General features: G+C 41.6%; 1 protein-coding gene across 1 annotated transcript; it reads right to left on the bottom strand.

Moving 5' to 3' along the window:
- Nucleotides 1-44,001: 44,001 nt before the first annotated feature.
- Nucleotides 44,002-71,587, bottom strand: mchr2 (melanin concentrating hormone receptor 2). Its single transcript, XM_020501035.2, has 5 exons — nt 71,209-71,587; nt 58,413-58,622; nt 49,892-50,086; nt 45,114-45,233; nt 44,002-44,559 (listed from the first exon to the last, which is right to left on the bottom strand). The coding sequence occupies exons 1-5, from the start codon at nt 71,403-71,405 to the stop codon at nt 44,235-44,237; spliced, it is 1,047 nt and encodes a 348-aa protein (XP_020356624.1). The 5' UTR covers nt 71,406-71,587; the 3' UTR covers nt 44,002-44,234.
- Nucleotides 71,588-72,089: the final 502 nt, after the last annotated feature.

The following is a 72,089-nucleotide window of genomic DNA, read 5'->3' as shown; positions in this document are numbered from 1 at the left end:
GTATGAATTTTATGGATGTAATTGTGTTTGTGCCAGTTTACGGTGTGTGTGCATGTGTGCGTTTGTGCGTGTACAGACTGATATGAATGTGGTTAAGACGGGGGTCCGGGTGGCATGTGTTCATGGACCTCCTGATGTCTGCGTCCAGGAACCAGATCAGGTCCTAGGGCACAAACTAACATCTGTTTTGCACAAACACTCCACAGCATCTGTGACCCCCCTCCACAATCCACCAACACACACACACACACACACACACACACACACACACACACACACACACACACACACACACACACACACACACACACACACAGGCCTTTATTTTATGTCAAAATACAAAATGTCATTGAAACCAAGCACGTTTTCTGGGCTGAAATTGATCGTTTGTGGGGAAGATCAGAGATTTCATGGAGGAAAACTAATGATACAATTGAAGAGTTTCAGTCCAAAATGCTATATGTCCATTTTCAGAAATGTTGGTAAATTAGCTTTTTTGTTTAAAGACTTTATGAAAGAGATTGGTATGCTTTCCCCCCGGTCTAGTCATGGGTTATTAAATGACAGACATGTATTTGCTTGAAACTAGATGGTTTCATTTCAGAGACAAACAATCTCGTTGCAAAACGAGATATATCCGCCTCACTAACCACGTTTCCATCTTCAGTATATAAAACATTTGTGATGCAATTTTATAAATGCAGACAGATCATTTATTCATTCAACAAGGTGGGATCAGAGTAGGCACATTCGCTATTTAAGGCAAACGTTTTTGTGACAAAACTATCGGTAGAGTTGAAATTGCGATGAAAATACATTTTTATTCGGTACATAAAAACTTTATCACGCACTGATTTGTATCTGCAACAAGTCCGTTTGGTGGAAACACCACCGGTAGAAAAAGGCACATATTTTCTTTATGCAGACTTTTAAAATATTTGCATGAAAATCTGTTGCCAAATTGGATGGAAACCTAGCTACTCTCAATGAAAAAAGTAGCACTGCAAGGTTTGACGCAGTCAAATGTGATAAATAATTACATTTCGTTGGTGGCACCTTAATTGGAGAGGATGGGCTTGTAGTAATGGCTGGAACGGCACCGATGGAATGATAATGGTTTCCATGTGTTTAATACCATTCCATTAACTCCATTCCAGCCATTATTATAAGCCGTTCTCCCCTCAGCAGCCTCATGTGGTACAAATTATACATTTGTGGCATCAGTATTTTAAAACATATATACAGTGGGGCAAAAAAGTATTTAGTCAGCCACCAATTGTGAAAGTTCTCCCACTTAAAAAGATGAGAGAGGCCTGTCATTTTCATCATAGGTACACAACTATGACAGACAAAATGAGAAAAACATTTCCAGAAAATCACATTGTAGGATTTTTTATGAATTTATTTGCAAATTATGGTGGAAAATAAGTATTTGGTCACCTACAAACAAACAAGATTTCAGGCTCTCACAGTCCTGTAACTTCTTCTTTAAGAGGCTCCTCTGTCCTCCACTAGTTACCTGTATTAATGGCACCTGTTTGAACTTGTTATCAGTATAAAAGACACCTGTCCACAACCTCAAACAGTCACACTCCAAACTCCACTATGGCCAAGACCAAAGAGCTGTCAAAGGACACCAGAAACAAAATTGTAGACCTGCACCAGGCTGGGAAGACTGAATCTGCAATAGGTAAGCAGCTTGGTAATAAATAAGTCGAGGATCGGTAGGATAGTCAGTTTTACTAGGGTAAGCTTGGCGGCTTGAGTGAAGGAGGCTTTGTTGCGGAATAGAAAGCCGACTCTTGATTTGATTTTCGATTGGAGATGTTTGATATGAGTCTGGAAGGAGAGTTTGCAGTCTAGCCAGACACCTAGGTACTTATAGATGTCCACATATTCAAGGTCGGAACCATCCAGGGTGGTGATGCTGGTCAGGCGTGCGGGTGCAGGCAACGAACGGTTGAAAAGCATGCATTTGGTTTTACTAGCGTTTAAGAGCAGTTGGAGGCCACGGAAGGAGTGTTGTATGCATTGAAGCTCGTTTGGAGGTTAGATAGCACAGTGTCCAAGGACGGGCCGGAAGTATATAGAATGGTGTCGTCTGCGTAGAAGGTCCAGATTGTCAAGCCCAGCTGATTTGTACGGGTCCAGGTTTTGCAGCTCTTTCAGAACATCTGCTATCTGGATTTGGGTAAAGGAGAACCTGGAGAGGCTTGGGCGAGTAGCTGCGGGGGGGGGGGGGGGGCGGAGCTGTTGGCCGAGGTTGGAGTAGCCAGGCGGAAGGCATGGCCAGCTGTTGAGAAATGCTTGTTGAAGTTTTCGATAATCATGGATTTATCGGTGGTGACCGTGTTACCTAGCCTCAGTGCAGTGGGCAGCTGGGAGGAGGTGCTCTTGTTCTCCATGGACTTCACAGTGTCCCAGAACTTTTTGGAGTTGGAGCTACAGGATGCAAACTTCTGCCTGAAGAAGCTGGCCTTGGCTTTCCTGACTGACTGCGTGTATCCTGACCTCCCTGAACAGTTGCATATCGCGGGGACTATTCAATGCTATTGCAGTCCGCCACAGGATATTTTTGTGCTGGTCGAGGGCAGTCAGGTCTGGAGTGAACCAAGGGCAATGAGGCAGTGATCGCTGAGATCCTGGTTGAAGACAGCGGAGGTGTATTTGGAGGGCCAGTTGGTCAGGATGACGTCTATGATGGTGGCCTTGTTTACAGATTTAGGGTTGTACCTGGTGGGTTCCTTGATGATTTGTGTGAGATTGAGGGCATCTAGCTTAGATTGTAGGACTGCCGGGGTGTTAAGCATTTCCCAGTTTAGGTCACCTAACACAACAAACTCTGAAGCTAGATGGGGGGCGATCAATTCACAAATGGTGTCCAGGGCACAGCTGGGAGCTGAGGGGGGTCGGTAGCAGGCGGCAACAGTGAGAGACTTATTTCTGGAGAGAGTAATTTTCAAAATTAGTAGTTCGAACTGTTTGGGTATGGACCTGGAAAGTATGACATTACTTTGCTGGCTATCTCTGCAGTAAACTGCAACTCCTCCCCCTTTGGCAGTTCTATCTTGACGGAAAATGTTATAGTTGGGTATGGAAATCTCAGAATTTTTGGTGGCCTTCCTGAGCCAGGATTCAGACACGGCAAGGACATCAGGGTTAGCAGAGTGTGCTAAAGCAGTGAGTAAAACAAACTTAGGGAGGAGGCTTCTGATGTTGACATGCATGAAACCAAGGCTTTTTCGATCACAGAAGTCAACAAATGAGGGTGCCTGGGGACATGCAGGGCCTGGGTTTACCTCCACATCACCCGCGGAACAGAGGAGGAGTAGAATGAGGGTGCGGCTAAAGGCTATCAAAACTGGTCGCCTAGAGCGTTGGGGACAGAGAATAAAAGGAGCAGATTTCTGGGCATGGTAGAATATATTCAGGGCATAATGCGCAGACAGGGGTATGGTGGGGTGCGGGTGCAGCGGAGGTAAGCCCAGGCACTGGGTGATGATGAGAGAGGTTGTATCTCTGGACATGCTGGTTGTAATGGGTGAGGTCACCGCATGTGTGGGAGGTGGGACAAAGGAGGTATCAGGGGTATGAAGAGTGGAACTAGGGGCTCCATTGTAAACTAAAACAATGATAACTAACCTGAACAACAGTATACAAGGCATATTGACATTTGAGAGAGACATACAGCGAGGCATACAGTAATCACAGGTGTTGAATTGGGAGAGCTAGCTAAAGCAGTAGCTAAAACAGTAGGTGAGACAACAACACCTAATCAGCTATTACAACAACAACAGGTAAAATAGCGTTGACTAGGCAGGGAGGGTCGGATTAACTACACACAGAGCCTGAGTGCGGCTGGGGCCGACAGATAAAACAAACAAGCAGAATGGAGTACCGTGATTAATGGATAGTCCAGCATGCATCAGCTATGTAGCCAAGTGATCAGTGTCCAGGGGGCAGCGGTGGAGGGGGCAGGGAAGCTGGACTGGCGAGTACAATGACTAAATTAGCTTCTGGAGGTTCTTGAGTGTGTTCTAAAAATAAAAAATAATAGCGATTCCGTATCACATTGGGTGAGGCAGGTTACCGGAAGGTATAAACAAATAAAAAATCGAAAAAGAGATTGAAAGTAAATATGGGTCCAGTGAGTGTTTGGGACGCGGCGATTCAGACGGTTAGCAGGCCTGTGCTAACAAGCTAACAGTTAGTAGGCCGGGGCTAGACAAGGTAGCAGTTAGCGGACCGGGGCTAAACAAGCTAGCAGTTAGCGGACCGGGGCTAAACAAGCTAGCAGTTAGCAGGCCGAAATAGCAAGCAAGGAGATAGCAAGGGCTAGAAAGTTAGCCTTTGGGGGGGCGTCGCGATGGGGTGAGTCTGTTTATGCCTCTTCATGCGGTGACATCGATAGACCGGTCGTGGGTCCGGATATTGTAGCCCAGGAGTATGCTTCGGTGGTAGCACAGGAGCTCTGGCCGGGCTAGCTTCAAGCTAAGTGGGTGGAAACGCTAGCCAGGAGTAATCATCCGGGGTTGCGGTTAGCTAGTTAGCTAGTTGTGAAGATCCAGTTGAAAATGTTCTGTTTGCGGTGGGAATCCGGTGGGAATCCGGGGATAAAAAAAAAATAATAGGTCCGTTATGCTCTGGATAGAGTCGTGTTGTTCGAACTGGCGAGAGCTTTCCGAGCTAAAGGTTGGCTGATGACCGTTAGCTGAAGACCGCTAGCAATGGTTTGCTGACTGATAGCTGGTAGTTAGCTGGCTAGCTTCAGTTGAGGGGATCCGGATCCGAAGTAAATATAAATACTTCCGAAAAAATAGCAATATTGGGTGAGGCGGGTTGCAGGAGAGTATTTGGAAGTTGAGGTTTAGCAACATTTTTTAAAGATATGCGAAGAAAGATATGTTAAAAAAAAAACGATATATACGATATATACAAGGGACACGACACGACAAGACGTCCGACTGCTACGCCATCTTGAAGATGTCCCCAACGCTCTAGGGTATATAACAAAGTATTGAGATACATTTTTGTTATTGACCAAATACTTATTTTCCACCATAATTTGCTAATAAATTCATAAAAAATCCTACAATGTGATTTTCTGGATTTTTTTTCTAATTTTGTTTGTCATAGTTGAAGTGTACCTATGATGAAAATGACAGGCCTCTCTCATCTTTTTAAGTAGGAGAACTTGCACAAATGGTGGCTGACTAACTACTTTTTTGCCCCACTGTATATGTCATATAAAAAAATGATCAACACAGTAATATGAGATCAGAGCTCTGATAAAAAGTAGTGCACTATACAGGGAATAGGGTGCCATTTGGGACAAGGCCTTACTCTAACCAAACGCTGTAGCATGAGGCTAGATTTATGATGTGTTGAATTTGCATGTGAAATATACAGGACACAAACATTCCATTCCAGATAAACAATGGATATATTTGGCAACAAAACCAATTGTAATGCACATTTCAAATCTATGTATATAAAATCTGAGGACAGTAACATTTTACACAACCATAAAGGTACCTAATAAGCATGAATTTCTGATGAAAAAGTACACGTGAAAAATGGGCAGATAAAGTGTTTGGTAAATAAACTGTTCAATTACAGGGTTAATAAACCCCTTGATAGCGACAGGGTTGAATTAAAGGATAACGTCTGTGTGAATACCTGATTATTAGCTGTGAGGGGAAAATCGCTAGGTGTCCTCCCCAAACTACAAGCTGGCCTCATACACAGAGAGTGTGCTCTCATGTAGGGCATGTGAATGGCTAGACTATTAGCCTGTGTGCATTCAGGGTTGATCCTCTGGGACTGGATACACTCTGTTCTCCCAGTCTCTGGTCTGAAGTGGCCGCTGACACTCACGTCCATTTGATGATCCATGTTTCACAGTCACACGACTATTGTTTTTCTTTGTTTCTCTATCTCTCTTCCTTTCACCAGTTCTCCCCCGTCGGTCTATTTTGCATGAATTGAATCTAGATGGATTGTTTATTTTTTTTAATAGAGGTTTTACCAAGAACACCGTCGAATGAGGAAAGCCATCACAAGGGCACTTCAGTGATATCACCAATAGGTGCCCGGCTCGCTCAAGTACTGTTATTCGAGCTGCTGTTGAGTGGCGTCAGGAGAGTTTAATCAAAACTCAGTTTGAAAAATATGGTATATGATCATCATTGTCATTACGTTTGCCAACACTGAGCAACATTAGTGGAATAAAATTATATAACCAAATGTTAGGGAAGAAAAGCTGCAGCAAGAGAGAGGTTTTGGCACCTTTCATAATGTCTGCAGCCTTTTTGAAAAGGGATTGGTCAAATGAAACCTTATCCGAAATGGCCTTACATTCCATCCTGCCATTCCCAGAACACTTCGATCAATATTCATGCGGGGAGTTTTATCATAGTCACCAAGCCCTCCTTTTTGTCATAAAATGTGATCATTCCATTGACCACAGACACACAATACAAACAAGATGAAGTGCTCCTTCTGGAATTAGCAGCTTTCCTCTTACAGAGTTAGGAACCCGTTCAGATAGCTCTGAACAATCAAGTACTGGAATTATAATCCTGCAATTACCATCATATTCTTCTCATGCTCATATGTGTATGAGCAGGAGTATGTGTATATATGTATGTGTATGTGTGTGTGTAGTAAACAGACCATTTTTTTCCCTTCTCTGCTTTTTTGCGTGCCATTATTCAGATTGCACAACACTACTAGTGGGAAGGAAATCTGATTGGCTTTGACTGCTGTCACAATACAGACAGCAGACATGTTTGGTGAAAAATGAGATTTTCCCCCCTCTGTGCAGCAGAAAAATGTACCCGGCGGAATTATTTGCCTGCAACTACTAGAGCTTGTGGTAATTACTTTAATGATGTCCCCGCGCCGTCACCGACTCAGTGCCACGATCAGTCAAAGGCTGATCAGAAAATAAAATTTCAGGGGACACACGGGGCAGGCACAATCATCTCATTAATACATGCTAATATAGCAGGGAGAAAGAGAACAGAGCCCAGACTGCTGCCTGATTCTCTAATAGGACATGAAACAACACTTGAAGCACATATTATACAGATGACGACCCCTCTGATTTTACACTGGAAAAACCAAGGGTGTTGACCTTCACAGTAATGGAAGACACAAAACTTTGGCCTTGCAGAAATCCTTTCTATAACCACAAGCAACTTCTACACTGTCATATCAACATTTTTGGATGTCTGAATCTCTTGCAATTCATTGCGTGTGAATATCATACAGTACACGCATACACATTAATATATTGTAACAAGGATCTAGCCAGAAAATTCTTGAAATCTGCATATTAGCCCAAGAAATTGGACAAATGAAACGAAATGAACGCAGACTAATCAGGGTAATTGAACAGTACGTAAAGAAAACAAAAACAGAAGACATAATTCTTCAGGAAAAAATATATTTACAGTATATACTGTAAAATAATAAAAAATTGAATACAGTGTATGGTACAAAATATTTTTGGGGACTGGTCCAAAAAGACATGGTGGATGAACAAGCATGGTAGACTACTGATTTGCACAGCTGTTCCCCTTCATATCCACAAGCATGTGACCATGGTCTCTGGGTTTTACTCTTGCCCGCCTTACTGCTCTGCTGCTTGCTTTTGGTCCCTAATGTTATCCACGGCGTTGTTTGATTCTGATACGCCCTGAAAGGAAGGAGACATACGTAGCTATAACAGCATCAATGCGCTTCGCCAGGTTTTCAAGTCAGGGACATGTCTTATTATAATTATTACCTAAATATGATTTATTTCTCTGAGAAACAACTCGTTGTATGCCCCGAACTGTCAGACCACTTTTGTTGTGTAGTTTTTCTCCTTACATCTTCCCTCCAAATCCTAGGAAATCTGGAAATCATTTATTTACATTTTGCATCTGCATAATGAACTGGGGAGCCAATGGCAGCCCTGGCTGGCCGGAGACAGGGTGGCATGCCTTCAGTTTTAATGGGCACGCTGAGGAAACTTCCAATCCTTCTTGACATTTCTCATAGTGAAATAAACGTGTTCTGGGTCAGAGTGTCTATTAGGAAAATAAGAGACGAACAAGTCAATTATACTTCATTGACTGCATAGCCAGGGGACCTCATTATCGGGATCAGGGAGGTCCATGCTGCAGCAGCCCGCTCCTGTGTGTAGCTCCTGATTAAGTTGTGGAAGAATGACATGGCCCTTTTCCCCCTCTTTTACGCAGAGGAAGAGGCAAACACACAGATGCACACACAAACGTACACACAAACGTGTACACACACACAAAAATTGTTGACACGTTCAAAAAAGTGAGAGGCGCACTCTGTCAGGGGGATGCAGGCGGGGAGGTTTTTGAGCTGCTGATAGGGTCACGGAAGTGGATGCAATGGGAAAACAGTTGTGGCAGGGGATGTTGCGAGCTGTCATGCACAGCCTGGATGCATGGCCTTGGGTTGGGATTGGAGGGTTGGGGGGAGGGGGGGGGGGTGGCGCGGGCTGAGGTGGAGGCGGAGACGCGGGTTAAAAAAAGCAGAGCCTGGGGTTTGGTGGGCGGAGTGGTGCATGTTTTTTTCCTTCCCTCTATCTGCTGGGCTCTTCTTGACTGCGAGGACAACGTGATCTGTTGACGTTGATGGGATGAGCGCAGACAGGGTACAGGGAGCCTGGCTTGTCTTTCCTAGTGCTTGCATTGTGTGCATCACATAGCCAGTGTTTTAGCTAAGGCTCCAATGAATTAGTCTAAGTGCAGATCTGGACCACTGGGAATTGATCAGCAACCAGTCACCTTATCTGTGACAATACTGTTCACACTTCTGACTGGAGAAAGGCAACGTAGTAATCTCATATTTAAAGTTACATGTGTGTTGTTTAACCCTACATTTTCCTTGTCTTCTGTTTGTAATGTGGTGTTTTTACTACAGACAATATTGGTATTTTGACAAATACAGAAATAGTTTGACAGGAAACAAACAGATGAAAGTAAATCTGGAAATAGACTGGTGTTGACTAGGTGAAGACAAATATTGACCAAGAATCTACATGGCCATTTTACTGTGTTTTTGATAGCATGTTTAATCTGAAATGTTCAGTCCTTCTGGAATTGATGAATAGATCTCACTCACCACTGACCTGCAAGGAATTATATGCCTTGTTTCAAATTAAAATAGGAAATAAACCCACCAAACTGTTTCAGATGAATTGTTGAATTTCTGATCAAAAAGTAATTTTTTGTTATCGTTTAAAATTCTCCTATGTGAATCACATTTGATGACCACAATTGACAAATGAAATCTGTAAGTAGCCTTGTGTTTGTCCACACGCATACCTAGCACAAAGGAACCACACAAGGAAGGGTCCCGGCCATATCTGCTTGCATACCTCCGTTATTGCTCTCTGAAACATGACTGATTTGATTATTTGATGACAGCTTATTTCCAAAATTAGTTTCGGCACCATATGTCTCTAATATGCAATTCCCTTTTATAAAAATGCTTCACCCTAGGGTCTGTGAAAGGCCACGCACTTCTCATACCTGGAGGGAGATTGGCTTGTGAGTTCAGACATGCATACTCCACTGGAAAAAGCGCAACGAACCGCAATCTAGTCCATGTTCAAGAAAAATCATTTTTTACTGCGTCTCTTTTTTATGATGAATTAATAATGCAGCTTGAGGCTACAAGTGCAGTTTTTGAATATCTTGGCCTCAACAAACCTACCCAATCAAGCAGAATAAGGGGATAGAAAGCACTTCTTTCATTATTTTCCAAGTACTCCGACAGTACTATCCTTATTATAATTGGTTGCCCAGTCTTGTTTTCCTGAGTAATCTTAAAATATGAGCAAGCTCTTCAATTCAAACAAACTTTAACCAGCTTTACAACCTGTGTCTTATCACTATAATTGGTTCTTTAGTTGAGTTGACAGCATGTAAGTGATGACCAAATTAAACATCATGGCAGAGTCTGTCCATAACAGTGATGGTAAACCAAATTGGAAGAATAATGGCATTAGACCCAAGATGGATATTCTTCATTATTCCATTGATATTAAATATCCATAATTATATTCTAAATAAAATAAAAAACAATTACATGACTTTAACATTTGCCTTGATTATATTCTGACATTTTCAATAAAATATATATAGATAACTTCCATAGTAAATACTATATTGAGATGAACACGATTACATTATAATCCTATTTACAGTCTATGACTGACATCTGTATATAAAAGATAACAATGCAAGTATTATATAGCAATACTACTGATTATAATTTTTATGAACAAAATCCTGCTCATCCTATTTGGCTAATCTAACCCCATACAGTATCCTATACACTTGCTTAAGCAATGTCCTGTGGTTGGGCTTTTGGGGTCATGGGTGAGCATCAGTAGACAGTAGGGCATGTTAGGGATTAATACGTTTCTCCATGCAGACTGCAGAGCAGGGCATTTGTATTTGTTATGGATCCCCATTAGCTGCTTCCAAAAGGCAATTAAGGTAGTTCTACAATTTTAAAAACATTACAATACATTCACAGACTTCACAACACACCATGTGCCCTCAGGCCCCTGCTCCACCACTACCACATATTTATATTACTAAATCCATGTGTACGTGTGTGTATAGTGAGTATGTTATCGTGTGTGTGTATGCATGTGTCTGTGCTTATGGTTGTGTTGCTTCACAGTCTCCGCTGTTCCATAAAGTGTTTTTTAATCTGTTTTTTAAATAAAATTTTACTGCTTGCATCAGTTACTTGATATGGAATGGAGTTCCATGTAGTCAAGGCTCTATGCAGTACTGTGCGCCTCCCATAGTCTGTTCTGGACATGGGGACTGTGAAGAGACCTCTTGTGGCTTGTCTTGTGGGGTATGCATGGGTGTCTGAGCTGTGTGCCAGTAGTTCAAACAGACAGCTCGGTGCATTCAACATAAATAAAAGTAGTGATGAAGTCAATCTCTCCTCCACTTTAAGCCAGGAGAGATTGACATGCATATTATTATTATTAGCTCTCTGTGTACATCCAAGGGCCAGCCGTGCTGCCCTGTTCTGAGCCAATTGCAATTTTCCTAAGTCCCTTTTTATGGCACCTGACCACACGACTGAACAGTAGTCCAGGTGCGACAAAACTAGGGCAGTGATGAGGTCACTAATGAGGGATAGGAGTGCACACAGTATCCTACACATCTCATTCACACCTAACATATGGGGAAACCTGGCCAGGCAAAGTTCATAATCGTACAAAACATATAGCTATCGATGGCAATCGCACACAAAACATTTGGTTCTGGAAGCTGACATTAAGAAATGTCAAACGACATCTCAAGCAGTGCCCCACCTGTTTTGAGCCCCAGATTTTTAGCAAAAATGGGAGCTTGCCTGTTTTGCATGTTATTTTGGCATTAATACGTGTCACATATCAGTTTGCAAAGAATGTAAAGAAAATATGTATCATTGAGTTAATAAAGCCACATACAAATGTGGTCTCTTTTTCGTTTTCTTGAGTAAGCCAGCAGAAAATATGGAGCGTAGCGTCGTGATTGGCTCAGTGTTCTGTCACTCATGGGGACACTTAATCACCGCCAAGTCTAAGGGTGGACCTTGAAAAGTTGAGCCCTATCACCCATCTGTATGACCCAGATGCAGACAGTGTCGAAGAAACAAAAGTTTATTTCTAGTACAGAGGCAGGCAAAAGACAGGTCAAAGGCAGGCAGGGGTCAGTAATCCAGAGAGGGTGCAAAGGGTCCAGAACGGCAGGCAGTCTCAGGGTCAGGGCAGGCAGAAGGGTCAATAATCCAGTGAGGTGGAGCAAGGTATAGAACAGCAGGCAGGCTCAGGGCAGGCATAAGAGTCAAAATCGGGAAGAACTAGGAAACGGGCACAAGAAACAGTAAGTTATTCATTTTATCGCTATTTCTGACTTTCATGATGCCTCTGCTGGTTTGGAATATGTTTTTAATGCTTTGTACACGGGGTGCTGTCCTCAGATAATCGCATGGTATGCTTTCGCGGGAAAGCCTTTTTAAAAATCGGACAAAGCGGCTGGATTAACAAGAAGATTTAAGACACTTGTATTTTCATGAATGTTTAATATTACTATTATTGTATTTTGAATTTCGCGCTCTGCAATTTCACCGGATGTTGTCGAGGTGTGCCGCTAGAGGCACGTCTAGCCCAAAGAGGTTTTTAATTTGATGACTGTTATTTATTTAATCCACTAACTATGTTTAAATGTTACTCAATTTAATGAATCATGTAACAACTAACTCATTAGGAATTTGGGGCACCACGGAAGAGGTTGTTTAAAGAGTTACCATCTCCCAAACTCTATAAGATATATATCAATAAACAGTCATACATCGATAAACAGTCATCTTATTAATCATTACCTCTTCTCATATCATCATTCTGAAAAGTCATAACCTCACGCATCTGCAAAAACTCCAGCACTACTCATGATTCTGTACTACACAAATTGGTTTATTTATTTATTCACTGGCTAAATAAATAATAACAGGATAAAATACACACTTAATACATGAGACAAAGTTACATTATGGTGGCTACAATATGGTGGCTTTCTACACAACGACAAGGAGAGGGAGGGAGTGAAAAGACTTATCTTTAATACATTTCAGAACTATTCTTACATAATCATATAGTTTGCACACTAATCAGCTGTCTCAGTGATTGTCTGAGAGGGGAGTTTATTTTCCCCATTTATGTTATTTTATCCGTTATTTTATCTGGTAAGTTGACTGAGAACACATTTTCATTTGCTGCAACGACCTGGGGAATAGTTACAAGGGAGAGGAGGGGGATGAATGAGCCGATTGTAAACCGGGGATTATTAGGTGACCTTAATGGTGTGATGGCCAGATTGAGAATTTAGCCAGGACACCGGAGTTAACACCCCTAATCTTATGATAAGTGCCATGGGATCTTATGATAAGTGCCATGGGATCTTTAATGACCGCATAACGTCCCATCCGAAACATGGCACCCTACACAGGGCAGTGTCCCCAATCACTGGCCTGGGGAATTGGGATATTTTATAGACCAGAGGAAAGAGTGCCTTCTACTGGCCCTCCAACACCACTTCCAGCAGCATCTGGTCTCCCATCCAGGGACTGACCAGGACCAACACTGCTTAGCTTCAGAAGCAAGCCAGCAGTATGCAGGGTGGTATGCTGCTGGCTTCATTGTGTTGCTGCTGACCCCATTGTGTTGGTATTCAGGATATGGACCACGATGGACATGAGCTGCAGCTCACCGTCTCTCTGGACAAAAACAAGGTATGTTTATTTCTCCACTCGTGTTGAGGCTCAAAGTTCCAACCATTTCAAATGTGTAGCTCCCGCTTCACATTTCCTGGTTTGTGAGATTAAGCGTTTAAACCACTTTAGACGTGGGCTGCAACTCCCCATCTTTCCTGGTCTATGAGATTCAACGTTTAAACCACTTTAGATGTGGGCTGCAACTCCCCATCTTTCCTGGTCTATGAGATTCAGTGTTTAAACCACTTTAGACATGGGCTGCAACTTTAATGTTAATCTCTGTTGGCAATCCTTTTATGCACCCTGGCCAAAAGGGACGGTACCGTCAGTCTGACTTGCTCTCTGACCTCATTCGGGGTGTGGCTACTTACTACGCACAAAGTTATGTAAAACTATGATCTCTTATGGCTCCTAAAATCATGTACATATCTTAACAAAAATACTTTAATCGTTTTCTATATTATATGTGTAAGAATATTTCAAAAATAAATACATAACGCAGAAGTCGAGAGGTTAATAGAGTACTAAAGGCCAAGAGGACTAAAAGTCAATGGAGTACTAACGATCAATGGGAACAGTGTTTTTTCTGTAATAGAGGATTAATGATCAATGGGTCAGACATGGTAGGAATTTGTCTATATATTGAGCCTGAAATAGGATACTGGTTATTTGGCTATTGGCCCAGTTTTATTCCAAGGAATTCTAATTGCTTAACCACAGGCAAGGGCTGGGTTATAAAACTGAATCCTGTCCCTTTGTTCTGTGGAGAGAATCACAGGAGAGAATCACTGAGGACAGGGGAGAATGAACATCTACCTCTCAGGATAACATCTCCTCTTTGAATAAACCTATTTTCCTCCCCCTGATTTGCTTTGGGGTCTGTGTTATTGAAGAGTAACACCAACTGCTAACACTTTGCGCCGTGATCCGGAGGAATTGGTCTTGACAATCTCAACTGTGTGTTGATCCAGGGAAAAGAGAGAGGGCTGAGCGCAACCCACAGGATTCAACTCTTAATCTCCTGATTGACTGCTAACATATATCTGGTAGAAAGAGGAGGTAGGGAAAGTGCTACTAAGGTACACAATAGTACATTTTGGTAGATAGAAGGTGCTCTTTGGTAAAAGGGGTAAATTGGTCATCAAAAAGAGAGGAGGACCAAGGCACTCTTCATATAATTGATTAAAATGCCTTTATTAGTATGGCATGTTCAATAGAAAAATGTTTTTCGTTTCGGCTGCATGGCCTTCGTCAGGGCGTACAAAAAGAAAAGAAAAAAAGGAATACAATGTCCTCTTTTGAACAGCTTTTCAATTATACCTAATTGGAACAGGGAGTGGTTACACAGTTGATTGGACACACCTAGTAAGCAATACTATACACATTAAAAGGTAAAATACTGTAGCTATGTTATCATAAAAATACAACTCCAAGCTAAAAGTATCAGAACACTAAAAGGTAGTTCTAAACCTTAAATATGACTGGGAGAAGTGTCAAGAATAAGAAAGCAATAGATAGTACACTAGAACACAGCAAAACATGAACAACAACAGTCTAACCATAGCTGAGGGCAATCAAGCAAAATGTCCACTAGATGACAGAAATGGACCCATCACGACGCTACAGGAAGTGTGAGAAATCCATATCTTCATTTAAACCAGGGTATTTAGTGGCCTGTAGTTTGTAAATCCAAAAACGTTCCCTTTGGTTTAACTGTTTAAGACGGTCCCCTTTTCTAATAGAGGCCGGAATATGATCAATACCCATAGCTTGTAGGGAGGCATGGTTGACATGGTGTAGGGACTTGTAGTGCCTTGAAGGCGTCTCTTTGCCCGTCCAATGTAGAACACCTTGCACTGTGGACATTCCAATCTATAGATGACATGAGTGGTTTTGCAGTTAATGAAATGCTTGACGTAATACTCCATTTTGGAAGCTGTGTCAACAAAATACTTCTTCTTACTGCAATGGTTGCAATGGTTACATTTAAAAGAGCCCTTGGGTTTGTGGTCAAGCCGAGTTTTTTGAGAGTCACCCGGAAGATAACTGTGGACTAATTTGTCATTTATAGGGTAGGACATCTCTTAAAGCTTATGACTGGTGGCTCAGGAAAGACTTGGCGTAGTAGCGTATCACTTTGGATGATTCCCCAATTATCGTTAATGATTCTTTTAATGTTCTCTGCTTCAGTGCTGTATTTTGTAACAAAATACACTCTCTCTGATATATCACGAAGCACTCCCCTTCGCAACAAGTTCTCTCTGTCATGTAATCCAGCCCTTATACCGGCATCTTTCAGGACCGGAATGCTGTAGCCCCGATTCAAAAAGCGATTCTCCAATTCAGCAGATTTGACACTGTAGCCTGTTTCCTGATCACAAATTCTGCGGACTCTTTGGAATTGGACATATGGAATATTCTCTTTTAGCCTTTTGGGGTGAAAGCTGTCTGCCCTCAGAATGGTATTTAGGCTTCCTAAAGATTGATGTGTGCAAACAACCTTTGTCATTTTTACTAATGTCGAGGTCCGAAAAATGAATGTTATCCTTGCTGTACTCCATAGTTAGTTTGATGTTAGCGTTAATGTTGTTAAGGTATTGGTGGAAGGAAATAAGTGCATCTTCTGAGTCGGACCAAAACAGGCAAACATCATCAATATAGCGTCCCCACCACATAATCCGGTCAAATAAATGGTTATTAGAAGGATCCAAAATGAAGTCATTTTCCCATTTACCCAAGTACAAACCAGCATAGGAAGGGCTGTAAGCTCCCATGGCACACCCTTTGACCTGTTTAGAAATACGGTCCCGAAAGATAAAGATGTTATGATTAAGAGTCCATTCAGTCAGTGAGACAATTAATTCTATAGGAGGCATCTCAGTTACAGGCCGGGTACTCAAGAAATGGTGCATAGCTGCCAAACCTTGTTCATGCTCAATGGTGGTGTATAGAGACTCCACATCCATGGTGACTAAAAAGGAAGCGGACCCTATATTGTTCAATTCCTTAATTTCTGTGTAATATCCAATATCCTTTGAAAGAACCAAATCAGGTAAAAATTTGTGCATGCAATGAGTGATACGTATCTGTGAAGTATAAGGTTCCAGTCCTTTGTTCTGTTATAAGGTTTAAGTCCTTTGCTCTGTTGCGTGTTTGTTAAATCTCAATTTTTACACGTGTGGGTAATGTAAGCCTTCAACAAGCTTTTGAAGTGACCGCAAGTTTTATGGGTAACCAGGCCGTACAGAAACAAATGGTGTTCTATAGGAGGTTTGAGTCCTCAAGGGGTTATATATATATATAGTCCATTAAACATCCACCGTTTCCAGCTACAATAGTAATTTACAACATTAACAATGTCTACACTGTATTTCTGATCAATTTGATGTTATTTTAATGGACAAAAAATGTGCTTTTCTTTCAAAAACAAGGACATTTCCAAGTGACTCCAAACTTTTGAACGGTAGTGTAAATGACAAATGATGATCATCTAACCATCCACATTCGTGCTTGATTGTAGTTGGCCACCTCTCCAAAAACTTGGCTGACAGCAGCACAAAATTATGTTCAATCTGAAACAAATAAGACAAAGAACAAAACATGACTTTTGTGCAAGTCCATTTCTTTCTCATAAAACATTCCATTTTAACCTACAAAACCGAGTTTGAGTAAATCACCAGCCTACACACTAATTGAACTACTATTACGGAAGTGTTGTTATTGTTTAAATTTACTGGCAAACCTCAATTGGCATCTGGAAATTAAACAAAATGTATACAACTTAAAACATAAAAACATTGTTTTTTACCAAGCCCTTCACATCCAGAAAGCGTGGAAATTTGGTTAGGATGGTGGAGCATTTACTCAGGTTGTGGGTCATCTTCTTCCTGTACTCAAAGGTCAATTTCATCTTCCGTTTGACTGTTTCTTCATTAGAAGAATTTTTCATAAGAGAAATGGCCTCTCTGCACCGGTCTTCACTCAGGGTAGCCAAAGTGGATGGACTGGACTCCCTTTCAGCAGTTGGCCCTCCATAGTATAGTTGAGTGGGCCGTTTCTCAGATGAAGCCAAATTCCTCTGAATGGTTTGGATTCTATACGAGAGGTACACTTCTCCACTATTAGGGTCGTAATAATGTTCCTTAAGAAAATGAACATGGTTACTAATCTTGAAAGAAAAAACAAATAACCAAGTCCCATTTGCTCAGATACCATACCAGACTAATTAAACACAGATGCCCTTTATCAGTTGTAATGTATACTTACATATCCATTTGCGGTGTAGGGATCTTTCTGGTATGGGAACAAGGAGACTATGTCTTATGCAATTGTTTCTCTCACACTGTGCAATGGTGATGTCCTGACAAGCCTATAATGTTATATCTAGGTGGCAATCAGAATCCCCACAAGCAGCTTTGGTCCCCAGTGAGCTAAATATCAGGAGTGATTTTTAAAATTAGTATCATGCCCATCGAGTTTTCTACAAGAGAAATCTTCTACCAATAGCAATGTAGCTATTAGCAGTAGCCTGACCAATTACGTGACTGAGATACTGATACAGAAATCATTTTTAACATTCAGCAGATATTTAAACTTACCGTAAGAGTCTGTCATCTCCAAAACAAGAATGTTGATCATCTTTCGTCTGGTGCAGTCAGGTGCTGTTAGTTTTGGAGTTTTCCTTGATGACAACCTCTCCACCAGACCTTTTCTTCAGTTTGCCCTCTATTAGCTGTAAAAAGAAAACAACAGTGAAAAATCCATTTGATGGCAAGTGAATTGAAGAATGAATTACAAACGTACATTTTTTGCTTCGTCATCAGATCTTTGATGCTTTCGCGAGGGGCTTCCATCCTCGCTCAATATTATTGTATCATCTGACTCATGGTCTGAACCACCCATCACAGAACTGGCAGAGGCATGACTCATCAGGGAAGATTCTTAAATACAGGATGACAATACAATACATGTCAAATGCATGGTTATATTGAAATTGATGCCACAAGTAACCAATACTTGAAAACCAGCACATGCCTTTAGCATCATTGTTTAGTGTGAGATTGAAAACACCAAGATCTGGCCATTTCACCACCTCCTCAAACACATACCCATCATCTTCAGTTCCAGACCCATCATACAGCTTTGCCTCTGATAAACTAGTAAGTGGGGTCACCAATTTCAGGAAAGCTGTGACAAACATTAAAACAACAACCTACAATTACAATTGTAATCGCAATGGTAAGAGTAATCAGACTGACTTGTAAATCTATGAACACAATACATTTATTTCCAATCACAAACTTAAAGTTGACCTCAAATCAAAAGATTTTCAAGTGTCAGGTCAATGATCTTGACATATTTTTGTTCACCACTGAATTTGAACACAGAAACTGGGCGGGGTTGTGATGATGTTTACACTTACTGAGTAAAAGTCTACACTAATAGAGTAAAATTGTATACCTTAGCAATTAACACCAGTTATCAGCACTGACGCTAGGGGTCATTTGGCACTGCCAGTTGCTAAAACAACTCTATGGGAGTTGATCACTTTTGACACAGTGAATTTAACATGGGTGATTTACTGTGTAGTGTATGGCTACAACATGTCAAACAGCTATTAGTCCCAAAGCAAAGGATCAGGAAATACAACAACAGATTTAGACAACATTCAAGACCTTAAATTATGATAAAAGAACAAATAATCCTTACTTACATTCAAACCTCAATGTCTGTGCGGAGAACTCTGACGGCAGCCTCTCTTTGTCTTTGATGATCCACAAGAGCCTTTCTACAGCCATGAACCAGGAGTTTCACCTTGTAGCATTCGGGCGCAGCAGCTGGAGGTCCCAAGCATCTTCAAACGTTTCGGCTGCAAGTGTGAATCTTCCTCATTTGTTCCAAAGTTCTTGGCACTTGCCAAATGTTGAACGGGACACTTTTTTGTATGCTTTCAGGGCATCGACTGTAGATACTAAGTTGAGTAGGTGTCTAACACAACGCTGGTGCTTCGGCAGCTGGTACTTAAAACTATCATCTTCATTCAGGATCGTTGCCACATAAACCAACTCCACTTCTTCACTCTCCTCTTGTTTCTCCGCTTCATCATCTTCCTGTCCTGGCTGAGCTGCTTCACCACCCACTGCATCGACTGCCTCGTTATTTTCATCTTCTCCAAAAACTTGGAAAGCTTTCAAGAAGTTAAAGCCGTTGTCTGTTGTTCTCACAATCTTACTCCGGATTAATAACTGAGAATTTATGTAATTTATGGCGCCTGCCAACAAAGGTGTGCGGGCCTCTCAACCGTTTACAGGCCAGGGCTGTAACACCAATGCATTTCCGTCTTCTTGCAGATCAGCAGTCGATGGTGGTGGCGATGTGATCAACTTGTCATGGCCTCAGTCACTTTATTTTCTTGGAGGTTTCATCAATACTGGAGCGCATTTGGTCTTGATATGATCTTTGAGTTAGGCTGCAGATTCTGGACAAACTCTCTGAACATTTCTTGTTCTACAACAGTGAATGTTTGGATCCCTTGGACCACATACTTCACCACAGCTTCCCCACAATACTTAAGGTATAGGATCTGTTAAGGATTGCGTCAATCGAATCTGGTATCAGGATAAATATATACGGGTCTGCTGTAACACCACACAGGGTAGGACAGAGAACGGACTTGTTCCTGACAAAGTTACTATAATATACTCTGACAGAAGTAGTTCCTGCTTCCGAGCCGGCCTGTCAGATTAGAGACTGGACGTGGTTTAAACTCACTCAGCCTATCGTTGATTGTTGGCGCACGCGCTGGTCCCAGGTCCCTAGGTTCTTCAGCGGTCAGTCGTTGTAGTTGTTTGTTCCCTACACTACGTTCTGTATGTGTCCGTTTTTATGTTATTCTGTATTTTTCCATCACGAGAAAGGCCCATGGCCCAGAAACTGTTAACAATTAATTAGCTAGGTAAGAAGAACAAATTTATCAATTAACACAATTAATAAAATGTTAATGTTAGCTAGCAAGCTTGACCAGGGGTGTTTAGAGAAAAGGTATTTGGCTAGACTAACGTTAGCTGACTAAAATGTGCCCAGATACGGAAACTACTACGCTGGCTAGTTAGCGAACATTAGTTTATTTAGATTGCATTAGCTAACAAAGCTTCCAAATCTGGGCACATTTTAGCCAGTTAAAGTAGGTAGCTACTAGCTAGTGAACTATTTAGGAATAGGATTAACTAGCATCAACTAACACTGCTTGTTGCATTAGTAAAAGTGGGCTAGCTAGCTAGGTTAGCTAATGTTAGCTAGCATGCTAACAGTAGGCTTACCTCAATGTGTTTTTTTTAAAATTTGATTTTAGATTCAACGGCGAGTTTTCGAACGCTAGTATTTCCTGGACTTTAAGTAAACATAACAGACATTTCATCCTGTAGGATGAATCCTTTATTCTGAGAAAATAAAACATTTATTTTAGATACGGCCAAGGGAGTTCGTCCTCATCAGGAGGTGGTGGTGGTAGAACATGTCAGACCTGCTTGTGCTATTTCGGACTTGCTTGGGCAAAGTACTGCTGAGTGGATGACTGTTTTGGAAGTGACAGGCTCCCGGTGTTGCATGTCGTCGAGTGCTGCCTTGAAAAACAAGTTCACCCATGGGTGCGCCATTGCTTGCTTCATTTTTTCAACATGATCCGTTTTTTTTCTTCCAGCTTCAGATTGATTTGATTTTGAAGCGTGTCAGGGGAAATATATTGGAGTAAAATTATACTTTAAAAAAATGTAGTTAAGTGAAAGTCGACAGAAATATAAATATAAAAGTAAAGACACTCTAAAAAACGACTTAAGTACAGTAACAAAGTATTTCTATTTCCTTACTTTACACAACTGTGGGTATGTGATGTGTGTGTGTGTGTGTGTGTGTATGTGTATGTGCTGTCATGCATGCATGCATTCATGCACATGCATGTATGTGTGTGTGTACATGCGTTGGAGTGTGCATACATGTGCATGCTTGCATGACTGTGTGTGTGTGTGTGCATGTGTATGTGTTTGGCCAGCCTGGCTCTATGTGCTATGGTCTACTGGCCCTGTGAGTAGACCTGTCTGGTCCAGATTCTTTCTGGCCATTTAGCTTGGCTAATGGCCACTCTGCCACAGCAAATGGCCCACCTCTCCGCTCCGCCAGCCAGCCGTCACCCTGATAGGCCCTAATGTAAATATTTGGACCAGTCCTACCTCCCCCCTAGGGGACAAAACAAGCTCTTTAATTGATATACTGTGCGTCCCCAACATCCTCTCTGTAACCCCCACCCTTTGAGTTTTGGGAAGGAACTGATGTAAGAAATGGAACAAAAGAACTACAGCAGTGTAGGGGGGATAATGGATTAGTCTTATTCTGTGAAGAAGATGGTGTCACACTGAGTGTCCCTGGACCTTCAGATCTCAGCGGTGTGCATCTCTGGATCTGTCCTGACAAGAAGAGGAGTTTCGCTTGAGTTAATTCCTTTCAAGTCTTATCACAAGGGTCGGATGTACAGACGTGAAAAAAGTGAAGCATTACAAAAATGAACTTGAAACGAAAGATAAAATACACAGCACCTTCTAGGTCTACACAGTTGTTCCGTTTAGTTCAGACAAAGTTGCAGAACAAATCTGCTCATGTGGGGACTGAAAATGAAATCACCAGCAGTGAAATCATTTGCCGCCAATTCTGACACCGAATATCATGTGAATGATCAGCTTGTCTGTTGAGTATCTCACAGTGCTTATTACTCTGAGGAACTGAAGCATACAATATTCATTCATCTCTTCGATAACAAGCCGTTATGTCAGAAACAGAGCATGGCACTATGTGGCCACTATCCACACTCTCTGCAGGTCTTTAATATCAAGTCCCTTCATTAGCTACATAGAGTAAAAAAAAACAGAACTTTCACTTCAAACAAAAAAACAGGGAGCATTGCATAGCCCAAGGGGCATACGTACAAAATCACAGAGCCCCCTTGAAAGCTTAAGTAGGTCACAGTGTCAGGAGACTCATTTAGGACACGTGGCTTGGGCTGGGATCACTTCACACTTCCCCACGCGCTGGCTAATTGACCGTAATTGCCAAATTTACTGGTCAGTAATCTACTTTTAATTTGTTTTCTACTCCCCCTCCTCCTTCCCTCTCTTCAATCCAAAGAGTTGAGAAGAGGGCCAGCCCTGTCCCGAGTGTCATGTTCAATAACGCAGCTCAGGATGGGACCCAATTAGCATTGTGAGCTGAACCCTCAAAAAAGGCAACCTAACGGCGACATATCCTGGGGACATAATTGAACGCGACACCAGCTTTAATTTGAATCTATACTGCCTACGGGCTGGGCTCTGAAATAAGTTTGTCTTAAAGGTCATGTAAACTACGGGAGCTCAGATTTCACTGTTTGTCCAATGAGAAGAAAGATTAATGAGAGTAATAATTATCATCGAATTACTTCGCTGTTGTTCCTGTAAAGAGGATTAACGAGAAGGTTTACTTTTTTATGTGCTCGCCACAACATTCTGATGTTTTAAGTATGTCATCTATACACATTTTGAAATTGTATTCTATTGTATTTCTTCTGGTAAGAAAATCAATACAATGTCAGAATGTATATATAATGTAATGGTTTATTTCATTCTTACCATTGTGTGATTACAAATGTATGTGTTTTTTGTCTGATACATACTGTTCAAAAGTTTAGGGTCACTTAGAAATGTCCTTGTTTTTGAAAGAAAAGCACATTTTTGTCCATTAAAATAACATCAAATTGATCAGAAATACAGTGTAGACATGGTTAATGTTGTAAATTACTATTGTAGCTGGAAACAGTTGATTTTTTAATGGAATATCTGCATATGCGTACAGAGGCCCATTGTCACTCCGGTGTAGTGGTTAGAGCGTTGGACTAGTAACCATAAGGTTGCAAGTTCGAATCCCCGAGCTGACAAGGTACAAATCTGTCGTTCTGCCCCTGAACAGGCAGTTAACCCACTGTTCCTAGGCCGTCATTGAAAATAAGAATTTGTTCTTAACTGACTTGCCTAGTAAAATAAATGTAAAAAATAAAAAAAAATGTTAAAGGCTAATTGAGCATTAGAAAACCCTTTTGCATTTATGTTAGCACAGCTGAAAACAGTTGTGCTGATTAAAGAAGCAATAAAACTGGCCTTCTTTAGACTTTAGATCTGGAGTATCCCGGAGTCGCCTCTTCACTGTTGAAGTTGAGACTGGTGTTTGGCGGGTAATATTTATGAAGCTGTCAGTTGTTTCTCAAATTAGACACTCTAATGTATTTGTCCTCTTGCTCAGTCAGAACGAAAGATATGTAACCTTCCGGTTACTAGTCCATCGCTCTAACCACTAGGCTACCCTGCCGCCCCCCGTTTGTGCTGTTCTGTGAAGGGAGTAGTACACAGCATTGTACGAGATCTTCAGTTTCTTGGCAATTTCTTTTATGGAATAGCATTAATTTCTCAGAACAAGAATAGACTGATGCGTTTCAGAAGAAAGGTCTTTGTTTCTGGCCATTTGAATGGTAGTGTATGTCTGTGGTACAGTTGTGTATCAGTCTTAGTCACAGATCAAAGTGAAATTGACATACAGGCAAAGAGAAGCCTTGATTCTAGAACAGTAGAGTGTCTAAAGAACGTCAAGGTTTATTCCATAAGTCATTCTCTCAGACAATGAGGGAAAACACTGCTTCTCAAAGACTGTAATTGAAAAATGTCAAACTTGTGGGCATCGAGATGTGACAAGAGGAACTGTATCACCCCAGCTCTTCAAGTACACAGAGAGTATCACTGAGTGACAGGAGAGAATGAGGAGAGGCCTTGGCGGGTTGGTACTGTTGGGGTGGGGAAGATAGACTCAAGTCAAGATCGAAGATCATGAAGTGATTCCAGAGATGAGATGAAGGATTGGTGTCAACTCTCGATTAGGTGGTTAGGGCCTGTGGTTAGCGTCTCTCATGACCTACCACACCAAAGACCTGTCACAGGACACGCCAATGACCTGTGCTGTATTCTCTCTTGGGAGATGCAGACTGAAGAGTGTCTACTCTTCGTGTATCTCTCTCTATTTCTCCCTCCGCCTCGTACCCTCCTCTCTCTCTACTAATCGTCTCTTGTCTTTAATAGCATCTCTGGTGGTAGTGATAGCAAGACTCGGTACGGACCTTCAGATCACATTAGCTCAGCCCAGTCCAGATTTGAGTGGCTGAACTTGTAACCTTATGATCCTCTAGCCCAAACCTAATGGGGCACCAGAGTCCCAACCCGCCTCAACCAGCCCATCGCATTAGTACCACTCAGGGCCCTCCAGACGGACTGGACGCAAATGTGAGGCGGCAACGCTGAGCCAGAGACCTGCCTGAGTTTACTATGGCCCCAGGTCATGTGTCCGTGACATCACTGGCCAGCCTCATCGCCCCGGGTCACCATCATCAGTTAGGGAGGCCGACCCAGAAAGGGCCTGAGTGGCCGGAAAGTCTGATGATGATGACATCATCACGCCCGATGGAGCTCGCCCATACAGAACAGCTGCCGGGCATCGCCCTGGACAGAGAGTGGTGGACTCTCTGATAGTGGAGCTGCTCAGCTCAGCGGAGAGAGAGAGAGGCCACTATGAGAGAGATTTGCCGGTGTGAAAGCCATTTGTTTAGAAAACGCATGTTTGGGGCCCAACAAGCCAACCACCATATTCACTGCCAACTGATTCAACAAGCACTAGGGTCACTGTGATGCACAGAGATAACAAGAAAACACTTGGTGAAAATCATGGGCCTTAACACAGAACCTACAAGGTTTAATAGACTTTCGCCACATGGACTGGATGATGGACACATCCGGAAGATCACTAAGTACAGTTGAAGTCGGAAGATTACATAGTTTGGCCAACTGAAAAGTATTGCAGGATCACAAAAGCTCCTGATGGAGGATCATACACTCTCTCCCATCCCAAACAGAGAGCCGGGGCTTGTAGCCTGTGTCTTTATCCTCCGCGAGGGGAACCAGAGGTGTGTCTGTTAGCCTAATCGCTAAGCCCACTTATGGAACAGCAGTCAAGTGAATTAGGCACACAACATTACAGGTCAGTGTAATGGAAGCCAACAAGTTGACAGGATACTAGTGAATTTGTGGTGCACGCTTAGCGGCTGAAAAATCTGTCTAAACTAGTCTTTTATCTGATTAGATTACTGTTACTTAGACCATACACAGTCAAGCATTTCCTCTCTCTCTCTCTCTCTCTCTCTCTCTCTCTCTCTCTCTCTCTCTCTCTCTCTCTCTCTCTCTCTCTCTCTCTCTCTCTCTCTCTCTCTCTCTCTCTCTCTCTCTCTCTCTCTCTCTCTCTCTCTCTCTCTCTCTCTCTCTCTCTCTCTCTCTCTCTCTCTCTCTCTCTCTCTCTCTCTCTCTCACACTCTCTCTCTCTCTCACACTCTCTCTCTCTCTCTCACACTCTCTCTCTCTCTCACTCTCTCACTCTCTCTCTCTCACACTCTCTCTCTCTCTCTCTCTCTCACTCTCTCTCTCTCTCTCTCTCACACTCTCCCTCTCTCACACACTCTCCCTCTCACACACTCTCCCTCTCACACACTCTCCCTCTCACACACTCTCCCTCTCACACACTCTCCCTCTCAGAGAGCTTGGTGGGTGGGAGAGGAGATTGTAGATTCACTGACCAAATTGGAGAACATATCCAAACTGATGTACAGTGTATCACAAAAGTGTAAATATTTGAGTATATATTTTCATGTGACAACACTGAAGAAATGACACTTTGCTACAATGTAAAGTAGTGAGTGTACACACACAGCCATTACAGTTTTTCTCAATTGTAGAATGTAGAACATTGTATTGAAATGTAAATATAAGCCTATGAAAGACCAAAGAGCTTTAGATTTAGAACAACAGTGTTTACATAGTATATCCAAAAATGTACTATTATGAAAGCAGTGTTGGCCATTTGATGCAAATGCTTCATTCTGACATGTGTTTATGTCATTTTGAATGCAGTGTTACATTTTGAAGGAGATGTGAGGCATTAATCAATTTTGAGCTACTATGATAGAACATGTTTTCGTTCATCAAAAAGACAATGACGGAAAAAGATTAATATTTTTTTAGATGAAAAAAGTACTTCCCCCTGAGGATTGTGTTTTGAACAATGTGTTTTCTATTTTTCAGTGTATTGTTTACTGACTGCTTGAGAGTGTATATCATTTTAATCACTTTGTTTATGAGTTGAGAGCAGTGTTTGATTTTGAACACAGGTAAAAACTGTTTTGAGGAGAATGTATAATTTGGCAAGATGAGTCAGAGGTTATGTAAATAGTGCTTGAAGATTAAGTTTTGTGTTTAATGTTTTCAGGAAATGGAGCAAGGTTTCAGAAATTGTGTTTTAGCAATTAAGAAGAACTGTAATAAATGGAAAGCACAATGTTCAGGGCCATACAATTTGTCCATTGTACAGTATACCGCCTACAATGCACTGTACTACAGTATCCATTCTCAGACTTTCTCCTTCCCACCTTCAACAACCTGTTTGCTCTCTGAACTGGCTTATATTAGTTGTGTCGCATCATTTGAAACAGGTTAAATACATTTTGAGTGGTTGTGTTCAATCAATGACATGTATTCTCTATTTGTATTTGATTGTTGCCACTTGTGTTTACCAGTATGGATGACATGTGCATTAGAGTGCAGAATGTGTTTTGAGAATGAGAATGTATTTAGAGTTTTGCTGAAAAGTCTAAGTGAGATCTACACATTGTGTTTTACCATGTGAAATGGTTTAAGGTATTGACAACAGACTGCATAATTAGCTAAATGAGTCCAGGCACTGAGAACCTTGTTCAGCCAATGGGTTTTAATGTTTTAGCAATTGAGAAAAACTGTAATGTCTAAACCGCTGGCAACAAAAGTGAGTACACCCCTAAGTGAAAATGTCCAAATTGGGCCCAATTAGCCATTTTCCCTCCCCGGTGTCATGTGACTCGTTAGTGTTACAAGGTCTCAGGTGTGAATGGGTAGAAGGTGTGTTAAATTTGGTGTCATCGCTGTCACACCCTCATACTGACTGGTCACTGGAAGTTCAACATGGCACCTCATGGCAAAGAACTCTCTGAGGATCTGAAAAAAAGAAATGTTGCTCTACATAATTGTTGCTCTACACCGAGCTGCAGCACGGTGGCCAAGACCATACAGCGGTTTAACTGGACAGGTTCCACTCAGAACAGGCCTCGCCATGGTCGACCAAAGAAGTTGAGAGCACGTGCTCAGCGTCATATCCAGAGGTTGTCTTTGGGAAATGCTGCCAGCATTGCTGCAGAGGTTGAAGGGGTGGGTGGTCAGCCTGTCGGTGCTCAGACCATACGCCGTACACTGCATCAAATTGGTCTGCATGGCTGCCGTTCCAGAAGGAAGCTTCTTCTAAAGATGATGCACAAGAAAGCCCGCAAACAGTTTGCTGAAGACGAGCAGACTAAGGACATGGATTACTGGAACCATGTCCTGTGGTCTGATGAGACCAATATAAACTTATTTGGTTCAGATGGTGTCAAGTGTGTGTGGCAGCAACCAGGTGAGGAGTACAAAGACAAGTGTGTCTTGACTACAGTCAAGCATGGTGGGGGGAGTGTCATGGTCTGGGGCTGCATGAGTGCTGCCGGCACTGGGGAGCTACAGTTCATTGAGGGAACCATGAATGCCAACATGTACTGTGACATACTGAAGCAGAGCATGATCCCCTCTCTTCGGAGACTGGGCCGCAGTGCAGTATTCCAACATGATAACGACCCCAAACACACCTCCAAGACAACCACTGCCTTGCTAAAGAAGCTGAGGGTAAAGGTGATGGACTGGCCATGCATGTCTCCAGACCTAAACCCTATTGAATATCTGTGGGGCATCCTCAAATGGAAGGTGGAAGGAGTGCAAGGTCTCTAACATCCACCAGCTCCGTGATGTCGTCATGGAGGAGTGGAAGAGGACACCAGTGACAACCTGTGAAGCTCTGGTGAACTCCATGCCCAAGAGGGTTAAGGCAGTGCTGGAAAATGATGGTGGCCACACAAAATATTGACACTTTGGGCCCAATTTGGACATTTTCACTTAAAGGTGTACTCACTTTTGTTGCCAGCGGTTTAGACATTAATGGCTGTGTGTTGAGTTATTTTGAGGGGACAGCAAATTTACACTGCTTTACATTGTAGCAAAGTGTCATTTCTTCAGTGTTGTCACATGAAAAGATATACTCAAATATTTACAAAAATGTGAGGGGTGTACTCACTTTTGTGATATACTGTATATGATAAACCTTCTATCTTAAATACTGTATATAGTACGTTTGTGAATGTAGAAGAATAAGCAACTTGTTTCTGTGCCTAAGAGGTTGAGACTGGAGCATCATGGACTGGATGATGGACACATCCGAAAGATCACTAAGTACAGCTGAAGTCGGAAGTTTACATTCACCTTAGCCAAGTACATTTAAACTCAGTTTTTCACAATTCCTGACATTTAATCCTAGTAAAAATTCCCTGTCTTAGGCCAGTTAGGATCACCACTTTATTTTAAGAATGTGAAACGTCAGAATAATAGGAGAGAGAATGATTAATTTCAGCTTTTATTTCTTTCATCACATTCCCAGTGGTTCAGAAGTTTACATACACTCAATTAATATTTGGTAGCATTGCCTTTAAATTGTTTAACTCGTTCAAACGTTTCGGGTAGCCTTCCATAAGCTTCCCACAATAAGTTGGGTGAATTTTGGCCCATTCAGTCAGGTTTGTAGGCCTCCTTGCTTGCCCACACTTTTTCAGTTCTGCTCACAAATTTTCTATATGATTAAGGTCAGAGCTTTGTGATGGCCACTCCAATACCTTGACTTTGTTGTCCTTAAGACATTTTGTCACAACTTTGGAAGTATGCTTGGGGTCATTGTCCATTTGGAAGACCCATTTGCAACCAAGCTTTAACTTCCTGACTGATGTCTTGAGATGTTGCTTCAATATATCCACATAATTTTCCTTCTCATGATGCCATCTATTTTGTGAAGTGCACCAGACCTTCTTGCAGCAAAGCACCCACACAACATGATGCTGCCACCCCTGTGCTTCATGGTTGGGATGGTGTTCTTCGGCTTGCAAGCCTCCCCCTTTTTCCTCCAAACATAACAATGGTCATTTTTGTTTCATCAGACCAGAGGACATTTCTCCAAAAAGTATGATCTTTGTCCCCATGTGCAGTTGCAAATTGTAGTATGTTTTTCTATGCCGGTTTTGGAGCAGTGACTTCTTCCTTGCTGAGCGGCCTTTCAGGTTATGTCGATATAGGACTTGTTTTACTGTGGATATAGATACTTTTGTACCTGTTTCCTCCAGCATCTTCACAAGGTCCAATGCTGTTGTTCTGAGAATGATTTGCACTTTTACCACCAAAGTACGTTCATCTCTAGGAGACAGAACACGTCTCCTTCCTGAGCGGAATGACGGCTGCGTGGTCCCATGGTGTTTATATTTGAGTTAATAAATGGTTTATTACCACAGAATAGAATCCACCTTGAATAGCAAATTTTATCACTAAAAGAAAACAACAACCTGCAAAATTCCCCTGTTGAACAATACCCAGAAGAACCAACCCAGAAGACAGACAACACAGAACAAATGACATGTCTAAATGGATAAGCATACTTCAATTCATGCCGAACTGAATGAGTGTACTCACATAATCCTTAAAAGATCTTCGTTTGAGAAACAAGAAAAAAGTGGCAATAGTACTGTTTGTCCATTTTGAGATGCCATAGCCAGTATACACTTCCTGAAAATATTCAGAATCAATCTAAGAACAAGAAATCTGTCATTACTTTTGACGTTTTTGCCGAGAAGATCTTAGTTGCACAATTGAACATCTAACTAAGATTTTTTGTATGAAATGTGCAGGAAAACAAGTCATCTCTCGTTGAATGACATCGAAGACTACTGAAGAATCCCAACTGTTTACCAATCACAGACGAAGGGGCGTAGACCTCGGCTCTGAACTTCGGCTTGTCTCCAGAAAAAATGTAGTGTGCCCGAACAGCCAAAGTCCAAAAGAACAAAAACGTTGTCATAATATATGCACAAACTCTACCAAACTGTTTCGGCTGGGAAGCATTTTATTTATTTATTTTTATTTCACCTTTATTTAACCAGGTAGGCAAGTTGAGAACAAGTTCTCATTTACAATTGCGACCTGGCCAAGATAAAGCAAAGCAGTTCGACACATACAACGACACAGAGTTACACATGGAGTAAAACAAACATGCAGTCAATAATACAGTATAAACAAGTCTATATACGATGTGAGTAAATGAGATGAGATAAGGGAGGTAAAGGCAAAAAAAGGCCAGGGTGGCAAAGTAAATACAATATAGCAAGTAAAACACTGGAATGGTAGATTTGCAATGGAAGAATGTGCAAAGTAGAAATAAAAATAATGGGGTGCAAAGGAGCAAAATAAATAAATTAATTAAATACAGTAGGGAAAGAGGTACAGTGCCTTGCGAAAGTATTCGGCCCCCTTGAACTTTGCGACCTTTTGCCACATTTCAGGCTTCAAACATAAAGATATAAAACTGAGCTGAAAGTTTAGAGGGACGGCCAGGTCTTGGTAGATTTGCAGTGGTCTGATACTCCTTCCATTTCAATATTATCGCTTGCACAGTGCTCCTTGGGATGTTTAAAGCTTGGGAAATCTTGGATTGTATTTATCATCATTAGTCATTAGGTCAACATTGGATCATTCAACATTGGATCATTCAGAGATCCTCACTGAACTTCTGGAGAGAGTTTGCTGCACTGAAGTAAAGGGGCTGAATAATTTTGCACGCCCAATTTTTCAGTTTTTGATATGTTAAAAAAGTTTGAAATATCCAATAAATGTCGTTCCACTTCATGATTGTGTCCCACTTGTTGTTGATTCTTCACAGTTTTATATCTTTATGTTTGAAGCCTGAAATGTGGCAAAAGGTCGCAAAGTTCAAGGGGGCCGAATACTTTCGCAAGGCACTGTAGTTGTTTGGGCTAATTTATAGGTGGGCTATGTACAGGTGCAGTAATCTGTGAGCTGCTCTGACAGTTGGTGCTTAAAGCTAGTGAGGGAGATAAGTGTTTCCAGTTTGAGATTTTTGTAGTTCGTTCCAGTCATTGGCAGCAGAGAACTGGAAGGAGAGGTGGCCAAAGAAAGAATTGGTTTTGGGGGTGACTAGATAGATATACCTGCTGGAGCGTGTGCTACAAGGTGGGAGATGCTATGGTGACCAGCGAGCTGAGATAAGGGGGGACTTTACCTAGCAGGGTCTTGTAGATGACACGGAGCCAGTGGGTTTGGCGACGAGTATGAAGTGAGGGCCAGCCAACGAGCGCGTACAGGTCGCAATGGTGGGTAGTATAATGTGGATAGACTACACTCCCCCCTTTCATCAAAAAAATATTTTCTTCAAAACCCATTTTCTTATTCATCCCTTTCATAATTGTGAAACAGCCCAGTGATCCTGCTCTGTTTTCAATTAGGTCGCTGGTTATTTACAAGTATTGTGCTGAGGCTGTTGGACCCATGTAGGCTGCCCTTGAGGCCTTTGTGCCTGCCGACAATGGATAATGAGCTTTCTGCCCTTGTGTGGCTTGCAGGGCAGAGCGGCAGACAGACAATGTGCCCGTTACCCCCCACCCAAACACACACACACACACACACATGCACACGGAAAAACAGGACAGACAATATAAATGCATTTATTTTATTTGTTTGTCCCAATAGGAGAAGCTTTTTGGTTCCAGGTAGAAACTTTTGGTGGTGAAAAAGGCTCTACTTAGAACCTTTAAGTGGTGAAAGGGTTCCACATAGAACCTTGTATTATTGAAAGGGTTCCAATTGGAATCAAAAATAGTTATTTCAGAGGGTTCTCCTGTGGGGACAATTGAAGAACTCTTTATGGTTCTAGGCAGCACCTTCTTTTCTAAGAGTGTACTGACCCCCGACTCATACTTACGTCTCAGATGCTTCTCAACCAACCAACTGGCCACTTTGATGTCTAACAAACAGCAACCTCTCTAATTTCCGCTATTTGAGATTCAGTTGGTCAGATATGGACATTGTTGCTGCCTGGACAATTAAATCTGCACCAAATAATAAATGTTCCCATGTTCAGACAGTGACTCAAAAACCCACAACCGTAGACGACAATCAGCTTTGGAGAAGTTCTAAGTGGTCTGTTAGGTGGGCAAGTCTGAGTCACTGTATTGTTCAGCAGTGGGGAGTGGGAAGTGGGGGGGGGGGGGGGGGGGGGTCTACGATATCACGTAGACCCTTGAGCAGGTAAGGAGATAAAATGCCAGCCGGATTTACATGCCACAAGTGATGCAGAGAAAGAGACACCTCATCCATTGCAGCCACATCAAAGGAGACCAGGTTATTAATGGGGGATGGAGAGCACTGGAGGCTGTGTTACCATCACATGCTCTCCCACGCTCATTTAGAATCAACAGTGCACGCGAACACATCCGCCATTACGCACAGCCACACATCCACATAAACACACACGAGTAAACATACCAACTATGTTCTATATCTTTCTGTATTATCGACATGATAACGAAACTACTCTATTGTCGGTGCCTCTCACAATTAGGCAACTTATTGAGCTCAAGATTCAATATGCATGTTAATTCTCAGGTTTGGGGGAAAATTTGAAATGCTTTGATGTTCACCAAACTTGGCAGTCAATCATCAGTGGCAAACAATTGCAGACTTAATGAAGACAGCAAAAACAATGGCTGGGGCTATTGTTTCAAATACATGCATGTTAATATGCCTCAAATACATGCATGTAAATGTGATTTGAATCAATACCTTTTAATTGGCCAGTGTCTGTATTCTTGTCCTTGATATATAGCACGCATTTAATCCTCCTGAACGGAATAACCTTTATGATTTAATAGGTCATTTTAAATCATGAGCAGTTTTAAATCATGTTATCTTCATCAGCACCTCTCAGTTACAGGAACCAGACAGACTTGGATGGAATCCTGAACAAGTCTGCAAAGGACAGTGTCAGCAGTAAGATTTAAAACTCAAGAAATATCTCACTAATGGTTGACAGACTAGGCTAGGGATGGGCCACTCGTAGGCCCACGGATCAAAATATTATTATGATTTAAAAAAATGTGGGATCTCAGTCCGGGTCTCAACTTACTGTTGAGATTTAGAATAGAAGAATACACAAAGTGTAATTTAGAAATGTGGTTGTGCATCAGCAGTTTTTTTCTTGTTCTTATCTGTCACTGATTTTGATTGGTAAATTAGTCTAACCAGCTCTCTAAACTTGCAGTAATCATGATCAAATTACTAACCGGGGGCCCCCATTGATTTTGTTAGTCCCTCTCACTCAGATATCACATTAAGAACTGCAAATATTTTCTCCACCTTATGGCAAAATGTGTAGAATTGCAGGAAATTGATGAGTTCAGATTTTTATATGGCCCCCAGCCCCATAAGAGTTTGCCATCCCTGGACTAGGCCTACTCACATGCCTCATTTTACACTGAACAAAAATATAAACGCAACATGTCAACCAACAAGTGTTGGTCCATGTTTCACGAGCAGAAATAAAAAATCCCAGAAATAGTACATTCGCACATGCTCTCAAATTTTGTGCACACATTTGTTTACATCCCTGCTATTGAGCATTTCCCCTTTGCCAAGATAATCCATTCACCTGACAGGTGTGGCATTTCAAGAAGCTGATTAAACAGTATGATCATTACACAGGTGCACCTTGTGAAGGGGACAATAAAAGGCCACTCTAAAATGTGCAGTTTTGTTACAACACAATGCCACAGATATCTCAAATTCTGAGGGAGTGTGAAATTGGCATGCTGACTGCAGGAATGTCCACCAGAGCTGTTAACAGAGAATTTAATGTTCATTTCTCTACCATAAGCCCCCTCCAACGTCATTTGAGAGAATTTGGCAGTAAGTCCAACTGGCCTCACAACCGCAGACCATCTGCATGCTCATCGTCCACACCAGGGTCTTGACGTGACTGCAGTTCGACATCGTAACTGACTTCAGTGGGCAAATTATCACCTTCGATGGCCACTGGCACACTGGAGAAGTTTGCTCTTCCCGGATTAATCCCAGTTTCAATTGTACTGGGCAGACAGCAGGGAGTGTGTATGGTGTTGTGTGGCGAGTGGTTTCCTGATGTCAACATTGCCAACAGAGTGCCCCATGGTGGCGGTGGGGTTATGGTATGGGCAGGCATAAGATACGGACAACGAACACAGATACTGACTGGTTTTCTGATCCACACCCTAACAGATGCATATCTGTATTCCTTGTCATGTTAAATCTATATAGGGCCTAATGCATTTATTTCCATTGACTGATTTCCTTATATGAACTGAACTCAGTAAAATCTTTGAAATTGTTGCATTTTGCGTTTACATTTTTTTCCAGTATACTTGTCTAGCCCTGAATAGCTGAAGCACTTCATCTAGCTACTTTTTATTATTTAAAAATGAACAGAGTCAATGTAACACATTTGGCCTATATTAACATTTCTGCTCACATTTGAGGAAATGTCAGGTTGGCATAGTATTGTTGAAGGTAGGCCTATGCTTCTGTATGCTGTAGCAAAGAAGTTAATTCAAGGACCAAGGTTGCTAAATATGTAAAATTCCTTGTCTGTACAGTGGGGCAGAAGTGAAGGATTGAGGTCAAATGTAAATCTGTATCTTGCATGTCATATTTCCAGCATGTGTTGGTCCATCTGGAACTGTAGCAAGAAGTGAATAATCAGCACAAGCCGTGCGAGCATGTTCCTAAATGGTAAGGGTGGGAAAAATAGCAAGCCTCGCCATGCATTCATAGTTTACGGACACAAGATTATTCAAAATAGGCCATTTTTTCCTTAGTGTTCGTTGCCAGATTTAAAAAAAAAAAATTGGTATACAATAAACACTAACACCAATGTCAAAAACTGAAGCTATTAGTCTATCATGTTAACATGGGCCTGGCCTAGGCTACTCAAGGGCTAGGCCAGGCCCACAGGCCCATAATCATAGGTTTCCCCTATAGTAGGGTGTCCAATCAAAAACACATATTTTGACCAATGGGTAAAATAATATGATTATTGTGTAGCAAATCCAGCTAGCACATTCAGTTCCTTGGAAGATGTGGGAATGTACGTTTTTGAATTCACATTGCTTCTGGTGTGAAAAAAAGCCATACGTTTTCTGACCAGTAAAACGGAATGTTTTTTATTAAACATTCTGAGAACTGAAGTTTTAAAAAAGTGCCTTTTCTGGGAACTTTAACTTTTTGGTTGCATGGAGTTGCTGAGAACATTTTACTATGGTTCCCTGAACATTTTCCTTGGAGGTTTATTAACATTCTGAGAACATATTTCAATAAGACTTTGAATAACTCTGCTAGCTTAGGTTAACTGTTTTGAACTCCAAATACACATGGGAATTAATTTACTTAGGCATTAATCATGCAAACACATCTATATTTTATTATGGCACGGCATCAGTGAGATTTGAACCTATGATCTTCTGTTCTCTACCCATGGAATTAGTCCACTGCCTCACCAGGATGGAGCTAGCATGCTGTGTTTTTTTTACTGATACAAAGCTGTTCATTTTAGTGTATTCATACAGACCCCATTTTAAAGGAAACAAGCAGTCATTAAGATCAGGTGTGGTGAATTAGTGGGCGCAGGTAGAGGATAGAGAGAGTTTTGTTGAAGCTGAGAATGGAATGTATATGTGTTTCAATAACATTCTTAGAACTTTTTCTTGTGGTTTTTATGGAAAGTTTTATTAATGTTTTGAGAACATGACTTCGGAACCCCGAAGAAAACATTATAGTAAACTCACGTAAACTCGTACATCGCCTTGGTCCGTACAATTGCCCTTATTTTAGCGCCCCAAAAACTTAATACTTCCAGATCAACTGTAATGTCAATACCATTGTAAGGCACAATTTTCCCCCTTTCCAACAAAATAAATGACATGACCTAAATGCTGCCCGTTTCTGCATAATTCAAGCAGGCAATAAGCCCCGTCGGGTGTTTTTAAAAATGGCGGGTGGGGAAGCGAAACTAATGCGTGATAGAGGAGAGATGTCGTGTGGGAAAATTGCTTTTTTTCACTCGATCTGCCCAATTTATCACCTTATTCCGTCTAAAATGTAAATAAAACACTATAAAGAGTTTATATAATGTGTCATTACATACCTATTTAAAGGTTTGTGTCGAATTTGAATCGGGTTTTTAGGGCGGTGTTAAAGTGACCTTAGAAGTAAACAGCGGCTTTGAGAATGATGATCGCATGCAATGGTGACTCAAAAAATGACTAGGTATCCCCCCCTTACCCCCGTCACTGTCCATTTAAACGATGAGTGAAGTGCTACACCTGATGGAGAGAGATTGTAAGACAGAAATAGTTGCTTTATGCGTGCTGTACGTTACGACATGACACGCCTAGATGTAACGGAGGGTCCGTTTTTTCAAATTTTCTCCAAAACTATAGAGCTATTACCATGTCAATTAACGCTTGAATAGAAACGTGGTTCACACCCCCAATTTTGACGTCAACACAGTCGCTACAGTCCCATTCGTTTGCTTTGTAGCCTCCTTTGAATGCTGCGGTTGCGCACATTTGTACGGAATGGGGTGAGTTTACTTTATGCTGAAGTACTGAAATTCCCACAGAAGAACTTTGATTCTTAACGTTCTCTGATCAATTTTTTTAAATTTTATTCACTAAATAGGAATTCCACAAGGAAACCTGTAGGAAATGTTATGCTGAAGTACTGAAATTCCTATCTAAGAAACATATGGTTCTCAGAACGTTATGGCTAGCTGGGTATCCTGCACCATTCCCAGAACATTGTGGGAAGGTTGTATGCTAAATATCTATAGGACAACCAAGCTCTAAGAAACATATGGTTCTCAAAACGTTAGCTGCTTGCTGGGAATCCTCTAAGAAAACCAATGGTCCAAACTTCGTCTATCACAAATCGTTAAAGATGTATTGGACTTTTTACCCTTGTAGGATGGCCACAATTAGGGTGATTAAATCAATGGAGGCCAGATAAAAAAAAGAGATCAAAAATAAGGAAAATCGCACAGCATCGCCTCAGCTAGGCAGAATGCTGTAGGAGAATGAAGGATACCCGAGAGGTTCACTTTCCTGTTGAATTCGTCATCTATCTGCCGAGGACGCAGCGTTCAAAGAAGTCGTCTCAATTTTCATATATTGCTTATTTGTTCGTTTTTTTGTTATGAAGGGCTTTGAGATTTTTATTATGAAAATTGTTATTCAAGTTTTACTTAGGCCTATTATTATAAAACAATAGAAGTAAGACATCTCGATTGAGACATGATATGTAGTATTTATCTTTTAGTAGCCTATATACTTTTCAAATGAATGCGATATTCCTGTTATTGTTTAGAAAATTTCTCACAAAATCAAGTGAAATTAAATGTCAACGAAGCACTGAGCTTAACCAAGCGTCTTATTTTAAAAACCTTTTACATTTAATTCAGTTCCTGTCATGCTAATTTAGAGTTTTGAGACCCTCAGCAGGTCGGGTGGACACCCTACCAATAGTGTGATGTAGCAAGCTATATTTCTCTACAGTAGCCTAGGTCGAGTGCTTGCTGAGTTAAACAAAACAGGCTTGTCCTACCATGTCGGATAAGGTCAAAACCATCAAAAACCATTTATTTTGGCCACAGAAAGGACTGAGAGGTTTTCAGTGGGGGATTCGGGTAAGACTGTCTCATCTAAATTGAAACAAATAATTAATTAAACGCGACTTTGGGTCGTGATCACACTTGTCATGTTCAATTCGTAGTTGAGTCACACCGCGGTGAGAAGTCTCGTCTAATTATGTAAAAGTCGTCCAGTCTTTCGGGTTTGCTTGCTATCTGAGCGTGGTACCCGTCCGAGAAACCAACAGGCTGTCGGAAACCTGTGCCCACCATTGCCTCACAGGCGAAAACCTGTGCGTAGGGCGGGAAGCACGAGCTGTCTGGAGAAACCGAGATGTCTTGATACATTATTCACAGAATCAGTCAAGTGAATCGCAAAACAGTCAGGGGTTTTATGCGTGATATTTTCTCTCTTAAGGACTTGTAGTTTTTCATGTTTGTGTCTGGGAAATGAGGTGGTCCACCAGTTAGCCTAATGTGATGAAAAATAAAAGTCGACTGCGCTTCTTGATTTGGCCAAAGATGATCTGTTATATTGACAAGATAGCCTAGTTTACTGCTTTAGCAATGGAAATACATGTCTTCAGTGATTGTGGGCCGGCGAGATCAGGTGGGGCCATTCTAGCCAATGAGATGGCAGATACATGTTTGAACAAAAGGAACAACTAAATAGTTTTTCTCAAAGATCATCCACTCATATGCCTATCAGTACACGTGTAACAGCTTAAACATTACGAAACTTCTATTCGATTAAAAAACCTCACGTAATTCGACACTCATAGATCTCCATACAAAAAAGGGTTTAGCTCACAGGACAGATTTGGTTCATTACGAAATTATAGTGGCCATGACTGAATACAAACCTGAGTTGGTTTCTGGATGTGGTTTTATGTGTGTGTTTGCAGGTGGGAAGAGTTAGCCAATCTTTAACATTTTTTTTTTTTAAGCTTCAGCTAACCATGGAACCCATGTGACCATGTAAAATTGGTTTAACTTTGGATAGCCTATCTCTGGGGATAGTTAGGGACTGTCAATAAATTACACAACGCTAATGACCCAATATTTTCATGTTGCGCACATTTTTGTTGTCTCATTAAATGCGCTCAATATTTGTATGAATTTCTACAATGTATAGTTGCTTTGAGGTTTTTAAGGTCATTGAAATGTGGAGCTTTTGACCTTTTTAAATATTGTCCAGTGACCATTGTGTACATTACTGACGGTCCCTAATTAGCCCCATAGTGATATCGAATGTCAAACCAAATTGACCATGGGCATTATAATTGATGTTGCAGCCAGCTGTGGGCATGTGGGCAGAATTAAAATGAACCCAACCCATAGAAAATTGTTATGGTACCCTTCATTCTGTGACACACAATATTTTCTAGCATCTCCAGATCTCAGTTTTGGATGAGATTGACTTTATGACCAAAAGTATCCTGTTTTACACTTTGTAGTCAATAAATGTTTCTGACTAATAAATGTTTCTGACTCATATTGATGCCATATATGCCATTTTCAAAACGAGAGGTAGATTTTTTAGGGGCAGACGCTCTTTAAAAATGCTTTAAAGCTCATTTCCTGCAATTCTACACATTTTGCCATGACTTATGCCATGTTAATATGATGTCTGAGTGAGAATAACTAACACAACCAATGGGGGCCCCCTTGAGGTCAGGGCCCTGGGCAAGTGCCCTGCACGCTCGGTGAGTATTCGGCCATAATTACAACAAGTTTAGATAACTGGCTAAACTAACTACCAATCTAAAAATACTTAGCTGACATGGCTAATTGAGTGACTATCAGTGACTGACATAAGAAAAAAAACTGTCAAATGAAACATAACCAAATATCAAAATTGTATCTAGTGTATTCTACTATTCTTACTCTCAATAGTAAGTTGAGACCCCAGCACTGAAGATCAGTGGTAAGGTCAGCAGGAGGTGGGTCAAATCAGCCCTGTAAAGCAAATGGTGTACTCTGGTGGCCATGACTTCACCTACATAATTGAATGGAACATGCATTATACTGTATCTCCATGGCTTCATCGGGAGCACTTTCAGATTACAGTAGCAATGTAAGGCAGGGGGTTTTGACATAGGCATCAGACCATTCAGGACCATAGGCTAGGGCAGTGGTCAGGGCTTGACAATGAAGCACTGGTCACGGTTACCACTCAGCTGTAGGACAGGGAGAAGGCACTTCATGTTTATGATTTAACCGACCTGGAAGACCAGGTGTGTTCAATTTAGGCATTCGATGGACTGATCGAATCAAAATAACGTTTTATTTGTCCCATGCTTCGTAAACAACTGGTGTAGACTACCAGTGACATGTTTACGGGCCCTTCACCAATAATGCAGAGAAAAATAAAAATAATAGAGAAATAATAACACAAGGAATGAATACACAATGAGTAATGATAACTTGGCTATGTACACGTTGGTCAGGTGTGGTGCCTAGTTGGAACAAAATCGTACAGTACCTGCAATACTCCAGGAACAGGGTTGCCTATCCATGCTGTAGGTGGTCAATGAGGTCAATGAGGTGGTCAGTGACTGCAAAACAAGTGGCAACTGACACCACCGTGTTGTATCTATAATTCACTTCAACTCAATTTGCTCTATTTCATTTTGTCATTGTATCATTCTCATTGGACTGATTCAAGTCAGTGTCTTCATTTAATTGCATCACATCCGGCCGTAATTGGGATAGGGCGGCACACAATTGGCCCAGCGTCGTCTGGGTTTAGTCTGGGTAGGCCGTCATTGTAAATAAGAATGTGTTCTTAACTGACTTGCCTAGCTAAATAAAGGTTAAATAAATAGGCCTAATCCCCGTTGTCTTTGTTTAAGATGTGGGGAATAATTAAATAAATAAAATTATGATTAAATGTATGGTTTACTGTACAAAAAATGTGCACAGAAAAAATCTGATGGAATTTACTGACATTTGGATGCCTTGTGAGGCAAGTAGACAGAACAAATCAAACCAGTTGTGACGTCCCAACAGTTGGGAAACACTGCAGTTTTGAGGAACATTGGAAAAGGGTGCCCTCTGCTGTCTATAATAATGCTAAAATAAAATAGTTTTAATTGGGATTCTGCCTTTCTCTTTTTCTGTTTCTCTCTCTCACTAAAATACAAACATCAAGGTCACATGTTATTGAATAAGACAAAAAATAAAACAGCATATTTTCTATTTACAAACTGTAATAATACTAACGCTCAAAAGCCTTACTAAGAAAACAACAATAACAACTTGAAACAATGGCGTCAGACTCCTACAACGTTATGGACTGTCTTGATAATTTTTTTTTTGTACACATTCTGGACACATTTGACTATCTAGACAAATGCAACACAATTTTTTCCTAAACCGAGTGAAAGAGCTCCAACTCTATATTCAGTTGTGCTGCTCTGTGGCTGACCCTGTGCCTCTCAATGTGTGCTCTATTCTATAATTCATTACATGAATGCATGACTATCTGTTCCACCTTTTGGATGATGGGGGTAGACAGACACTAGACAGGGACGGGGTGAGCAGGGTGGGATGGGTTAGAGGAGAGGGTGTCTGGGTTCACTACGGCAGACGGTCTTGGGACAGACAGACGCTAGGCTGCGGGGCCTCAGGGGTGCCAGTGTTACTGACAAGGTCCTGGTGTGACATGATGCCAGGTAGGGGTAAACAAGGTCAAACAAAGTCAGGTTACAGGTGTCTGTCCGTCCGTCCGTCCATCCGTCTGTCTGTCTCCCCCAGACTGGCAGACTGACTGGAACCAGGAAGGTGACTTGTGTCATTTCCAAAAGAAAGTAGAAAATAAAATAAAACATATGAAGTAGCTGAAATAATTATCCAGAGTATGTCATCTCTTTTATATGCCGTCGTCCACTTTGTGGACTAGCACCCTTTACAAACACAGAGACCCTCAATTTGACCAGCGAGGTGCCTACGTGCAGTGGTGGAAAATGTACCCAATTGTCATACTTGAGTAAAAGTAAAGATACCTTAATAGAAAATGACTCAAGTAAAAGTGAAAGTCACCCAGTGACTACTCTTACTTGAGTAAAAGTCTAAAAGTATTTGGTTTTAAATATAGTTAAGTATCAAAAGTAAGCATAATTGCTCAAATATACTTAAGATTCAAAAGTAAAAGTATAAATCCTTTCAAATTCCTTATATTAAGTAAATCAGAACCATTTGCTTGTTATTTTATTATAATTACGGATAGCCAGGGGCATGCTCAAACACTCAGACATAATTTACTAATGAAGCATGTGTTTAGTGAGTCTGCCAGATCAGAGGCAGTAGGGATGACCAGGGACATTGTCATGATAATTGTGTGAATCAGACCATTTTCCTGTTCTGCTAAGCACTCAAAAACTAACGAGTACTTTTGGGTGTCAGGGAAAATGTATGGAGTAAAAAGTACATAATTTTCTTCAGGAATGTAGTGAAGTAAAAGTTGTCGAAAATATAAATAGTAAAGTACAGATACCTGTGAGGACAGACGCTGGGAGACAAGAAGCAAGTACAGGAAGTGAACATTTAAAGAATAATGGACATGAACGAAACAAGGACAGCGTCTGGACAAGGGAAACATTACGACAATATGCTGACACAGGGAACAGAGTGAGGAGCAGACAAAGTGAGTCCAATATTTCACAGCTGCGTGTAATGATGGTGACAGGTGTGCGTAACGAAGGGCAGCCTGGCGCTCTCGAGCGCCAGAGAGGGGGATTGGGAGCAGGCGTGACAATACAAAAAAAAAACCCACTTAAGTTGTACTTTCAAGTATTTTTACACCATTGCTTAAGTGCAGAGAGCAATGTGTATAGGGAGAGATGGAGAAAGGGGAAGAGGTAAAGGGGTTGAAGCACAGAGGGGAAATAAGAGGATTGAGGTGTACAAAGAGATGGAAGTTATACAGGCAGTAGTATGGGAAGGGAATATTTTGAAGTAACAGTTGAAGAGAGTATAGAGAGCGAGTAGGAAGAAAATCAAATTATATTCCATTGGTATATTAGTCGATTTAATAATCTGATGTTATTGGAGGAGGTGTGAGCAGAGAGTTAACGTTAATAAATTAGGTACACTGGTACTGATAACATACAAATAAATCCATCGTCGACCAATAACACAATGGAATTTAGTATGTTGATCACAACCAATCCAATAAGAGACTAATTGGAAATCCTGGAGACAGCAGGAGTGTGTTGACATTGAGACATATTGATCAATATGTCAAATTACTCTATGCCTGAGGCAATTTTAGAGTAAAAACAGAGTGGGATTACCATAGAGAGAGAACGATAGAGAAAGAGAGAGTGGGGAGGGGTTGCGTAGTCTCCCCTTAGCCTTGCCGGGGGTGTGACGCTGCTCCTATCTGTCTGATCTGGTTTGCTATAGGCTTTTTATTGATCACAAGCTGAGTGAGGGTAAGGAGGAGTTGTTTGATTAGATGCCCCTGGTGGTGCTGTCTATCTGTGTGTCTGTGGCCCGTGTTCAGTCAGTCTGTTGACTAGTAATACCGTTACATCCTGGGGCCAGTTCCCAGTCCAGCCCAGTTAACACCAGACAGTACCAAATCACCCTGGACCGATCCCAGTGATTCCAGTCTAATGCTTAGCATTCAGACTAACGGTAAAAAAAAAAAGTATTCACTCAGCAGTCTCAGCACTGTTAGCCGTACATACAGTAGGACAGATGTTTCTGTGTGTTCAAAGTCCCACACAATCCAATCAATGCACCAATTAATGATATAGAAACACTAACTATAGGTTGAAAACAAATGCCAAACTGTGTTAATGGCAAACACTTAGTATGTGTTATTTGTGTTTTAGCTATACAATAAAATACACAGTGAAAGTAATGTCAGCCGAATTCAGGGAAATCCAAAATGAGTGGATCAATCCTTGCAATATCCCAATGCTATCGTACAGTCCGTTTGAAAACCATAATAGAAAATAAATAACAACACTCTCTGATCCTGTTGAGGTGTAAGTCAATCCACAATGTCAAATAAAGCAATCCTTGATCAAAAGGTAATGCTCCTGCCATAGGTAATGCCCCACGCAGTGTGTTGGGGACAGGCTGTAGTGGTGGTGGTGTGTGTGTGTGTGTGTGTGTTTGTGCCTGCTTTGAGGACAAGACTGTCAGAAGCTGGAGTGTGGTGTACGGACCTGGGGCCCGTTAGGCTCCCTCTCAACAACAGGCCTGCTGGGCGGCTTGCGGTAAGTGAGCCGGCGACGGAAGTGTCCGCTGAGCAGGATGTAGATGAAAGGGTTAATGCTGCTGGCGGCGTAACTGAGGCACACTGACAGGTAGTAGCAGGTGTAGTAGGCCAGCGTGGGCCGCCGCAGCGTTAAGTTGACCAGCTGGAGCATGTGGTAGGGCCCTACGCTCACCAGGAAAACCGCCACAAGGACCAGAACCATCTTGGTGAGGCGGATGGCTCGCTCCCGGGACTGGTTGTTAGCACTGAAGCTGAGGAGGGGAGAGGAACCAGGGCTTAGTGACAATAATGATCAGCATAGAAGCATACATCAAGAAGTCCTTCCTGCATCAGATAAGTCATCCCCATATTTTTTGTCTGTCATTTTGGTTTACTGAGTGTATAACCTTGTCCTCAGGCTCAATTTTAACCCACAGAGAGAGAGACGGCTAATGACTAGATTACTGAGTGAAGGTCATGGTACCGTTAGTTTTCTCCAGCATAGAACTGTTTTAATGTAATTTATTTTTAGAACACCCGCCAAAACCTGTAATTTCATACTTGTGGGCATCTCTATTTCTAGTGCCTCACATTTACTGTATCTAGTACCTCTGTGTGTCTCTGTGTCTTTATGTAACTATCAGCCTCTGCCATGGTTGATGACCACGACTACGTTTCTGCCACTAGAGATAAATGGCCACGCTCTCTGCCACTAGAGATACCCTGGGCAGGGCGAGAGCCTATGGTATGACGTTATTCAGCCTTGCTCTATGCACGCCCATGTGTGCACACTGGGCAGCTGCCAGCGGGCATGACTCACCGCCGTTCCCTTTTGTTCTTCAGGTACATCCTCCAGGTATAGCACAGGATCAGCATGTAACAGGTGATGATAAGGGGCAGGGGCAGAAAGAAAGACGTGATGGTCTGATATAGGGTGTACCTAGGGGGGGAGAGAGAGAGAGAGAGAGAGAGAGAGAGAGAGAACATGTGTCAGCTTGCAGGAGCTAAAAACTAGTTGGGAAAAAACTGATGAATGTGATGAATGTTGAATCAACGGTGAAAACTAATTGTGTTTTCAGAAAGGGCATTTCATCTTTTTTTTCACCCAACTTTTAAACGAAATGGTTACAGCTTTCGTTGAATTCACGTTAACCAAACAACTCAACCAAATGTCAATCAAAAGGAGACATAGAACTGATGTCTGTGCCCAGTGGGATGTCCCACTGCAATGAATACATTTGTTAATTTGATAGTAACTACATTCTATCTATGCCTAGTCACTTTAATAACTCTACCTACATGTACTGTTTAAGTCGGAAGTTTACATGCACTTAGGTTGGAGTCACTAAAACTCGTTTAGTAAATTTCTTTACAGACAGATTATTTCACTTACTGTATCACAATTCCAGTTGGTCAGAAGTTTACATACTCTAAGTTGACTGTGCCTTTAAATGGCTTGGAAAAATCCAGAAAATTATGTCATGGCTTTAGAAGCTTCTGATAGGCTGTGTACCTTGTGGATGTATTTCAAGGCCGACCATCAAACTCAGTGCTTCTGTGCTTGACATCATGGGAAAATCAAAAGAAATCAGCCAAGACCTCAGAATTTTTCTTGTAGACCTCCACAAGTCAGGTTCATTCTTGGGAGCAATTTTCAAACGCCTGAAGGTACCACGTTCATCTGTACAAACAATAGTTCGCAAGTATAAACACCATGGGACCACGCAACCGTCATACCGCTCAGGAAAGAGACGCGTTCTGTCTCCTAGAGGTGAACGTACTTTGGTGCGAAAAGTGCAAATCAATCCCAGAACAACAAGCAAAGCACCTTGTGAATATGCTGGAGGAAACAGGTAAAAAAAAGTATCTATATCCACAGTAAAACAAGTCCTATATCGACATAACCTGAAAGGCCACTCAGCAAGGAAGAAGCCACTGCTCCAAAACTGCCATAAAAAAGCCAGACTAGGGTTTGCAACTGCACATGGGGACAAAGATCGTACTTTTTAGAGAAACATCCTCTGGTCTGATGAAACAAAAATAGAACTGTTTGGCCAATATGACCATTGTTGTGTTGAGGAAAATGAGGAAGTTTTCAAGCTGAAGAACATCATCCCAACCGTGAAGCATGGGAGTGCAGCATCATGTTGTGGGGGTGCTTTGCTGCAGGAGGGACTGGTGAACTTCACAAAATAGATGGCATCATGAGAAGGGAAATGATGTGGATATATTGAAGCAACGTCTCAAGACATCAGTCAGGAAGTTAAAGCTTGGTCGCAAATGGGTATTCCAAATGGACAATGACCCCAAGCATATTTCCAAAGTTGTGGCAAAATGGCTTAAGGACAACAAAGTCAAGGTATTGGAGTGGCCATCACAAGGCCCTGACCTCAATCCTATAGAAAATGTGTGGGCAGAACTGAAAAAGCGTGTGCGAGCAAGGAGGCCGACAAACCTGACTCAGTTACACCAGCTCTGTCAGGAGGAATGTGCCAAAATTCACCCAACTTATTGTGGGAAGCTTATGGAAGACTACCCGAAACGTTTGACCCAAGTTAAACAATTTAAAGACAATGCTACCAAATACTAATTGAGTGTATGTAAACTTCTGACCCACTGGGAATGTGATGAAATAAATAAAAGCAGAAATAAACCATTCTCTCTACTATTATTCTGACATTTTACATTCTTAAATTAAGTGGTGATCCTAACTGACCTAAAACAGGGTATTCTTACTAGGATTAAATGTCAGGAATTGTGAAAAACTGAGTTGAAATGTATTTGGCTACGGTGAATGTAAACTTCCGACTTCAACTGTACATATTACCTTGACATTGGCTCTGTACAGGTACCCCCTGTATATAGCCCCGCTATTGTTATTTACTCACACTCTTTAATTATTTGTTATTCTTATCTCAAATCAAATCAAATTTATTTATATAGCCCTTCGTACATCAGCTGATATCTCAAAGTGCTGTACAGAAACCCAGCCTAAAACCCCAAACAGCAAGCAATGCAGGTGTAGAAGCATCTCTTACTTTTTTGGTTGGTATTTTCATTAAAACTGCATGGTTTTTAACTGCATTGTTGGCATTGTTGTATTCAGCACATGTGACAAATAAAATCTGATTTGATACCAGTTAAATTGGCATTTGAATTTATATGAACAGTTTCTGCAGGAGTCAAGTAAATTCCCCAGCCAAAAACATGTGTATGGTTTGTCTTCTCATTAGTATGGAAAGTGTTGGACTTTGTGGGCTACATCAGGTCATCCATTAGTTTGTGATTGCATTCCTATTTATGAAGCTATTTGGGGGGAGGGTGGGTTGAATAAGGCATTGGAGTAGAGCAGGTATTCCCAAACTTGGGTACGCGCAATCCCGTCGGGGTACGGCCAAATAAAAATGTGATTCGCATTTTAAAAATAAATAAAGACAATTCTTCACATTTTTAAACAGTACATTTATATTTTCCAACGGGGCTGTACATTTGGGTGAGGTTTTTTTCTCTCCTGAGTAGCCTCGTTTCACTGCCAAAAAAGAAAATGAAACCATCTAGTGTTCAGCGAAATAACAACACAATGTCAAATACAGGAAGCCTCGTCAAATAATTAACATCCAATCACATTAACCATTACTCTCTCGCGGGAAACCTTCACTCTTGCGCAATCATTTAGAAATGAAACATGACAATTTGAAAAATAAGCCACGGGAGATTTTGGAGCGAGAATAAAGATGACTTTCGAGTAGGAAGACATGTATAAAAGCAACAGATACCATTAAGAAGGGGCTAGAAGCATCTTATATGGTGAGCTACTGAGTGGCTAGGACAGGCAAGCCCCATACTATTGTGGAGGACTTAATTCTTCCTGCTGCCGTGGATATGGCTGGGACAATTCTGGGAGAAAAGGCCAAAACTATACAGACAATGCCTTCATCAAACAACACTATTTCACAATGCATCAGTGACATGGCAGGAGATGTTTTGAAACAATTACTGCTTCGAAAAAAGGCAGTGAATTATATGGGCCTGGCACAACTCCTGGTACATGTCCGTTACGTTTATGGGGGCTCAATTAAGGAAGGCATCCTCTTCTGCAAACCACTGGTAACAAGGACAACATGAGAGGATATTTTTAAAGTACTGGACAGCTTTGTGACATCAGATGGACTTTGGTGGTCAGGATGTGTTGGTATCTGTACTGATGGCGCAAAAGCAATGACAGGGAGACAGTGGAGTGGTAAGGCGCGTGCAAGCAGTTGCTCCCGACACCACTTGGGTACACTGCAGCATCCACCGAGAGACTCTTGCTGCCAAGGAAATGCCTGACAGCTTAAAAGACGTTTTGGACACTACAGTGAAAATGGTTAACTTTGTTAAAGCAAGGCCCCTGAACTCTCGTGTATTTTCTGCATTATGTAATGATATGCGCAGCGACCATGTAATGCTTTCACAACATACAGAAGTGCGCTGATTATGAAGGGGCAAAGTATTGACACATTGTTTTGTATTGCGAGACAAGCTTAAAGTTTTCTTTACTAACAATCATTTTCACTTGTCTGACCGCTTGCATGGTGATGTTTTTTCTCACCTGAATGATCTGAATCTAGGATTAACAGGGACCCTCCGCAACTATATTCAATGTGAGGGACGAAATTGAGGCTATGATTAAGAAGTTGGAGCTCTTTTCTGTCTGCATTAACAAGGACAACACATAGGTCTTTCTATCATTATATGATTCTGTGTGTGCAAATGAACTCAAGCTTACGGAAAATGTCAAATGTGATTTAGCGAAGCAGCTGAGTGAGTTGGGTGCGCAATTACACAGGTACTTTCCTGAAACGGATGACACAAAGAACTGGATTCGTTATCCCTTTCATGCCCTGCCTCCAATCCACTTACGGATATCTGAACAAGAGAGCCTCATCAAAATTGCAACAAGCGGTTCTGTGAAAATTGAATTTTATGAGAAGCCACTGTCAGATTTCTGGACAGGGCTGCACCTTCTCAGTAACCTGTGGTGAGTTATTCACCATTTTTGATGGACAAATAAGGTTTTATATGTAAGATGGTTAAATAAAGAGCAAAATTATTGATTATTATTATTATTATTTGTGCCCTGGTCCTATAAGAGCTCTTTGTCACTTCCCACGAGACGGGTTGTGACAAAAATTCACACTCATTCTTATGTTTAATAAAGGTATCGTATAGTCTGTGTGTGGCAGGCTTACAAGGACGGCAAAAAACAACATTTGAGAGTGCGCTGACCCTGGTGCTAGAGGGGGTATACTGCTGGAGGTTGGATGTTTGAAGGGGTACGGGACTATAAAATGTTTGGGAACCACTAGAGTAGAGGATCATGATATAGAGACCAGCATGAGTCATCTGACCCCACCAGACAAATATACATTGGACACCAAGTTCTATAAACATCATATTTCGTATTTCTTTTAACATTAAACATTTATTTCAAGCGCAAACCAACAACATGATTTCATGGACTGGTTTACCCCATGTTGAAATCATGTTAGTCAACTCAATTAAATATCCACCCAAATTCAATGTTGATTTGATGTTATGTCAGGGTTGTGACCTTACCAGAGCACCTCTTTGGGAGTGACCAGGTTCATTGAGCAGCTCTCCAGTCCGTCAGGGAAGCGAATCACCTTGGAGTGGACCCAGGCGGGAAGGACCATGACAAATGACACCACCCACACAAACAGGTTGATCCAGATTGTCTTAGAGCGGGTGCGGAGGGTCATCAGACGGAACGGGTGCACCACCGCCAGGTACCTAGGAGACAGTTGATAGATCAATGTGAGGAACTGACCAATTAAACCGTTTTAAGGGGAAATCTGACAAAACTATGGTTGTCTGTTAATGTGAAACATAACAATGAAAACAAATTAAAAAGCTAAAACGCTAAGAGCACCTAGAGGATGTGACATGGGTTGTTAGGGAAGAGACATGACAACAGGGATGTATTATCTGTGAGTGGGAGTAGATTACTATGTATTATACCATATTATCCTGTTTCTTTTAAATATTATTCTCACTCACACACAAACAAATGGCTCTCTGTGTTAACCATATAATTAAGAGATAATTAGGATACAGGATCGAATGACTGGACCCAGGATTCAGACCTTCAAGGGTAACAGAATGGGATTTAATTGCCTGCAAGTTTAGTTTAAATTAGTCCTCATTCATTTACATGTATATTAAGTGAGTAACAATTCAGTGAATTTAGATCTGGTCCCTTGATAAATCTGGATCAGTACTTGAAACCAGGAAAACCAGTAAGTTTATCAATGCTCTTGTCAATCAGACCAACAATCTATAGATGGGTTGGTTGTTGAGCAACAAAACCGACGAGTGCACAACTGTGGGGCAAAACAGACAAGGTTGGCTTTAGAATGTTGACAACATGTAAATTATATTTAGTCTCCATTGTTTATTGAAAACATAACAGTTGCACAATGAGCACGTGTTGTCTCTCAAATGCATTGTTAAAGTTGTTGCTAGCTAGCGAACTTTAGCAATATTAGCATTGACATGAAATCAATCAAACACCTCAAAACAAGACGGTGTTAAGAACAAGATGAAACCACCGCAGCCGAAACGAGACACTTTTATGATTACCCACATGGCAGTTTCTTGTCATTGTTGCTAGCCGTTTGGCCATCCAGAATCACAACAATTTACGGACTTCTGCTCCGTTGAAGCGTGCACATTGTTTTTGTGACGTTGTCAGCTAACCAAAGCCAGGTAGGGTCACTATCTGTAATACAGTGCAGGTGAGACTGTAGAGTGAGAGTGTGTAGAGATTGCGGGTGAGATGATTGTTTTCATCTTGTGCTGGCTTGGAACGAATGGAAAGGTAACTTTGATCATGAGCAGAACAGTTAGCTAGAAACGATTGTCAGTGGGTTCGGCCTCCAACTGGCATATCTTTAATACCCAGGCGACACTGACATGGAGGCCGCTACGCTATCAATTATACAACTGAAGCCGTGACACCATCTGCATATCACTAGAAACAGGGTTAAAGAAAACACATAATCTGTTCCACAAATCTGTTTGTTGTTCCTAATCTGAGCCAGATATCACTTTTAAGAAGTTGAGGGAAATGGATTTTCCCTCCAAATTATGCTACTGTACCTCGTCTGGCATTTTGTATGCCATTTGTATAAGAATGAATTTAACATAACCAGAGTAAAACGTCTAGAAATGTCCTTGGATTGGATGGCAAATAAAGTTTAGAAAGTGTAACAGCAATTTGGAACACTAAAGGACATTATTGATTACGTACTTTAGGTTTCTATGGAAGTATAAATAGGAATGCAATCACAGACATCATGGAATGTAGAGTGTATGGTGAATGCACAATGTTAACCTGCATGACGTTCGTACCACAACCCCTGTGAAAGGAAATGTTAGGAACAATGCTGTACTTAATGCAATACAGTGGAGTGTTAGCCTGGCTAATGGGTAAATCCATTTGAGTTCAATCACTTTTTGACAGCACCCCTTTTGATTTGAACGAAACCTCCATACATATTTTCCCATTGTTGAAGTGATCAGAAAGTGACTTTTTGGACCTGAATGCTAAAACTTTCAAGAGATAAAAGGTGCTCAAAGATACCCTATTTTGCATACCATGAGATATCCATGTCTTCATCTCTGGAAAAGATAAACGGTTGAGATTGATATCATTTAAAAGCTTAGAAATAGGGTTGTCAAACAAACAGTTGTGCACTGGGGCCTCCCACTCCTCTTTCTATTCGGGTTAGAGCCAGTTTGCCCTGTTCTGTGAAGGGAGTAGTACACAGCATGGTACGAGATCTTCAGTTTCTTGGCAATTTCTCACATCGAATAGCCTTCATTTCTCAGAACAAGAATAGACCGATGAGTTTCAGAAGAAAGGTCTTTGTTTCTGGCCATTTTGAGCCTGTCATCAAACCCACAAATACTGTTGCTCCAGATACTCAACTAGTCCAAAGAAGGCCAGTTTTATTGCTTCTTTAAATCAGAACAATAGTTTTCAGCTGTGCTAACATAATTGCAAAAGTGTTTTCTAATAAATTTAAAATGCTAAACTTGGATTAGCTAACACAACGTGCCATTGGAACAGTGATGGTTGCTGATAATGGGCCTCTGTACACTTATGTAGATATTCCATTTTTTTTTTTTTATTGTCCGTTTAAAGCTACAATAGTTTAGATCCAGCAACCTTTAGATTACTGGCCCAACGCTCTCACCTGCCGCCCCAGATTATCATGCTGTTTGTTTAATCAGATTCTTGATATGCCACACCTGTCAGGTGGATGGATTATCTTGGCAAAGGAGAAATGCTCACTAACGGGGATGTGAACAAATGTCTGCAAAATTTTTTAGAGAAATGTTATTTTTGTGCGTATGAAAAATGACAGGGATTTTTTTATTTCTGCTCATGAAACATGGGACCAACACTCTACATGCTTCTATATTTTTGTGGCTTCAATCAATGTAATTGTCTGCATCATTTCCAATCCCCCATATATATTTTTTATAAATATATATTATATATTTTCCTGTATTACTTTCCCGTTACCCTACCACCTCTCCCTAATTGGAGTAAACCAGCGGACTACAACACCTAGGCTTCTACTTCAAGCTTATACAGTACATACTATATACATACATTTTACAGACACAGTATATTTTATATCAGTAATCTTGTTTGTTTTTAGTTCCATCCTTCAGCTCCACTCAACCTCTCACATCTATCTCTGAAGATACAGTTTTGATTTCTATTTGCCATGTTTGTATATTATTTTAACACTGCTGTGATGTTTCAAAAGTTCTGAACCTATATACATTTTACAGGCACAGTATTATATATATATATATATATATATATATATATATATATATATATATATATATATATATATATATATATATATATATATATATATTACATTAGTTATCTTGTTTTTATTTTTATTTGTAATCCCACACTTCAGCTCCCCTCAACCCCTCCCATCTATCTCTGAACACTATCCAGTTTTGATTTCTATTTGCCATATATGTTTTAACTGTGCTGTGATGTTCCACAAAAGTTTCAAAACTTTCTATTCTGTTTCTACTATGTACAGTTTGACTACCTACACGTTTCGCTTTTATTCTAATCACTTTAAATAGTGAATAGTTTCCTTCAGGAACTGAACATTCAAGCCTATTTTTGTGCCAGCGAGTCTTTTGCCCAGGCTTTTAAAGAGAGTCCTTACCATGGCAGAGGGTGCCAGATTAGTTCAACCCAATCTGAAAAGATAAATTCGATCATGAAAACATTTAGCCAAGAAAACCGGTAAATCTGCAAAATATGCACTATGCTTTACCATTACATTTACAGTAAATTACATATTGTAATGCAAGTAAAAACACAAAACATGTTACAGATCTATTCTCAGTATACTCTGTTCTTCCCCCAGAATTGACAGAAGGCCCCATGGTGAAGGCCGTGGCCGTGTGCTCACCGACCAGCAGGAGTGGGCAGTGGTGGAAATGGGTAATGGGCCTCATTCACTGTAGGCTGAATGAATGTCTTAGGTCAGTTAGGATCACCACTTTATTTTAAGAATTTGAAATGTCAGAATAATAGTAGAGAGAGAATGATTTATTTCAGCTTTTATTTCTTTCATCACATTCCCAGTGGGTCAGAAGTTTACATACACTCAATTAATATTTGGTAGAATTGCCTTTAAATTGTTTAACTCGTTCAAACGTTTCGGGTAGCCTTCCATAAGCTTCCCACAATAAGTTGGGTGAATTTTGGCCCATTCCTCCTGACAGAGCTGGTGTAACTGAGTCAGTTTTGTAGGCATCCTTGCTCACACACGCTTTTTCAGTTCTGCCCACACATTTTCTATAGGATTGAGGTCAGGGCTTTGCGATGGCCACTCCAATACCTTGACTTTGTTGTCCTTAAGCCATTTTGCCACAACTTTGAAGTATGCTTGGGGTCATTGTCCATTTGGAAGACCCATTTGCGACCAAGCTTTAACTTCCTGATGTCTTGAGATGTTGCTTCAATATATCCACATAATTTTTCTTCTCATGAAGCCATCTGTTATGTGAAGTGCACCAGTCCCTCCTTCAGCAAAGCAGGCATCTTTCTTGATGAGCGGCCTTTCAGGTTATGTCGATATAGGACTCATTTTACTGTGGATGTAGATACATTTTTACATGTTTCCTCCAGCATCTTCACACGGTCCATTGCTGTTGTTCTGGGATTGATTTGCACTTTTTGCACCAAAGTAAGTTCATCTCTAGGAGACAGAACGCGTCTCCTTCCTGAGCAGTATGACGGCTGCGTGGTCCCATGGTGTTTATACTTGCGTACTATTGTTTGTACAGATGAACGTGGTACCTTCAGGCGTTTGGAAATTGCTCCCAAGGATGAACCAGACTTGTGGAGGTCTACAATTTTTGGAGGTTGATTTCTTTTGATTTTCCTATGATGTCAAGCAGAGGGACTGAATTTTGAAGGTAGGCCTTGAAATAGATCCACAGGTACACCTCCAATTGACTCAAATTATGTCAATTAGCCTATCAGAAGCTTCTAAAGCCATGACATAATTTTCGAGAATTTTCCAAGCTGTTTAAAGGCACAGTCAACTTAGTGTATGTAAACTTCTGACCCACTGGAATTGTGATAGATTATTGAACTTAAAATTCACTCTGTCTCTAAACAATTGTTGGAAAAATGTATTGTGTCATTCACAAAGTATATGTCCTCACCAACTTGCCAATACTAGTTTGTTGACAATAAATTTGTGGAGTGGTTGAAAAACAAGTTTTAATGACTCCAACCTAAGTGTATGTAAACTTCTGACTTCAACCATATAGATGTATGTGCGTATATATATATATATATATATATATATATATATAGATGTATGTGCGTATATATAGATATATATATATATATACACACACACATATACACACTCTATATATATATATATATATTATTTTTATATGAAAATTGACTGAGAACACATTCTCATTTACGGCAACAACCTGGGGGAAAATTATAGGGGGGAGAGGAAATGAGCCAATTTGGAGTTGGAGATGATTAGGTGGCAATGATGGTATGAGGGTCAGATTGCAAATTTAGCCAGGGCACCGGGGTTAACACCTGTACTCTTCCGATAATGCAATGGGATCTTTGGTGACCACAAAGAGTGTCAGGACACAGAAAGACGGCACCCTTCATATTACCTCCACCTTACCCGACACCTGAACCCACCACAATTTGCATAACGCCCAAACAGATTCACAAATGACGCGATCACCATTGCACTGCCCACTGCCCTATCCCACCTGGACAAGATGAATACATCAAATCAAAGTTTTATTGTCACGTGCGCCGAATACAAAAGGTTTAGTAGACCTTACAGTGAAATGCTTATCTATAGGCTATAACAGTGCAAAAAAGGTTTTAGGCGAACAATAGGAAAATAAAGAAAGGAGTGGGGTGACATGGGAGAACTTGGGAAGATTGAACACTCGACGTGCTGCGGCATTCTGGATAAGTTGCAGGGGTTTGATGGCACGAGTTCCTAGCCAACAGCGAAATGCAGTAGTCCAGATGGAAGATAAAAAGTGCCTGTATTAGGACCTGCGCCACTTATCATGTGAGGAAGGATCGGATTCTACACATATTGCAGAGCATGAACCTGAAGGGGTGAGTCACTGCTTTGATGTATGCAGAGAATAACAGTGTTATCCAGGGTCACGCCAAGGTTCTTTGCTCTCCGGAAGGGGTACACTGTGGAGTCAACCATGATGGAGAGGTCTTGGAGTGAGCAGGACCTCCACGGGAGGAAGAGCACGTCTGTCTTGTCGAGGTTGAGGTGGTGGCCGACAACCTAGCTGAGATATCTTCCTGGCACGCAGAGATGTGTGTCGCCACCTGAGTGTCATCCGCAGAGCAATGATAGGAGAGACCCTGTGAGGATTTTTTATTTAACCGTTATTTAACTAGGCAAGCCAGAACAGAACAAATTCTTACTTACAATGACAGCCTATTAAAATGACAGAGGATATGACAGAGCCAAGTGACTTGGTGTATAGAGAGAAGAGGAAAGGGCCTAGAATCATGCACTGAAGGACCCCAGTAGTGAGAGTACGTGATGCAGGCACAGATCTTCTCCACGTCACCTGGTGGGAGCAGCCTGCCAGGATACAATCCAAGAATGTGCAGCGCCTGAGATGGTGGAGAAGAGGATTATGTTTATTTTAATCATTAAGCAAGCGCTCGCATCCAGAGCAACTTACAGTAGTGAGTGCATACATTTTCATTCGTACTGGTCCCCCGTGAGAATCAAACCCACAACCCTGGCGTTGCAAGTGCCATGCTCTAACAACTGAGCCACACGGGACCATGGTTCACTGTGTCGAAGGCAGCGGTTTGATCTAGGAGGATGAGAACAGAGGAGAGAGAGTCAGGATTGGCAGTGTTTGGGTTAGATTGGCAGTCTCCGTGACACAGAAGAGCCTTCTCAGTTGAATGACCCGTCTTGAAGCCTGACTGGTTAGGGTAAAGAAAGTTGTTCTAAGAGAGACAGTGAGAGGGTTGGTCAGAGAAAACACGCTCAACTGTTTTGGGAAAAAAAAGAAGGGATACCAGCCTGTAATTTCTTCGTCAGAGGGCTCAAGTGTTCGTTTATTGAGGAGGGGAGCGACTCTGGCCATTTTGGACCTCACGAATCGCAAGATTTCATCTGGAGAGAGTAGAAAGACCCCAGACCATGACGGACCCTCCACCTCCAAATCGATCCCGCTCCAGAGTACAGGCCTCGGTGTAATGCTCATTCCTTCGACAATAAACGCGAATCCAACCATCACCCCTGGTGAGACAAAACCACGACTCTTCAGTGAAGAGCACTTTTTGCCAGTCCTGTTTGGTCCAGCAAATGTGGGTTTGTGCCCATAGGCAACGTTGTTGCCGGTAATGTCTAGGCTTACAACAGGCCTACAAGCCCTCAGTCCAGCCTCTCTCAGCCTATTGCGGACAGTCTGAGCGCTGATGGAGGGATTGTGCGTTCCTGGTGTAACTTGGGCAGTTGTTTCCATCCTGTACCTGTCCCGCAGGTGTGATGTTCGGATATACCGATCCTGTGAAGGTGTTGTTACACGTGGTCTGCCGCTGCGAGGACGATCAGCTGTCCGTCCCGTCTCCCTGTAGTGCTGTCTTAGGTGTCTCACAGTACGGACATTGCAATTTATTGCCCTGGCCACATCTGCAGTCCTCATGCCTCCTTGCAGCATGCCTAAGGCACGTTCACGCAGATGAGCAGGGACCCTGGCATCTTTCTTTTGGTGTTTTTCAGAGTCCGTAGAAAAGCTTCTTTAGTGTCCTAAGTTTTCATAACTGTGACCTTAATTGCCTACTGTCTGTAAGTTGTTAGTGTCTTAACGACCGTTCCACAGGTGCATGTTCATTATTGTTTATGGCTCATTGAACAAGCATTGGGAAACAGTGTTTAAACCCTTTACAATGAAGATCTGTGAAGTTATTTGGATTTTTTGAAATTATCTTTGAAAGACAGGGTCCTGAAAAAAAGGGGCATTTCTTTTTTTGCTGAGTTTATTTATATTTCGGACTCTGACATTGCTCGTTCTGATTTCTTAATTTCTTTTTTAGATTTCTTTTTATTTTTGGATATTTTATACTAGATATTACTGCACCGTCGAAACATAAGCATTTCACTGCACCTGCGATAACATCTGCAAGTCGGCGTACGCAACCAATAAACTTTGATTTGAACTGACTATACACCTTTTTCCACTACTGAGACATTTAACCTTCAACAGCTTGGCAAAGTCAACTCCCCAATTATGATCAGAATCAAATGAAGTGTCGAATTACATACTCAGTGCATGGCATGCAAGGACATGTTCCAAATATGAAAATGTGAAGATCTGGGCTTAGGACAGAAATGGATTACTTAATTGTAATTTTGGTGTTTTTATGTGCCGGTCTCCTAGCTGTGCTCTATTGCCAACTGGGTATTGCCAACCGGCAACAGAGCACAAGGCAAACTGACTCCCATATCATATTACTCACCTGTCCAGGCTGACAGCGGTCATGACGGCTGCACAGGCCACCTGATTGCAGTTGTCCAGGGAGGTGATGATGGTGCAGAGGGTGCTGCCAAACACCCAGTGGCCCCCCCGGGCCCACTGATGGATCAGGAAGGGCATGACCGTCACGTGGACCACATCAGCCACGGCCAGGTTACAGATGTATATGTCTGGAACGGTCTTCTTTGTGGTCCTGTAAAATAACACACATCTTAACACTGTCTGTACTCTGTGTTTAATACATTCAGAAGGAACAATAGTGGACTGCATAACTACTGCACACTTATCACATCTAACAACAAAGCAACAATCTGTGCTTGTTCAATTTTGTTTTGAGGGCTGTTCTGCCTCAAGGGGCAGAAAGAATGGTAGATTGGTTGGTGGTGGTGCGTGTTGGTGGAGGATGTCATTAACATTCACATTTTTTCATACACAAGCATGCTTGTTCGCAACCCAACCCTTCGCGACAGTACACTTAGCCAATCAAATGTCTTATGTAATCTTAGCCTAACCCAAACCTCAACCAATTGGAATTACTTGCCTAAACTCAACCAATCACATTTATTTCCTAAACATAGCTAATTGCATTAGTTTATGTTCTCAAGGCAGAGCTGCCCTTAAGAAGTTAAAGTAAGGAACTCCAATCTGCTTAATGCGTAAGGTCACATTGTAGGGCTGTGTTTTGAGATGATTCCTCCACAACCTTTATTTTATAGTTAAAAAATCCCAGTGGAGCAAGACTTAAAATAAAGTTATCAAAAGAGTCATAATTGTGCCATATGTCCTCTAGTGGCTCCTGACCATCACCTTTCAACTTATTTTATCATGTGGCCTGAGGTACTCACTCTACCCTTTGGTTCCCCTCATGGGAACATCCCAAGATGCACTGCATTGGATTTTATTGACTGGTCAAATCAAAGGCCTTGCTTCAAAGTCTCTCTGTATGGAAATGGAAAGGACATCTACAATCAGTGTACACACAGCCGGGTAATGGGATCTTTAGGATTGCTTTTCAAGTAAATTGTTCCACCTTAAGCAGTGTTTCCCAACTCCAGTCCTTGAGTACCCCAACAGCACACATTTTTGTTGTAAGACCTGGACAAACTCACCTGATTCAAGTCATTGAAGGCTTGGTGATTAGTTGAATCAGGTGTGCTGGTCCGGGGCCACCACAGAAATGTGTACTGTGATGGGTAATCGAGGACTGGAGTTGGGAAACACTGACCTAAAGGACCTGCTGACACCAACTTTTTATTTTTTAATTTGATTTAACATTGAGCAAATACAGTGATAACACATCCAATTTGTGGTGCAGTGGTACAGTCCGGTGAAGTGAAATCCCCCGGATAATGCCTTTGATGTTTGATTGCTCAATGTTATTACAGTCACTCTCCACTGAGTTCCATATCTCTGACTTTCTGTAGCTGTAAGTCGGGAAGTGCAAATCCTGATTGGTGACACACAATAATCAACTAATCATGGTCTTCATTTTATAATGCAGTTATACTGAACAAAACTACAAACACAACAGGTAAAGTGTTGGTACAATGTTTCATGAGCTGAAATAAAATATCCCAGAAATTTTCCAAACACACAAAAAGCTTATTTCTCTCAAATTCTGGGCACAAATTTGTTTAATTCCCTTTTAGTGAGCGCTACTCCTTTGCAAAGATAATCCATCCACCTGACAGGTGTGGCATATCAATAATCTGATTAAACAGTGTGATCATTATACAGGTGAGGACAATAAAAGGCCATTCTAAAATGTGCAGTTTTGTCAAACAACACAACGCCTGTCACGCCCTGACTGTAGATTGCTTTGTATGTTTCTATTTTTAGTTTGGTCAGGGTGTGATGTGGGTGGGTATTCTATGTTGTAAGTCTAGGTGTTGTGTTTCTATGTTTAGGCCTGGTATGGTTCCCAATCAGAGGCAGCTGGTTATTGTTGGGCAGCATGTTTTCCCACTATGGGTGTGGGTAATTATTTTCTGTTTAGTGTGTTTTGCACCTGACGGAGCTGTTTTGGTTGTTTCTTTTGTTCCTGGTTATATTTAGTGTTCAGTTTATTAATATAATGATGAACACTTACCATGCTGCATCTTGGTCCTCACCTTCTCCTTCCAACAGTCATTACAGAACTACTCACCAAAAAAGGACCAAGCAGCGTGGTAACCAGGAGCAGCGTGGAATGGACTCATGGACATGGGAGGACATTCTGGACGGGAAGGGTTTCTACACATGGGAGGAGATCCTGGCTGGAAGGGATCGCCTCCCATGGGAACAGGTGGAGGCAGCCAGGAGAGTGGAGGCAGCAGGTAGCGCTTTGAGGGAACACGGCTGGCAAGGAAGCCCGAGAGGCAGCCCCAAAGATTTCTTGGGGGGGCCACACGGGGAGTGTGGCTAAGTCAGGTAGGAGACCTGAGCCAACTCCCCGTGCTTACCGTGGCGAGAGGTGGGCCGGGCAGGCACCGTGTTATGCCGTGAGGCGCACGGTGTCCATCGCAGCTCCTCGTATCGGCCGGGCTAAAGTGGGCATCGAGCCAGGAGCAATGAAGCCGGCTCAGCGCATCTGGTCTCCAGTGCGTCTCCTCGGCCCGGGTTATATGGCACCAGCCCTACGCATGGTGTCCCCGGTTCGCCAGCACAGCCCAGTGCGGGCTATTCCACCCCACCGCACTGGCCGGGGTACGGGGAGTATCCAGCCAGGACAGGTTGTGCAGGCTCGGTGCTCAAGACCTCCAGTGCGCCTCCACGGTCCGGTCCATCCGGTGCCTCCTCCATGCACCAGGCCTCCTGTGGCAGCCCCACGCACCAGGCTGTCTCTCCGTCTCCTCCCTCCAGGTGCTCCCTCCTGTCCGGCGCTTCCAGAGTCCCCCTCCTGTCCGGCGCTTCCAGAGTCCCCCTCCTGTCCGGCGCTTCCAGAGTCCCCCTCCTGTCCGGCGCTTCCAGAGTCCCCCTCCTGTCCGGCGCTTCCAGAGTCCCCCTCCTGTCCGGCGCTTCCAGAGTCTCCCTCCTGTCCGGCCGTCAGTGAGGAGCTGCCGGGGCCGCCCGTCAGTCAGGCGCTGCCATCTATTCGGGGCCCGCTGCAAGGGTCCCCAGTCTGAGGGTCGCCGCTCCAAAGGCGCCACTTAAGTGGGCCAAGACTATGGTGGAGTGGGGTCCACGTCCCGTGCCAGAGCCGCCACCACGCACAGATGCCCATCAGACCCTCCCCTATGGGTTTAGGTTTTGCGGCCAGAGTCCGCACCTTTGGGGGGGGGGGCCTGACCGTAGATTGCTTTGTATGTTTTTAGTTTGGTCAGGGTGTGATGTGGGTGGGTATTCTGTTGTATGTCTCGATGTTGTGTTTCTATGTTTAGGCCTGGTATGGTTCCCAATCAGAGGCAGCTGGTTATCGTTTTCTCTGATTGAGAACCATACTTAGGCAGCCTGTTTTCCCACTATGGGTTGTGGGTAGTTATTTTCTGTTTAGTGTGTTTTGCACCTGACGGAGCTGTTTCTTTTGTTCCTGGTTGTATTTAGTGTTCAGTTTATTAATATAATGATGAACACTTACCGCGCTGCATCTTGGTCCTCACCTTCTTCCACCAACGGTCGTTACAATGCCACAGATGTTTTGAGGGAGAGTGCAATTGGCAAGTTGACTGCAGTCCCCCAGAGCTGCTGCCAGAGAATTTAAAGTTAATTTCTCTACCATAATGGAACCTGGTCTCAGAGAATTTCATATTATTCTGTACGGATATCCGAGACACTCCATTTAGTATGATATGTTATGAATTACAATTTTGATTATGTTACGAATTTGCAAAATGTACAATATTTAAAGATTTTGCAAAATGTTTATATTACAAATTCTGGCTAGGTTGCTAATGTTAGCTAGATGGCTAATTTTAGCTAGGCTATGGGTTACAGTTAAGTTTCGGAGTAAGGTTAAAGGTTTAAGGTTAGGTGCAGGGTTAACTAAAAGGGTTAAGGTTAGGGGAAGGGTTAGCTAACATGCTAAGTATTTACAAGGTAGCTAAACAGTAGTGAAAGGTTGCTAACATATTGAAGTTGCCCATATTGAGATTTAAACTCACAACCTTTGGGTTGCTAGATGTTCGTGTTATAACCCTCTATCTTATGCAACCATACCAAACGTAACTTATCATACTAATTTCAGTATCCTGGATTTAAATGTACCGAGACGTATGCCGAGTCTGAGACCAGGTTGCATAACCTCAACATAATTTTAGAGACTTTGCCAGTACATCCAAACGGCCTAACAACCACAGACAACATGTAACCACGCCAGCCCAGGACCTCCACATCTGGCTTTTTCACCTGTGGGATCGTCTGAAACCAGCCACCCAGACAGCTGATGAAACTCTGGGTTTGCACAATTAAGAATTTCTGCACAGACTGTCAGAAACAGTCTTAGGGAAGCTAATCTGTGTGCTTGTTGTCCTCACTAGAGTCTTGACCTGACTGCAGTTTGGCATCGTAACAGACTTCATTGGACAATGCTCACCTTCGATGGCCAATGGCAGAAGTGTGCTTTTCACGGATGAATCCCGGTTTCAATTGTACCGGGCAGAAGGCATGTATGGTGTCATGTGGGTGAGTGGTTCGCTGATGTCAAAGTTGTGACCAGAGTGCCCCATGGTGGCGTTGGGGTTACGGTATGGGCAGGCATAAGCGACAGACAACGAACACAAATGCATTTTATCGACGTCAATTTGAATGCACAGAGATGCCGTAATGAGATCCTGAGGCCTATTGTCGTTCATTCATCCGCAGCCATCACCTAATGTTTCAACATTATAGTGCATGGCCCAATGTTGCAAGGATCTGTACACAACTTCTTGAAGCTGAAAATTTCCCAGTTCTTCCATGGCCTGCACATTCACCAGACTAAACAATCTCTTGTTTAGTAATTCTAGAAAGGACAGAAGAGAGCGGAATATTCACTCTCTCTAAAACTGACTAAATATTGGCACTACACTGATCTATTTACTTGTGGGTAATAACATTCAAGCTGGATAATAACCCCAAAAAACATAAGGCTTGAGAAATGTATTGATAAATATTACAAACGCAGTCAAGGCCAAAAGATGTCTGAGAGGATCCAGGGAAACAATTGAGAACCAAACATCAAGAGAAACTACAAGATTCCTCAACAGATGATTTATGATGTTCACTTGTAAGTAAAGGATATGAAGGCTAGGAATGAGTGTCAAAAACCTCAAAAGGTACAGGCAATACTATTGAAACGGATGTTAAAGAACTTAAAAAGGAGAACATGTCTCTGAGAGAAGCCTTACTTGAAATAAAGACTAGATCCATGCGAGATAAAAAAATCCAGTACTTACTGGTATCATAGAAAATGAGGGTGAAGATCCTGAAAGTGAAGTGAAAGAATTCCATCTTAAACCGCTGCAGAACCTAGGCGACACTGTCAACAAAATCTAACTCGAATGTGTACACAAGTTCAGATAGAGGACAGCGATACGAGTGCACAATCGTTGCCAAATAATGGTCAAAAGTTTTGCTGGCACAAAAATAGGTATGAATGAGAAATGATCAAACCCTAGACATCTACCAGAGTAATATCTCAGATGTATTCTATGGTTATCCCCAATCCATCAGTGGAACCAAACAATCCATAGAGGGGCTTGTCCGCTCCCCTCTGTTCTCGTGGCGACGTTTACAACTTGATTTGTTTCCTGATCGGGCGGCCTCATACAGTGTTGCACCCCACCCACTGGCCCCAACAAGGCTCATCATGGGTCTGGGCTTGTATACCTCCCTTTGTGTCTCGGGACCCACCCACCAGCAGTTGGTGTCCGAGGCACAAACAAAGTTTGTGCCCTTTGTACAAGTTGTCGGCAGCAGCTTTGTTAGTAGATTGGCCATAACCTTGTGCTTCAAAAAGCTCAGTGGCTGTCTTGGCCTGCCATTCACCACAGCGTCTGTGTGGTAACCGTTCCAGTACCTGCAAACTGAGACAAGGATATATTTTGGTGAAGTCGCACAGTGTTTCACCAGTTGGAGTCACCGGCTCAGTGGCGGGACTGATACCGATAGTTTCATTGTACGGGGTTTCAGTCACCCTTAAATAAAAAAATGTGTCTTCGGAAGCCGTGTACACTCTGAACGTTGATGCTTTGTTTTGGCCGCGGTGCTCGCGGAAGTGTCTGAAGGACAAGTTAAGTTAATCTTAGCTACAGTATTGCATGCCTCTGAGGAGGGAAGTTGCTCATTCAGAGTTCTGGCTCGAAATCATGAAAATAATATTCTCAGGTTTGTTGATTGAATGTGACGAGATATCGTAATATCGGAGTCAGATTCTGCACCAAGAGATGTCGCAACCTCTTTTTCCCAAGGGGTCCTTTTGACAGAAAATCCTTGGTGATGACTGTTGTAGCCAGCATTAAGAGAAGACAGCGTAGTCAGTAGAGATGGCACGGTTACTTGTGACCACCATATTTTTACCCCAATCCATCAGTGGGACCAAACGATCCATCAAGTCTGCTCCGAGTAGCAGGTGTTCAGTTTCGAGTCTGGTAAAATACACAGGGTGAACAAGCTATATGTTTTGGAGGTGTAGTTTCAGCATGAGTCACATTGTGAGAGGCGAGGTAGTCCGAGTGAAACCTCGAAATTTAGTTTCGGATCGTTCTGTTTTTGACCGACGGTTAGCTGGGTTCACAGTCCTTTTGAGATCATGTAACAACGACTGAGATATGAGCGATATTGTCGAGACAGACTTATTTAGCTTATGGGTTAAGCAGTCCTCCAGAACTGTTTCCAGGTAGCGATTTTCAAAGTGTAGTGTTTGTTCAACAACGTGATGTGTCATTTGTGTTCATGGTGAAAACAGATCGACTTATTGGCGTTTGAGTGGAATTGGCTATTGTGATGTGGTTTGCCTTGTGCATCGCAACATTTGTATCTGAGTCTATAGTCAAAGCCTGTGGGCTTGCTTCTTGATCGAGCGGGCCCTGGATAGGGTTGAGTGAGAGCAGGGTTAGATTACACCTCTAATTGCAGCCCAAAAAAGTTCAAGTAACAGACCCATCAAAATGTCAGCTGTTCAGAGGAGACTGTGTGAATCTGGCCTTCATGGTCGAATTGCTGCAAAGAAACCATACCAAAGGACACCAATAAGAAGAGACCTGCTTGGGCCAAGAAACACGAGCAATGGACATTTCTGGCGGAAATCTGTTTCCCAACCACTGTCTTTGTGCAATGCCGAATAGGTGAACTACTGATCTCCGCATTTGTGGTTCCCACCGTAAAGCATGGAGGTGGTGGTGTGGGGGTGCTTGTTGGTGACAGTCTGATTTATTTAGAATTCAAGGCACACTTAACCAGCATGGATCCACAACAATCATCCGACCTCAACCCAATTGAGATGGTTTGGGAAGTGTTGGACAGCAGAGTGAAGGAAAAGCGGTAAAATCATGGATATATTGGAACTAGTGGCTTTATGGAGGCTGAAATATCCTGACCTAGTCAGTGAGATATCCATGGCGGAGGCTCAATCAAGCAAGTCGTCTTGACTGCTTTCTTATGTCATCTTCGCTGGCACCAAAAGTTTAAAGTACATCTGGAATTTATATTTAAATGTCTGGAATATTTAAATTTAGGAGAATCTCTTAAACAATGGGTTAAAGTTATGTAAAGTAGCCCTAGGTGTAAAATAGTAAATAATGGCTACTTCTCAAACTATTAAACTGTTGCGTAAAACAAGGTTGTCCACTATCAGCAAATCTATTTATTATGGCCATCGAAATGTTGGCTATTAAAATCAGATCCAACAATATCAAGGTGATAGAAAATAAATATATATGGGGGATTGGAAGTGATTACAATCTATCTGCAATATTAAAGCTGATCTACCCCCTAAAATAAATAAAAAAATACACACCAATGGACTTGGGAGAGGCGAAGGTCGAGTCATGCGTCCTCCGAAACATGACCCGCCAAAAGATTTGCAAAATAACGCTATTTTTAAAACAATCCATAGAGAGAGGGTTACAATTTCAGTTTAATCCACCAGAACTCAAATATACTAATCAATCCCAAAAAAAAACATTTGTTGAAAAAAAAGTTAAAACGGTATAACCTTTTGTAAATGATATCATAAATAGGACTGGTGGTGTTATGTCACACATGCAGCTAACAAACGTATATGGAAATGTATGCTCTACTCAAAGTTAAACTAATTACGGCAAAAATGGAAGGTGTATGGAAGGGAAAGTTAACTTGTCTGTCGGCCCTGCATCGAAGAACTGATAGGTTCATTTAAGGACCAAAGAATGGACAGCTGTGCCATTTGGATAGGAAAATAGTTTGAGAGATTTCTATGGCACATGGTTTATTTACTGATATTCTAAATAGTTTTTCAACCAAAATTATTGCAACCAATAGATATTAGATAGATAATGAATGGGTGACTCAACCATCCCAGCTCTGCAGATTTTGCTGCAAAGAGACAATCATTAGATAATGTTTCGTACTCTCCATATGTAGCTTATTTTTGGTCGCAGGTTCTGAAAATAGCACTGCTGGGTGATATAAAAAGTTGTAGTCAATTGATCAATAACTCTAAGCAACAATGTTTCTTTAATTTACAATATGTACAAAGTATAAGAATTAGAAAGGTTCAGAACTTTTGTAACCGCACAGTTGGAAAAATATATGGCAAATAGAAATAAAAGTTGGAGGGTCTTCAGAGGGGGATGGGAGGAGTTGAGGGTAGCTGAAGGACAGGACTAAAAACAAAGGATAACTTGTAAAATACTGTGTCTGTAAAATGTATGTATCAACTGGAAGTAAAAGCCTAAGTCTTGTCCATTAGTTTGCTCCAATTAGGGGAGTGGTGGTAGGGTTAGGGGAAAATAATAAAGGCAAATATATATTTTATAGACTTAGGTTGGAGTCATTATAACTTGTTTTTCAACCACTCCACACATTTCTTGTTAACTATAGTTTTGGCAAGTCGGTTAGAACATCTACTTTGTGCATGACAAATCATTTTTCCAACAATTGTTTACAGACAGATGAATTCACTGTATCACAATTCCAGTGGGTGAGAAGTTAACATACACGAAGTTGACTGTGCCTCAAAACAGCTTGGGAAATTCCAGAAAATTATGTCATGGCTTTAGAAGCTTCTGATAGGCTAATTGACATAATTTAAGTCAATTGAAGGTGTGGCTGTATTTCAAGGGCTACCTTCAAACTCAGTACCTCTTTGCTTGACATCATGGGTAAATCAAATGAAATCAGCCAAGACCTTAGGGAAAAAAATTATAGCACTCCACACGTCTGGTTCATCCATGGGAGCAATTTCCAAATGCCTGAAGGTACCACGTTCATCTGTACAAACAATAGTACGCAAATATAAACACCATGGGACCACGCAGCCATCATACTGCTCAGGAAGGAGACGCGTTCTGTCTCCTAGAGATGAACGTACTTTGGTGCGAAAAGTGCAAATCAATCCTAGAACAACAACAAAGGACCTTGTGAAGATGCTGGAGGAAACAGGTACATAAGTATCTATATCCACAGTAAAACGCTGTAAAAGGCTGCTCATCGAGGAAGAAGCTACCGCTCCAAAACCACCATTGAAGAAAGCCAGACTACGGTTTGCAACTGCACATGGGGACAAAGATCATACTTTTTGGAGAAATGTCCTCTGGTCTGATGAAACAAAAATAGAACTGTTTGGCCATAATGACCATCATTATGTTTGGAGGAAAAAGGGGGAGGCTTGCAAGCGGAAGAACACCATCCCAACCATGAAGCACGGGGGTGGCAGTATCATGTTGTGGGGGTGCTTTGCTGCAGGATGGACTGGTGCACTTCACAAAATAGATGATATCATGAGGCAGGAAACTTATGTGGTTATACTGTAGCAACATCTCAAGACGTCAGTCCGGAAGTTAAAGCTTGGTCGCAAATGGGTCTTCCAAATGGACAATGACCCCAAGCACACTTACAAAGTTGTGGCAAAAAATGGCTTAAGGACAACAAAGTCAAGGTATTGTAGTGGACATCACTAAGCCCTGATCTCAATCTTATAGAAAATTTGTGGCCAGAACTGAAAAAGTGTGTGCGAGCAAGGAGGTCTACAAACCTGACCCAGTTACACCAGCTCTGTCAGGAGGAATCTGCCAAAAATCACCCAACTTATTGTGGGAAGCTTGTGGAATACTACCCAAAATGTTTGACCGAAGTTAAACAATTTAAAGGCAATGCTACCAAACAATCAATTAGTATATGTAAACTTCTGACCCACTGGGAATGTTATGGCTGAAATAAACCATTCTCTACTACTATTCTGACATTTCACATTCTTAAAATAAAGTGGTGATCCTAACTGGCCTAAAACAGGGAATTTTAACTCTGATTAAATGTCCGAAATTGTGAAACTAAGTTTAAATGTATGTAAACTTTTGACTTCAACTGTACACGTTTACAAAAACAATATGGGACTGGAAATGCAGACAATTACATTGTTGGACGCCACAATCCATCAGCTATATTAAAGCTGATCTACACCCTATAAAAATCTATTAAAATTAATATGTGAAGGACATGTCACTCTGCATCAGGCAAATGGTGGTCCAACCAGATACTGACTGGTTTTCTGATCCACTTTTCTTTTTTTTCCTTCTGTATTCCCTCATGTGAAATTCATAGATAAGGGGCTAATGAACTGTAACTCAGTAAAATCATTGATACTATTGTATGTTTTATATTTTTGTTGAGTTTATAGAGGTGTGTTAGCTTTAGGGCTGGGGGGGGGAAGTTTGGCACCAATCAGGCTCATTCCTGATCTATAGGGTGGTTGGCCACAGCGGTTGAGAAAATATGCCTTCACATAATCCGCACAGTCAATCCATATATTTAATCTACACACACACTCATTAGATTGACTGACTGAAACGCCCCCCCCCCCCCCCCCCATTTATCCTCTTCAGAAAAAACTACAAGTAAGTCTTTAATGAATTCGCCCACAATGATAGCAATGGATTACGAGTAACAAATTGTTAAAAGCAGCCAACTGAAGGAAAATGGCTTTCCACAGTCCAGGGTGCTTAATGTGGATTTACAAAGAGCATACTTTCAGTAAAAAAACAAAAATGTCACATAGTAGTTCATTAAAACTGCATCTCATACAACAGTTATGTTAAACAGTGCATATGCCTATTTTGCACAATGAGCGATTACATATGATCTTACAATGCACATTAACAGATCAGTTTGTGCATTGACTTAAATAATGAAAAGGCAACTGTGGGTACATTGGTAATGAAAAGTGTTTGGCATCTTAATCAAACTATTATTTAACCAGGCAAGTCTTAAGAACCAATTGTTATTTACAATGACGGCCTAGGAACAGTGGGTTAACTTCCTTGTGCAGGGCCAGAACGACAGATTTTTAACCTCAGCTGGGGATTCGATTTAACAACCTTTTGGTTACTGGCCCAACACTACCTGACGCACCTCACCTAGCATGAGGTAATTTAACAATGGGACATTTTTATTGAATCAAATATTTACTTTCGAACAGACACTACACATTTTAATGTTTCTAGAAAGGAAATTCATTAGTCATCTAAACCATTTATAACATTTTGTAAATCCATCTGCTTAACTTTAGCAGAAAAAGTGTTAGCTTTGTTGTGACCAGATCCCACTGGGCACACACTGGTTGAAATTAATGTAATTTGTTAACGTATTGTGACGTGGGATCAACGTGGAAAATACGTTGGATCCAACGATTCCTGCCGGAACAGTGACTCCTACTTTTATGAGGGGTAAATGCAGTTCAGTGAGAACGAGTCTATCATCCAGATCCTATGTCCCGTGCTTAGCTGTGTTCGTTTCAGCTGAGCTATCATGTCAAAACAGTTTAGATATTGATGAGCTTCCATACTCATTTGCGTAGACCAGGTTTCCCCAAACTCAGTCCAGCCCTGCCAAATTCATTATATGAATAATATACTTTTATCTTTGGATATTGTATTTTCTATAAAGGATGGTTGGTTGATGTAAAACAAAACAAAAAATGTAGTCTACAAAATGATTAATATGGTGGGTTCACGTCATCAAGCAAAGTTGAAGAATAGGGCTAAAGCAAACTATTTTAGGTGCATTTCAAGTTTGATTTGTTTTAGTGTGTTTCTTTGACTTTGCTTGATGGTTCAGATGGAGATGTGAATCCATCATATCAATGATTCATTGTAGACCTATTGAACTGTGAACGCAACCAATTAACATTTAAGGGCGATGTTCTCACGGAAGTTTATTTCCCCTCATAACAGGAGCCACTGTTCAGACAGGAATCGTTGGACTATGGTTTCACATTTGATTTCAATAGGCCTCTTTATTCTAGGTTGACGTTATGTTAAAACAATTACATTGATTCAAACATACCATTTTTACTATCAACATTCAAAGGTCACGTGCAATCAAGTATAAAATTATACATAATTTTCAACCATTCAATATAAGATGAAGGCCGTGTCTATGGAATTTGATGCAATTTCAACATATACATGGTTCTGACGAGCATCTTGAAATTAGATTGATGTATGAACCCGTTAGTCAGGTTGTCCATTTAAGTTGAAGTTTTAACTTAATTGCAATGTTTATGTTAGTTGAAATTAGATGGTTAACTTTTTTTCAAACCCACTAATGCCGCGTCACAATGTGTTGACAAATTATGTTGAAACAACTTTGATTCAACTGTGTGCCCAGTGGAACGCGGTGATACATACCTTAGGATAGTCACCAAGACCAGAATGTTTCCTACAAGCCCCGTTGAACAGAGGATTCCAATGAGAGAAGGCAAAATAGTGGTCTCTGTTAGACGGACAAAATTATAATAAAAAAGATCATGGTCATTGCACTCATTGTCCCAAGATTCATTGAGAAGAATTTGAGAGGTCCGATTCCAGAATACACGTCCGTCCATGGTGGAAAAGCAAAAACGCGTTCAAGAGCTGGTGATGAGTTACTGAAACTGAACTAAATATACTGTTCCATGGTCAAGTGGCGGTGAAGAATTTCCAATCATCACTGCTGAATGGTGGGAACTAACGTTCTCCTGAAGACTTGCAATGAAACTCCAAGAGCTCATTACGCACGCAGTTTGAACAGACGCCGTATACACGCTCATGTGCATTGGTCATGCTCGGTATGCTGTTTATCAAACGGAACACATTAACCAGATTGTATACGTTCCCAGAGCATAACAGGATGTTTTCTCTTGAGATAAGATTGAGATTATTTGTCCAAACATACTATTAAAACATTATTATTAGACATTTCTTGTTTTCTGTAAGGTTGTCAAAACAATACTGACTGTTCCTTTGTATTTTTCTTCACAGGGGGACTATGTATAACAACTATTTCCAAATGTAATGTTACACGTTTAAGTGTTAATAAAAATGTATCTGGTGAAATGACTGTTTTTTCCTCTTTACACATTGTGCAAATGCACAACAACATTCTGGCTGTCTAAAACGCTACCAAATACATTGTGTAGGCCTAGGTCTGCTTTATTGTAGTGGATCTCACTGAGTTCCCTAGTCGGAGTTGTACAGTGCCTTGAAGTATTCACTCCTAAACTTTTTCCACGTGTTACAAGCTGAATTTG

The sequence above is a fragment of the Oncorhynchus kisutch genome, linkage group LG2, assembly GCF_002021735.2.
Source record: "Oncorhynchus kisutch isolate 150728-3 linkage group LG2, Okis_V2, whole genome shotgun sequence".
In the NCBI taxonomy this organism is placed as follows: Eukaryota; Metazoa; Chordata; class Actinopteri; order Salmoniformes; family Salmonidae; genus Oncorhynchus; species Oncorhynchus kisutch.
Note: the sequence above shows the minus strand (reverse complement) of the source record. Positions and strands in the feature narration are given on the sequence as shown.

What these genes read in the sequence shown, in the direction of transcription:
- mchr2 (XM_020501035.2), bottom strand. Translation starts at nt 71,405, where the DNA reads ATGGACGGACGTGTATTCTGGAATCGGACCTCTCAAATTCTTCTCAAT. An exon ending in ACCGCTGTCAGCCTGGACAG is followed by an intron (nt 50,087 to 58,412) that starts GTGAGTAATATG and finishes ACTGTCTCCTAG; the next exon opens with GTACCTGGCGGTGGTGCACC. An exon ending in AAGAACAAAAGGGAACGGCG is followed by an intron (nt 44,560 to 45,113) that starts GTGAGTCATGCC and finishes CCTCAGCTTCAG; the next exon opens with TGCTAACAACCAGTCCCGGG.